Source organism: Telmatherina bonti, assembly GCF_933228915.1.
Source record: "Telmatherina bonti genome assembly, chromosome: 19".
Taxonomy (NCBI): domain Eukaryota; kingdom Metazoa; phylum Chordata; class Actinopteri; order Atheriniformes; family Telmatherinidae; genus Telmatherina; species Telmatherina bonti.
The window spans coordinates 27159637-27211334 of record NC_136617.1 but is presented as its reverse complement, the minus strand read 5'-3'; the positions used below and the strand labels follow the sequence as shown (position 1 = coordinate 27211334).

General features: G+C 38.4%; 4 protein-coding genes across 4 annotated transcripts; 3 read left to right on the top strand and 1 right to left on the bottom strand.

Annotated features, from left to right (window-relative positions):
- Window positions 1-1651: 1651 nt before the first annotated feature.
- Window positions 1652-16536, bottom strand: LOC306769830 (SH3 domain-binding protein 5-like). Its single transcript, XM_079258563.1, has 10 exons — window positions 16464-16536; window positions 16157-16366; window positions 15776-15838; window positions 12056-12184; window positions 6334-6498; window positions 6083-6213; window positions 5745-5787; window positions 4768-4984; window positions 4251-4622; window positions 1652-2725 (listed from the first exon to the last, which is right to left on the bottom strand). Exons 2-10 carry the CDS (start codon window positions 16232-16234, stop codon window positions 2553-2555), a joined length of 1371 nt encoding a protein of 456 aa, XP_079114689.1. The 5' UTR covers window positions 16235-16366; window positions 16464-16536; the 3' UTR covers window positions 1652-2552.
- Window positions 16537-18030: 1494 nt separating this feature from the next.
- mturn (maturin, neural progenitor differentiation regulator homolog (Xenopus)) lies at window positions 18031-29683 on the top strand. The gene is made up of 3 exons (XM_079258564.1): window positions 18031-18412; window positions 26088-26210; window positions 28235-29683. The coding sequence occupies exons 1-3, from the start codon at window positions 18254-18256 to the stop codon at window positions 28340-28342; spliced, it is 390 nt and encodes a 129-aa protein (XP_079114690.1). The 5' UTR covers window positions 18031-18253; the 3' UTR covers window positions 28343-29683.
- A 1640-nt stretch (window positions 29684-31323) lies between these two features.
- Window positions 31324-41174, top strand: LOC306769750 (E3 ubiquitin-protein ligase znrf2-like). The gene is made up of 4 exons (XM_079258445.1): window positions 31324-32043; window positions 33582-33677; window positions 37421-37526; window positions 40333-41174. Exons 1-4 carry the CDS (start codon window positions 31725-31727, stop codon window positions 40388-40390), a joined length of 579 nt encoding a protein of 192 aa, XP_079114571.1. The 5' UTR covers window positions 31324-31724; the 3' UTR covers window positions 40391-41174.
- Window positions 41175-42654: 1480 nt separating this feature from the next.
- Window positions 42655-46763, top strand: txnl4a (thioredoxin-like 4A). The gene is made up of 4 exons (XM_079258415.1): window positions 42655-42783; window positions 42977-43156; window positions 45952-46055; window positions 46293-46763. The coding sequence occupies exons 2-4, from the start codon at window positions 43004-43006 to the stop codon at window positions 46462-46464; spliced, it is 429 nt and encodes a 142-aa protein (XP_079114541.1). The 5' UTR covers window positions 42655-42783; window positions 42977-43003; the 3' UTR covers window positions 46465-46763.
- Window positions 46764-51698: the final 4935 nt, after the last annotated feature.

Below are 51698 nucleotides of genomic sequence, written 5' to 3'. Positions count from 1 at the left end.
TCTCTTACATTTAAAAAAAAAAAGCATTATTCTGCATGTTGCTGCTTAATGTTTTTCTGAATATATTGTTTTCAGTTCTGTTATTCACAGTCAATATATTTATTGCTTTTAGCTGTAGGATAATTTTGTACTGTCACACGCACATCGTAACACAATCTGCTTCCAACTCAATTTCCTTTTGATTTGAGAAAAACTCACAAACTGTCTTTAGAAACCAATAAAGCTCAAGACTGAAAACAAAATCCCCCATTTGCCACTAGATGTCAGAATACGATCAAACAGTAATGTTGCTCATGACAAAGATGCTTTTTTGTCCACAGCTAATGTGGTGCAGATATTGAAATCATAGGATGCAACATAATTGAAAATAGTATGCCATCAGAAGAATGTGTAGTTGGGCTGAATAAAGACAAGAATGGAAGACATAAAACAAGCTTTGTCAGGTGGGACTCTCCAAGCACTAACTGAAGTCATGAGATAACGCCAACAGCTGAGCAGCCAGGAGGACATAAAACCGTCTATGTGTGTTTAATACAAACCAACAGCTGAGTGGAGGAGTAATATGCAACAAGAAAATAAACAAAAAGACATTATCTCATGAGCACACAAACTAATTGTTTATATAAAATCAAATCCAAACGCATGAGCTAAAAATATCATGTTAATGTTGTTATTATGGTCCAGCAAAACTACTTCCTGTAACTTCTGGGTAAATATTTATAGTGTCTGAGTTGTGCACAAAGGCAACCGTGGCAGAAGACAGCTATTTGTCAGCTGCTGAGACCTATTTTCCCCAAGAAACCAAACCCCCATAAGACAAATGTGAGCATGTTTTCTGCCTCCTACTAGATAATGGCTTCATGTGACAAGTTGTCCCATTTTAAAGGACAGCTCTGCCATTTACTTCTTCAATTACAGTGACTAATTCTTTCTTTCCTGGCTGAAAGTTCGGGAATATTTTCAACTTTTCTCTGTTTCTACACATTAATGCATACTCTTAAGTTTTTACAGAACCAAATTTACAGGCAATAAAACTAAACAAATTCTTCAAGATTTTGCACTTTTACATTTTTGTTAACAAAAGTTAATAATCCAAAGTCACAGTGTGTATGTGAATATAAAGGATGAACATTTTAAAACTCTACTAAAGTCTGATCTTCATATTTAGATTAGAAATGTGCAATCATTGTTACCCTTCTTGTCTGTGATCAACCAGTAAAGTTTGCTCTGAGACCAAGCTGTGTTATGTTATAAAGAATCCCATCTATAAAACTGACCATGTGAACAAGTAGGAAGCTGTTCGACAAACAGATCAGAACAAAGCAGAACTTTCTGGGTTTCATAAAAATTATAATTTGTGGATAAAGGAGAACGCTGAACTCTGGGGAATTCTGAATGCTGTCCATACTCTGAAACATGGTGTGATAGTGTCATGGTTTGGGTGTATTTTGCTGCACTTCCTCCAGAAAATAAAAGCCAAATAAAATCAATATCATGAGACTGTGAGTCATGCAGTAAGAAGACAAGCCAAGGAGCTCATAAGTCACACGCAAGATAAAATCAATGTGTTGGAAAGGGACAAGTCAAAGCTTGGACCTAAATTCAGCAGAGATGTTTTGTAAGGACACGTGTCCATGCCAAAAAGTTACATAAAACACATTTTTATTGCTTATTTTGTGTTAAACAATTACAACAATAGCCACAAAACAGTTCATATACAAGAATACATGAAGTATAAATATAGAATATCTGTACTACAGGGTAATTATCAATTATCTGTCAAAAACACAACACACATAAGAAAAAATCACTCGGCCACACAATCAAACTACCTCAGGATATGATTCAAACTTTGCACTTTGACGCTTTCATTCACTCTTTCACAAGTCCAAATGGAAGACAGTTTTTTTTCACAAAGGTTAGGCCCAATTTTAAGTTTGTTGTGCTGCTTGCACTCAAGTTTCTCCCTTCTCTTAATTCCATATACTTGCCAAAGTGACAGGAGTCCAAAAGGGTGGAATAAAAATGAAAGGCAGAACAAGATGAGTCTTTAGCGATGCGAACTGTAGCAGGTTGACATCAATTAAAGATTACTTCATTAACTTGAATACATCACTGCATAGCTACAAACTTGGTACACCATTACTGAAATGATTCACAGCCTGTACAGTGTGAACAGGAAATGTGTTGTACTTTATAATGGCACAAAAGAGGAGGAGTAATGTCATTGCAAATACAGAGGAAGGAAAAATATTTGCAGTAACAACACACTTGTTGCCATAACAATACGAAAGATCAATCTTTAGGGTTTGAAACTAAAGATATTTATTATCCTCTTAATATTCACATGGTTACACAATTTATTCAACAACAGAGTATTGATGTTTAATGTGCTTTTTTTGAGACCCTTGCATGTACCAACACAATACTGAGTCATGCAGCAGTGCAGCTTTCTGTCCTGTTGCTTTCTGTGGCACTTTATGCTGTCATTGAGTCCACGTTGAGGCTTAAAGCTGGGTGCAGTCAGCGTTTAAAGGTGTGACAAGGATTCATTAAACACTGTTGAGTAGCAGAATAGTCGTGGCAGAGCTTTGCGAGGAGATATCAGGGTCAGTGTAAGGGGGATCTTGTTCATCCTCTGAGTCCTCTTGTGTTTGTGCAATAGTTAAGCTGAGCTTGTTTAAACCGACCTGTAATGTGGCCTCTGCTCCTTCTGCTCTGTCACCTGGAGTATACACAAAACAGAAAGAGCAAACACAGATGAACAAATCTGCAAGGCAAATCAGGGACAAACTCTTTATACTACATTCAAAGAGGATTAAGTAATGGGGGCATAGCCATACTTGGAAATCTTAATTTCTTACTTGATCATTACAAAATACGAGCATTAAATATTCATTCATTCATTTTCCGAACCGCTTATTCCAATTCAGGGTCGCGGGGAAGCTGGAGCCTATCCCAGCTGGCTTTGGGCGACAGGCAGGGTACACCCTGGACAGCTCGCCAGTCCATCGCAGGGCAGCATTAAATATGCTATGCCAAAAACTTTAATTACTTTTGGAAACTAATCAACCTGGTCTTACAACTTCTGATTCAGTTTTATAATAAGAACTTCATGTGAAAGTTATAAGCTGAATTACAGCTTGAAGCCTTATCAGTGAGAAACTAGAGGGGACAAAGAAGGCATCCCACTTCCTATATATGCTAAATATGCTATATATTCCTCCCCATGATTATTGTTGTGAAATTGGGCTTGCTAGACCAGTTGTCCTTAAACTGTCAGCACACACAGGTGTATTTTTGGAATAATTTCTGATATTGTTATTTTATTCTGCATAGCTGTAATCACATTTCAAGTTGCCCTCCAGACAAAAATATTTGAGACTAGCTAGCATAGCTCCAGTCACCTAGAGGACTAGCTAACGGGTGAAGCAGTTCCACTCGTACATCTTGAATCATCTCTTACTTTAGGAACAGATGTTAAATCTTTTTGCATCTCCTTTACTTGCACCTGCAATCATCCTACTTGTTTTATTTATTTAACTATCCATAGTCTTCAAGTTTTGTATTAATGAATTAGCTAGGTAACCAAATGCTAACAAAACAGTCTTAATTGTTTAGCAAAATATTTATTCTGCACTTAAATATGAACATACATGTGCTATAGAAAATCCAATACATCAAATTACAGGTCATATGGCCTGCTGAAAGCTGATGTACTGTAAGAGAACCCACGTATGGATAGTGATCAGGAACCTTCCTGCTTTGAGACAGTACTGCTGACCACCAAACCACCATAGCTGACTGGCATGATTGTTTCCATTTTATTGTTTATTTCACAAATCTATCAAAAACATTTTCCCTACAGGGACTACTACAGCAACATGTGCAGGTTTTATCCCAGTTTATGATTTTAAAAATTAAAAATTTGGATTGACTTGAAAATCTTACATATCAAAGAGCTTATTCTAATAGAATAACCTTCAATACACAGATCCAAATTGAGCCACAAAAAGAAAACAAAAACAAAAGAACCTCCAAAAAGGATTGATTTTCTATTAACTTGCTCCAAGTTCCAGTTCTTGCTCCAGTTCTGCTGACAATGGGCTTGTTGGAATCAGTGTGTAGATATTACAAAAGCCCTACATGTATTTAAAAAATGAGTCCTACATGACTCTGTGTGTGAGAATATGTGAATGAGGAACTATTTTATCAATATAAAGTACATTAGCGATCGGTCCCACACACACCTCTCTCCTGGTCGCAGTCTGGAGAGGAAGCTCCGCTGCACTGGCTGCGAGGGCCCAGGAGAGGTGAGGCACGCCCAGAACCACACGCCGAGTCAGGGTCATGAGAGCTGCAGGGGCTCATTAACTCCAGACCACCAGGACAAGAGGAGGAGAAGACAGGAGAAGATGGAGAGGAGATGTAGGAGAAAGGAGTGTGGAGTGATGGAGAAGGGAAAAGGCAAGGCATGTCGAGGGGAGTGGACGCACAGGTGGACGGATGGGAGGAAGAAGAAGAAGGCGAGGAGGGCATTGCTTGTGATAAGGAGGCGGTGCGAGGGTCGGCCTCCTCCTCTGAGCTGTGACTGCCCTCTTCGTCAATTGATACTGACACCACTGAAACACATACACAGACACACATGTAATGTAAACATGCAGGCATGCAGCTGCTCCAACTAAAAGAGAACAAACAACAAAACAAAATGTTCATAATGTGAAATGGCGGGGATGACTAATGACCCAAAGTATTCATCACACTTACTTGACAGACCGTCTGACTCCATCTTGAAGTTGGCGATGTCCTCGTTACCTTCGTCCCCCTCTGCACCAACGCCTTGCTCCCTGGTTCCCATGGCGAGGGTGCGTCGATGGGCATGGATCTCCTCTGAGATGCTTTCTAGGTTGCGCAATGCTGTGCGGTACTCGGCCTTAGCGACCACGAGTTTGGCTTGACGCTCATCCACTTGACGCTTAAGTTGCTAAGAGAAATCAGTCAATTCATGTTTGAAATAAAACTATGCAAATGAACAATATACTTCATGAAACACATAAAAGCAACTGCAAAATGTTAGTCTCGTGCATCGTCTTGCATGTCAACTGGTTTGACGACAAATGGTCAAATATCTCCCCTTTTGGTTTCGATCAAAACAACATTGGTATGTTTCCTGTGGTGTGTTCAATTGTAACTTTACAAACTTGACTCCTGTTGTCATTGTTTTAGAGAGATGTTTTCTTTTTTGTCCAAAAAGGGTCTGGGTGCTGAATAAAAGCAGTCTGACTAATCTTTTGCTTTTATAATGGTGACAATCAGTTAGTCGAATGAGTTGACCTGGCTGTCACTAATACTAACCCACTCAATTCCTAGCACAAAAGCTCATAAATTTTACACACTTGTTCTGCACTGTATTTTAGGTTTTGTTTAATAAATACTAGTGTAACAGAGCATAATATCTTTACTGTAATCTGTGATGACAGTTACTTAATGTTGAGATACTGTAAAGACCATACTGCTTTCTCATCATGCTTTGACATATTAAACTTTTAAAGTGAAAAAGGGTGTACTTTTTAAATGACTGTAGGTAAAATAAAAGCATGCATGCTTATGAAAATAATATTACAATGCAGCTGAAATACTAGGCACTTTAAAACGCCTGTTTAATCATTGTGCTAATGGGAAGCAAATGATCTGTGGAACCAGCCAAAGATCTTTAAACAACAGCTGTCCATTAATATACATACCTCAAGCTGTAGATAATATTTGGATTTCAGTTCAAAATAGGGTCTGCAGGGAGAAAAAGAGAAGAAAAACTGAGAAAGGGGGACAAAGAGACATTTAGCCAGTCATCACTGCAGAAACTGCTCAAAGAAAAGCACTCCTCTGTGAGCACTCACATTCCTTGGCTCCCACAAAGGGAGCACACCCCAACACTGCACGACCAACACATGAAACATCTGGACTGCATCAGATGACATGAACTGAGACCCTCTTTCTCACACACAAATATGCACTAACATTAATTGACCTAAGCAGGCGAAATCACATGTCACTTCCACTCGATCACACTGCAAGTACACACCTAGATTTGTTGATGGAGCGCTTCAGTTTCTTCTCTAACTGCCTCATGTGGCCGATGCAGGAATTGTAGTTGGCTGCTGTTTTTCTGTGTTCGGCTTCACTGCGTGTTCTCGCCTGCTCGGCCTCCATCACCTGAAATTATCGAGTAAGAGGGTTTATTTTAACTGTAGAAAGAAATGTCACCATTGCTGGCAGCTTTGTTGGGATGGAACATTTAGGTCACTCGTTGGTTGTGTTGAACTTTGGACTTACTCTCTGTGTGGCATGGTTAAGCATTTCCTGCCAGGCGGAGTCAAACTGGCGGGTGTCCTCCTCAAGAAGCCTCTCCTCAGCCAGAGCGATGGTCTCCTTGGCTGCCCGCAAGATCTCCACAGCCCGCTGAAATTCCTGAGTAGCTTTTTGGGCTTCAATTTGAGCCTGTAGTACAGGAAGAAAAGAGCCCACAGTTATAGCTCATTCAAGGTGAACTGGACAGCAAGAATTCCACACAGAGAGACTTTTTAGCTGTCAAGTAGTATCTTTTATTGCGTAATTCTGTTTTTTTTTTTTGCTCAACAAACATAATGTTATATAATCTAAGTGCATACACAGCATATCACAGCATACATTGATGAGACACATATTGTCACCTTTTGTCTAAAATACTCCATTTTTGTGCCTGTCTCTTTAAAGCCCTACATCATTAGTAATCTGATTGACTTCCAGCCCAGAACGTCACTTTACACCACCTTGTCACATACTAACAACTGGATATCAACACTTATTGGCAGAAAGAAAGAAACAAATAAACAAAGAAAGAAACAAAAAAGGAAGAAATAAAGAAAAAGGGAAGAAACAAAGAAAGAAATAGGGCGAGTTAACATCAGACTGACTTTTACCGGCTTGAATCAGCTCAGAGAAGAGACAGGATGCAAGACAGACACTGAATTAGTCACAGAATAGTCTATTAACAAGGCATCTCTGCAGTGACTTCCGTAATTGCCTTCACTAAGGTGACGTAATGTTTTTACCAGCGTTTGTTTGTCTGATTTTCATGTTTTTGTTTTGTTTTTATCTTTTTTCTGAGAATGGATCCTGGCCTAACTTAGATTCTATTACATTTTGGCAATGATCCGGATCACCATCTGGATCCACGAATCTTTTGAACAATTAATTATTGTTGAGATATAGGGCCATTTTCAGTATATATGCATATAATTCCACAATACATGGTCAGGCGGATTGGCCTAATATAAAAAAAAAGAAAAACTGGAGAAGTACTCAACAGGCTGTTCAGAAGGACCTGGATTTTAGCAAAATTTTGGATACTATGATCCAGAACAGAAAAAAACTAGGGAATCGTTGACATTTTAATCACTGCAAGAGAGCAAATAAAAAAATAAACATGCAACAAAAACCACAATATAGCCAAGACACTGTGGATTCATTATTAATTAATGTAGGAATCTAATGTTGTATCCATGTAAAATAAATGTAGGACTAGGTGTAAATGACAATATGGGTGGAAATGAGCTGCTTGGCAGAGGTCTGTGCCCTCAAAATGTTTTTCTAGTTGAGTTTGATGTGGACTTAGACGTCGTGACTTCACTGCTTTCCTGCTTTGCTTTTGCAAACAGCTATAAAACATGCAAGGGGAAGGCGAAAAAAAGAATCCATTCTCTTTAAGATGTTATCAAAACTCACAAGATTACAGTTAGCTTGAGCTTTTAACATTGTTCAAGCCTCAAACTGATTAAAATTTCCATTTTGCTTGTAAATGGTAAGCTGCTTGACCAAAGTCGGAGAAACGTTTTCAGAGCAGCAACAATGCAGATGTGCAATGCAGTCACTCCGTCTTAGTGTGTGTGTGTGTTTGTGTCATTTATGACCTAAATTTCCGTTGCAGGAACCATGGTAGATTTCTTATGACAGCCCGAGAGCGATTACCATTTGCCATTGCAAACACACTCATGCATAAAGCCAACCGTGACTTGATCAAATAGACAAACAGAGACTTTGTCTCAAAGGAAATCTGTCATGTTGTCAGTGGGCTTCTCTTGCCCACAACCACAGTCAATAAGGGGATTATTGTCATCACCCAGGACATATTTGGACCCACTTGCTGTGCTCCAACAGGCGTAAGTTAAAGGTCAGTCTATTGGCTGAAAGCCTATACTAAGCAGTTAAAGTAGCTCTGATCAGATTTCCTTGTCGGGGGTAAAAATAATCAGGAAAGTTTGACGTGCCATGCAGCTCTCATGCAGAGATATTTGTAAATCTGATGATGATGAAGCTACAAGAGAAAAGAAGAGAGAAAATATAGAAGAAAAGATAGAAAAATTATACGTGGCACAAACGACTACTAACCTCTCCCTGTTACCACTATAATTTTGTCCTGTTTGTTTTGACTGTTTTGCTTCAATGGAAACAATTTTGGTTATGTTTCCATTGTGGAGTCTTTTAAATAGATTATTGTTAAAACTTTAACTGTGAACTTGAGACAGTCATTCATGTTAAAACAATACAAGTTTACATTTTCAGCCATTTATTGCTTGAAATCTAAATATACTGCAGATTCTGCAGTATATTCGATGATAAAACTGAAAACAAGTTGCATTGAGATTTGTCAACACAGACAGAAATTTGTTTCTAGGATTAAACATATATGCTATGTACACTGAAGTAGCTTTTCTTATTAGTATGAAAAATATTTCTTTTATTTTAATTATCATCGCTGTAGAATAAACTCCAAAGTTAAATAACAAAGTAAAAATGATGTGTTCATATATGACAGAAGATGCTAGTAAATTAGCTACGGCAAGGGTGTCCAAAGTCTATCCTCAAGGATTGCTGTCCTGCATGGTTTCCATGTATCCCTGCTCCAACACATCTGGCTTCCATTAAATGAATCCAACAGCCAATGATGTTCTCGACAATGACTGATTGGTTTGAGTCAGGTGTGTTGGAGCAGGGATACATGGAAAGCATGCAGGGTTGTGGCCTTAAAGGACTGGAGCTTAACACCCCTGAGCTAAGGTTTATATAAATCTGACTTTATTTCAAATTACATGTAATTTCTTTTCTTTGTTTAAATCCCTAAAGGGGAATTATAATGCTACTGTAGGAATTTTTTAATGTTAACAATGCATTTTTATAAATATTGATCATTGTCATTTTTAAGTTTAAGGCTTTGCTCCAAAGAGCAGGAATGAAAACCTTTTTTTTCCACATTTACGTTCAATATTTCTGTGTGTACGGGTAAATTCCTTTATCTAGCATTACAGTGACCTGTTGGTTGAAAGACATTTGAATAATATTTTTATTATTGTAGGATCTTAAGTTGGATTTTAATACCTTAAAATGACTCATTTAAATTCAGTTTTCTTGCTTCTCCACCACTTGGCTTAAAGATTATTGTTACCATCCAAAAAGGGCAAATACTAATTTATCTAGCATTAGCTTTCCCTGCTTTAGTGGTCGCTCTAGCTTGGACTTAGGCAGGAGTATTCAGTTACATGAAGTTTGTCATTTATCTGATGACTTTAAATCTGTTTTTAGTTTAATCTGGTTGATATTTACTCCTGTTAGAAGAGTGAATTACTGCCCTTAACAAGCTAGCTGCTAGCCAAAACATGAGCAGAAAGAACTAAAAACAACAGACAGATAAAGAGTTTAATTTACGCCAGCAGAATGTGTTGCGGTGGCCGTTTCAGCTGACTAAAGAGAAACTCTCCTGAGGCACTTTTACAATCAAATTGGTATTTTTAATGGCTTTTTTATTAAGTAACCCTGCAGGATTCAGAGGAAATTAAAGATATAACATACCCCAAAATGCCTTGCAAAATACAAAGCAGACTAACATGATGAACCAGAGATCCTCTGCACACATTTCTCACAGCCATTCATTGCTTTGTCATGTTAACCTCTGTAACATGAACCCCATGTTTCCAATACAGCTTCAAACAGTGACGTGAACAACATCAGGTCTGCCTCCTCACAGACAAAATGCTGAAAATACACATGCTGGTATCTCCTTCTGGTATTTTTGTGACATCTGTATGTTGCAGTGAGTAGACACACTAATCAAGGTTATCGAGGCCTCTTTGGAAATATGAAGAATTGGCACAGAAGCAACATAACCACTTATAAATAGGCAAAGATTAATCCTTCTTCTTTGTCCATAACTGTGACCCATTTCGCCAACTCTAGGATGAGAGGGGTTGCACGGAAAACAGACGGAGGTTGATGGATATTTGATGAGGAGAACACACTAGGCGGAAACAGAAATGGAGACGAGGCCTTGAAGCGACATCCATCATTGTTGTGCTTCATGCCAAGGTGGAGAAAAAGAGTCACCATAAGCTCCCAGGGCTTCCTCAACAGAGCAGCCTTTCTTTGCAGGGTTAGTGATTGTGTTTTTATTTAAGATGCTTAAGCAGTGGTCAGTATGAGGAGACCGAAAAGGCTACATATAGGCTGAAGAGGAAACAAATATTTAAGACTATTGAGCATTATTTTCATGACACAAAGCCTGCTGAGACTCAGACAACATGTGCACGATGAGCCTTAATGACAATATGATGAAGCCGACATTATGTGTCACTCAGAAATACACAATTTGATGGTCTTTGTCTGATTTGTCACCTCACGAGGTTCCCCGTGACTCCTCATCTCATCCTACTGGAGGATGCTTATCAAGTGTGTATTTGTGTGTCACTACACAAGTGACTCAATTCATCACTATGCATGGTTTTTGAGAATAGAAGGAAGAGGGCGTAGGGTTAGACAGGAGAGGCTGAAACAGAGGGTGAAGGTGGGTGAGGGTGGGACGGGGGACATGGGCACAGACATCCAGACAGACAGGCAGTGAGGCAGAAGAGAATCCTCAGTGAAAAGGACAAAAGATAGGACAGTACAGGCAAATTCCTACACACCACCCCCCCAAAGTCTGCTGGAATGTGGGGAAAACATGGAGGGGTGGGGGCTGTGGGGGATGAGTCTGGCTTATGGGTGGGGGGAGGTAAACTGGTGAATATTTGTGTTGGAGGGTCATCAAGGGCAAAATTTCTGTATCCTTTTTTTAAAGTGGGTCAAGTATTAAATATTAAACATCCATCTATAAATAATAACCACACGACTCAGCAGTTTAACTTGAGTCCTTTATCGGCTTTGGTTTATCGAAACAAACACACACACACACACACACAAACACACACATGCACGACTCAAAAGACTGTCGATCATGTCACGTGAATCCAGTGAAAAATCAAAAGCTCTACGTAATCTCCAGCCCTCACGTGTGGCCATCAGCAAAGATGCCACTTTCAGCTAGTTGTCATAATGCAACAAGGGATAAAGGAGGATGCACACACACAAACACACACACACACATACGCAGACACATAAATACTGCATCTATTTCAGTTCAGCACAAATGTCAGCCTTCTGAAGCATGACTCCTGAGCTCCTAATTCATCACCTTGGATAAGAAGGTGGGTGCTGAATTCTACGTTTTTGACGTTTTTGCTGATATGCAAACAGATAGACGCCTCAAAACGATGCAACATCTACACTGTAACATACACAGCCCATTGCAAAGGTCCTGCACGGTTTTAAAGGTCAAACCACTGGAGAACAGCTAGTTTCTTTAATGCAGAAATCATGAAAGTGTAAAAAGATCCAGCAACATGAAATAAGTTGCAAGCTTATTTATTTCCTTTCAAGGTATAAATCCATGTGCGTTTGTGTGTATGTGTTTGTGCATGCATGAGAGAGCGAGAAAGCGAGACAGCAGCTTAGAAATAAGAAGTGCGACTATGTTTAAAAATAATCATCACGTGACTGCTCCCTTTAAGTAGATATAAGCAGAGCCCTTTGAACTTTTCATTGCTAATCCTTGCTAAACTTACTCTTCCAATCTCTATTTGACAACCTCAGAGTAACTGCAGCGAGCTTATGTCTGGATGTGCATGTATGTGTGTGTGTGTGAGTGTACCTGTCTTGCCACTTTGCGGGCTTCCCAATAAGGTTTGGAGTCATCCACCGCTCGTCCGATCTTCTTCACCAGCTCGTCCAGCTTCACTGTTGCTTCCACCAGGACTGCACGAAACCTCTGTCTGCAGTCCTGCACGAACGCAAACATGTAGAGATGAGAATGCAAAACTGTTGCATCACACAAAGTTCCACTAACTATTTTGTACGTAGCTCATTGTGAGATGGCCTCTTGCTGCACAGAAGGTGTATCTTTACAGACACTAGTGATGCAGTTTGTGTGGTTTTGTTTTGCTGAATTGCAGGGCCTGGCAAATTTGTTTTTCTAAGACAGCTCTTCTAGTTGAAGTGTTCTCTTAACTATTGCCCAAAAATACCCTCGCCGACAACTTTAGCAGATGCAAATGTTAAGTTGCTTAAACAGAAAGCAAAAATAGCCAATCAGCCAATCACACGGCCGCTACTCAGTGCGTTTAGGCATGTAGACATGGTGAAGACGGCTTGTGGAAGTCCAAACTGAGCATCAGAATGAGGAAGAAAGAGGGTTTAAGTGACTTTGATCATGGCAAGGTTGTTGGTCAGAGTATTTCAGAAACTACCAATCTGCTGGGATTTTTCACACACAGTCATCTTGAACCCTTTCATGCATAGCGGCCCTATAGAGGACACCTATTTAGAAGCTTTTTTCTTGCATATTCATGAGTGAGGATGGCATATTCTTAAATGAACCAGTTGAGTTGATGTTAATGAGTCATCCAACACATTACCATTCACTGAAAAATAAATAAACATGTGATATTACTAAACATAAATGCTTTACATTGTAATAACACAAGTTTGCTTTCGTGATGAAAAGGAAAAGAAAATGCCTATATTTTATAAAATATTTACATCATATAATTATAATTATACATTATTTTATGAATGCCATATAGAATGCACTAAAATAAGTCAATGAATCAAATAAATTCAAAATATCACTAATAAATAGAAAAGTATCATTGCATATGCCTGTAGATGTAACATACTGTATTTTTTAAAAAGTGTCATCTTTATTATTATTGCATGCATGAAAGAACTAAAGTTGACAACAACAACAACAACAACAACAAAAAAACAGTTATCTGCTAGAAGATGCCATTTTTGTTGGTAAAGAAAGGGAAGACAAGTTGGAGATGATAAAAAGTCAGCGTTAATTCAAATAACCACTGATTACATTGTGGTTATTTGCAGATACAGTCTGTAAATGCACCACATAGATGTAAATTTAGATGCAACAGAAAACCACAACAGATCCTACTCCTGTCTGTAAGAGCAGGAAACTGATGCTATGATTCAAGATTCACCTAAATTGGCCGTAAAAAGCAGTAATCCATCCTACCCTGTTTCAACGGTACATGCTGCAGGTGGTGTAATGGTGGTGATTTTACTGATTTTCTTGGCAATCAGTACAACAGAGAATTATTTAACCACCACAGCCCCTGGACATTGTTGCTGACCATGTCCATCCCTTTTTTGACCACAGTGTAGCATCTTCTGATGGATCTTTCCAGCAGGATAATACACCATGTCACAAAGCTCACATCTTCTCTACCTGCTGTCTTAAACACAGTGATGAGTTCACTGTCCTGCAACTGCCGTCAAAGTCACCAGATCTCAGTCCAACAATGCGTCTTTGGAAAGTCGTGCAATGGGAGATTCTTATCGTGGATGTCCAACAAATCTGCAGTAACTCTGCGATGCTGTGATGTCGATATGGAGCAAAATCTCTGAGGAATGTTTCCAACACTTTGCTGAGCAATGCTGTGAATTAATGCAGTTGTGAAGGAAAAAGGGGGGTGTCTAACCTAAGTGGAAGTGCATGCACTAGCACAAACAGCTGCATCACATCTCAGGCATGTTTCCTTGCTCCTTTGGATGTTTTATTCCCTTCAGTGAGATTGAGCAATCCTATATACATTTTTTTTTTTTTTTTATGAAGTAGCCATATTGGTAAAAAAAAAAAAAAAATAGTACAATGTTACAGCAGGGTGTTCCTCAGTGTGTATTCACTGGTTACATAATCAGGATCCAGCTGTTATGAGGATCAAGTCTCAGTGATACTGAAGTAAAATGTAGTTTTTTGGGGTATCTAGTTAGCCTTAGGATTAGATGTCATTCATATTAGGTTAAGGATAGGGTTAAGGTTTAACAGCTTAGAGGAACACAACAGCTAATGTCTGACAATGCAACGTCCTCATAAGGACAGTAGTGCTGCATGTGTGTGAACATAAATGCCAAAGTGGCAAAATGACTGTACTTGTTATTCATAGATATGTTCTGACCTGTTTTATTGAGCCACCTGTTTGTATGCTTGTCAGTGTGTGTGTATTTCTGTGTATCTGCATGTCTATATAGTTATAATTTGCACAACGTGGGTTTGAACGGCAGCACCTGCATCCTGTTCATAGAGCTGATGGAGCAGTAAATAAGAGGTTAACAAGGGAAAAGGGACAGGGTGCTGCAGGAAGCACACTTCCTGTGACATCAGCGCATTTCCTGATTTCCCGTTTCTGCGTAAAGATTGTTCAGAAAGAGTTGCTTCTCACAAACCGTACACAGATGCACGCTTGTGTGTTTCAGCCTGTGACACACACACACACACACACACACAAACACAGGTTTAGGATTGGGCTGGCAGAGTCATCACAGAGGGGCTTGGATTTAACCTGACTGCCTGAACTTTTCCGGAATCCGCCGAATCTATTCCACATTATCCTCAATCAGCTTCAGACTTGGTGGGAAACCGGCCCGTATAGCCTGCCAACAGCGCTTCCTTCATTCCTTCAGCTTTTTACAAACATGTTGCCTCCAGATAAACAGCTTTTTACCCTTTTCTCTTTGCTCATATCTCTGTTTATGTCAGTCATTCAGACACTTTTGGTTATATAAAACTTGTTTTAACTAAGAGAATGGAGGTTATAAATAATGCAAAACATATGGTTCAATTAAACCAGATGGGTTAAAATAGTCTGGATCGTAATAGTCACTGCATATTCAGTTTGAAAGTTTGTCTTTCTTGTCTGGTGTTTTGCTTATTCCAGCTCTGGTTTGTGGAGTTTGGATGTGAGCGTAGCTCTAATGAGAAACAGAAGAGGCCTACTTTTAGGTTAAGAAGAACTGCAGCCTGGCTCTGGAATGTTTAAGCTTTGTTTAACACTAACCCAAATAGCACACATCTGAATGCAAGCAAGTGCAGTAAAAAGCAAAAAAAAAAAAAAAAAAACCCTCCATTAAACATCAATCTTTCTTCAGTTCCTCGCTTGCTTTTACAACCCTCCTCCTTTTTAAGTGTTTGGCATTTGTATATGCAGTTGTAGTGAAATGGTGAATTAAACTGCTCTAAAAGTGTGGTTGAAATATTAAACTGAAGCATAAGATCACAGTTATGTCTCATGCCGTGCTGACGGTTTAATACGGTGCGGGAGTGGCATTCTCCACTTTTCCCCTCAGAAAATTTCCATCCTATAGCAGTGTCCCACGTGAACTGTTTCAAATCAGTGACATAGTTGCAAGCCTGGAAAAAAACAAGAGGAACCAACAGGAATTCTTACCTGTTCCGAGTAAAACTTTTAGATTTTAAGACTGAACATTGAGGCTTAAAGACTAAACTCAGCCCAGCTGCAAGTGTTTACTCTACCAAAAGGGATTCAGCCACAAGGACAGTGTTGGTGCTTTGTCTTACCTCCAGCTCACTCTCCCAGCGGTTGATGTCATCTGTAGACTGGTTTAACTTCTCCAGCTCTCCCTGTTTACAACAAAACACAGCATGCATGGGAACACGGAGGAAAGTGTTGTGAAATCAGATTGCATATCTAAAGGCTAAACTGCATGACTTCTGTTTACCAAATTACAGCAGCCTGCTTGATAAACAAATACTCAAACTGAGGATTTTAAAAACATTCAGCTGACCGAAACTTACTGCCTGTTCCAGTTTATTACAGCAGTAATTTCATCATGTTAAGTTCTCTCACTATTTCTGTCAGCCATGCCCAATAAAACACACAAATGAGTGGCTCTTTTCATCCCAGTTGTGCCACATCTGGACCATTTTTTTCTGCTTTACCTGGATTCTGGGATCCACTTCTTCCTCCTCTTCAGCACACTGCAAGTCATCCTCAGAATAATTCCCATTTGGTTCCATTCTCTGGATAGCTACAGGTTTAGTGGTGGAGAAGCGAGGGTCTCCAGTGCGAACAATGCGCGCCCCCGGTGTGTTGAGGAGGGGTGATCCGCCCTGTTTAACCTTTATACTGGGAGCTCTGCATGCTTCGGGCTGTTAAAGGGAAAAGTGTGTTAGAAGAAGTAAAGAGGACTGCAGGGCGCACGTCCTGCTGCAGAGTTATCCAAAACAAACAGTAAAGGAGCATAACCTCAAGGACCCACAGCGGACGGGGCTGTGTGAGAGGAAAGTGTTAAACCACCTATAATGATTGATAGAGTCACTTCCGATCTGGACGTTCAAAATAAAAGACACATTTAGTGTGGATTCAACACGCGGTGTCTGAAGCCTTCCTCCTGCTGGATGTAGTCAGTAACAATACTCAGGTAAACTGCGGTGTTGTTACTAAAGGACCCAAGGTATCCAGAGAAAATATCCCCTAAAATCATGACTCAACAAGCAGCCTGGACTGTTGATGCAAGGCAGGATAGATGCTTTCATGCTGTTCTGTTTAATTTAAATCCTGCAGCTGAAATGGAGAGCTGTATTTTAGAAAAAGATTCAAAGCACAATAATCTCCACAAACTACCTGCAACTTGTATAGTCTGGCTGTTTGAAAACGTTCATGTTCTGAGCTTATTTCTGAAATAATGCAGAATATAATAAATTACTACATCATTAATGCTCAAGGGGAATAATAAAATTATCAAATATTATAAAAGTATAAATCAATAAAGCACAAAGTGGGTGCCTATATACGTAAAAATATATTTTTGGGAGCAAAATACATTTTACCTCTGGTGCTAACTGCAGCTGGGCTGATTTATATTGTTGAATCAAATAATGAAATAATTGAACTCTGGTTTTATTTTGAAGAGAACAATTTCCGGACAACTTTAGTTTAACTTCCTCTAACTTGCCAGAGGACAAACATGACAGTTAATTGTGGTCTCACTCGCCATCTGGTGGCGTAAGCGGACTCCAGGGAGCAGGAGGGGTCAGGAGCTGGATAATGGCAGAAAGCCTGATTCAGTGTAAACACAAGGGACAGTGTTTTAGTTTAGAAGTGTTTCCCACCAGTCTAGCACAGAGTACATTACATTATTTATTCATTTTCCATCGTGTGGGTCCAGGAAAGAAAAACAAAGAGTTTAATGCCTCCAGTTAGTTTACAAATGCCTCTTCAAGTCTTCATAATAGATGCATTAAATGGGAAGTAGTGGTGCTTTTTAAAACAATATAAATTCAGTGGTTAAAGTCAATTTTTGCAATAGAAAACAGTCTAAAATTAGGTATATTCAGTGACCAAGACGTCTGATAGCATTCTTCATTATGCAGCTGAAATATTTTCTTTTTAAATCTAATAATGTACACATATAGATAGATAGCTAGCTAGATAGATAGATAGATAGATAGATAGATAGATAGATAGATAGATAGATAGATAGATAGATAGATTGCGCATATATATTGCGCAGAGGTAGCTCCATAATCGATGCTTCTTTATTTTTTTATGGCGGCCCTCTTTCTATATGTTACATACATTTATATGAGTTCTGGCTCGTCACACATGGTGTCAGAGAGTTAAAATGTTCCAGCAGTATTTTAGTTGACGGTGAGGAAGTTGGAGCTAGGGCCCGTAGCGCCTCCAACATGGACGGCTGCCCGGCCTCACTGTTCGTCATCGCGTTTTTTCCAGCAGCGTCCGCCTGCGTATGCATGTCTGCGACCGACGGGCTGATTTCATAACGAGGGGGGGGTGGGAAGAGAGGAATGGGGCTTTGAGATCGGATGAACACCAAGTCCCCGGTAGGCACCGTGCAGCGTTATCTTTATTCCCGGGCCATGCAGAGGGTGCACTAGAGGAGATGCGGTAGTTGAGGCTGCTGATGCTGCTGTCCGATCAGCTGTTATTTGTGTCTCGAGCATCATCGTCGTAACGGCCAGAGAGATAGGGATCAATCTCCGGAGTCAGGGACGCCGCAGACCGGACAACAGAGGATGGAGTTCAAGCATCTGGTGGAGGCAGCGGAGAAGTGGTGCTCCGGGAACCCGTTCGATCTTATATTTGCGGAGGAGAACGACGAGAGGCGGTTGGACTTTTACGCAGAGCCCGGAGTCTCCTTTTACGTGCTGTGCCCCGGCGGCACCGACAGTTTTGTAAGTGAGCTACTGCTGCTGCTGCTGCTGCTGCTGCAGGGCCTCAAGCTTTGTGTACTTGAGCGCGCGTGTGTGTGATCTTGTAGGTGTGTCGATGCTGGGGCTGGATGTGGGGTTGTCCTGGTTGGTTTTGTAGCTGATGGACGTGGGGGAAGAGGGGAGAGAGGGGCCTCAGGACTGAGCTAAGAGAATGATGTCATTTAATAACTGGGTGCAAAACCCCATCCCTTAGTGTCTCCACGGTGTTGTTTTCTTCTAAATTATTGATTAGCATAAAAATGACCTGCAATGGCATCACCATCAGGCTGGCTGTGTTCATGACATCAGGCCTAAAACTTTCACAAATGGACATTTGAGAGGATTGCTATATTACAGAGTTAAAACACTTCCATTCAATTTATATTTATTTATTTATTTATTTATCTATCATTCTTACTTGAACAGATGAAGTCTGCGTGTTTGTTGGCATGAATGCAACACTGCTGGCAACATCGTTTTCATAGTGATCCACAAACTATGAGCAGAAATACGTGACAAGTGAAATGGTGCCCATTAAAAAGCTACGTTCTGTTAATAAATTAAAGTTCTGCATCAGTATCTTGAGATTTTGAGATTTAAGCTTGTTGTAACTTTGCATAACAAAAATACTGATGGGGGATATCAAAACTCTGCTTCAACATCTTAAAACTGGGACATATTTTTCTTAATTTTTAATTTGTTAGATGAATATTTCTCATTTATTTTTTGAGATACTGTTCATAAGACACACTTTCTCAGACTTATAATCTTAAAATTTCACAGTGGAAACAGATTGTGCCGACTTTGCACCTAAATGTTTTGGTTTTTTTTTTGTGGTTGAAATCTGCTATTAATACATAACAATTCTGATCTTGTTCCACAGAGCTTAAATTTAATCTGAAAATGTTAAGTTAAAGGTGCAATGTGTAAGACTTCTGACCTTTATGTAGTAATAAGCTCCAGCACCCCTGTGATCCTGCATTGCAACAAGTTTTGGATGTAAACAAAGACAAATTGGCAGAAATAATCTTGAGCTTTCTTGCTTTTTGTTGAAACTATCTAACTAAATCTTTTTTTTCCTCTTCAGTTTAGATGTGTTTAGAAAGATCAGTTATAAAAGTTGGAGACTCAACCAACTATGAGACTGAACATCCACCACTTTGCTTCCTGAGCTGCAGCTTCCAATATTACTCTGTTCATTTCAACTTACGACATAAAATACTTAAATGATGGCAAATATCACATCCCTTCATTATATATGCATTTTGCTTTATACATCACATACAAATAAATGGCACCAGAGAAAGAAAGAAAAGTACAGTTTTTATACTGTCTGCATTGTTAAACAGAAACTCTGGAGGCTTTTGAAATGCGCTAATCTGCACCAAACACAGACCCTGTAATAGACTGGCAACCTGTCCAGTTTGTAACTGCCTATCGCCTGATGATTGCTGGGATAGACTCCAGCTTCCCCAACAGCCTTAATTGTACTAAGTGGTGTAGCAAATTAATGAAGGATTGCACTAAACACTACGTACATGCTTCTTAAAAGAACATTCTGTAAGAATGAATCCTATCTAATGTTGAAACTGTGTATCACATTCAAATGAATAATGCAATCTAGCACCTCACCTATTTGAAAACATTGTTGTTGTTGTCTTTCATGCTTATTTGCACCATCTGACATGCTTACAGCATTTTACATGAAGCACTTTGAACTATCTTGTACACAAAAGGTACATAAAATTAAACTTGCATTGCCTATTACATCAACAGTAGCTGCAATGTATCAACAACACTGATGGAATCATGTCATCCGATACTTTGTAGAGTGTTCACTCAGGTGAAGAGGTTCATGAGTTCATAAATATTCAAACTGCATTACATTTGTAAGTGCTTATCAGAAAAAAATAGTTACCGTGTAGCAGCTACATGGTAAAAACTGCAACGTTACTGTGTAGCTGCTTCACGATAAGAACTGCAACGTTACCGTGTAGTTGCTTCACAATATGAAGTGCAATGTTACCGTGTAGTTGCTACACGGTAAAAACTGCAACGTTACTGTGTAGCTGCTTCACGATAAGAACTGCAACGTTACCGTGTAGTTGCTTCACAATATGAAGTGCAATGTTACCGTGTAGTTGCTACACGGTAAAAACTGCAACGTTACCGTGTAGCTGCTTCACGATAAGAACTGCAATTTTACCGTGTAGCTGCTTCACGATAAGAACTGCAATGTTACCGTGTAGCTGCTTCACGATATGAACTGCAACGTTACCATGTAGCTGCTTCACGATAAGAACTGCAATTTTACCGTGTAGCTGCTTCACGATAAGAACTGCTATTTTACCGTGCAGCTGCTTCACGATAAGAACTGCAATTTTACCGTGTAGCTGCTTCACGATAAGAACTGCAATGTTACCGTGTAGCTGCTTCACGATATGAACTGCAACGTTACCATGTAGCTGCTTCACGATAAGAACTGCAATTTTACCGTGTAGCTGCTTCACGATAAGAACTGCAATGTTACCGTGTAGCTGCTTCACGATAAGAACTGCAATTTTACCGTGTAGCTGCTTCACGATATGAACTGCAATGTTACCGTGTAGCTGCTTCACGATAAGAACTGCAATTTTACCGTGTAGCTGCTTCACGATAAGAACTGCAATGTTACCGTGTAGCTGCTTCACGATATGAACTGCAACGTTACCATGTAGCTGCTTCACGATAAGAACTGCAATTTTACCGTGTAGCTGCTTCACGATAAGAACTGCAATGTTACCGTGTAGCTGCTTCACGATAAGAACTGCAATTTTACCGTGTAGCTGCTTCACGATAAGAACTGCAATGTTACCGTGTAGCTGCTTCACGATATGAACTGCAACGTTACCATGTAGCTGCTTCACGATAAGAACTGCAATGTTACCGTGTAGCTGCTTCACGATAAGAACTGCAATTTTACCGTGTAGCTGCTTCACGATAAGAACTGCCATTTTACCGTGTAGCTGCTTCACGATAAGAACTGCAATGTTACCGTGTAGCTGCTTCACGATAAGAACTGCAATTTTACCGTGTAGCTGCTACACGGTAAGAACTGCAACATTACTGTGTAGTTGCTACACGGTAAAAACTGCAACATTACCGTGTAGTTGCTACACGGTAAAAACTGCAACGTTATCATGTAGCAGCTACACGGTAAGAACTGCAACGTTACTGTGTAGCTGCAGTTCGTACCGTGTAGCAACTACACGGTAAGAACCGCAATGTTACCATGTAGTTTTTACACAGTAAGGACTGCAACGTTACCATGTAGCTATAGTGTAGCTACAAATTTATAACTGAAACTAACCATCAAATACCATCAAAGCTGCTTTACAACACAATATGATTCCTTTAACTATGTACTAATTAGTCAGGTTATATTTATTTATAGTTTGATGTGTGTGCATTGAGCTTGTGGTCAGTTGATTCAACACCTGCAATGGTATTTAGAGGAAGAGGGAGGGAGAGAGGCTACTGTCACGCTGCCTTTTAGGTGTCCCCATTCGGTTTCTTGGTGAAAATGGCTCCTACGCCTGGTCCTGCCTTTTTATAAATGGCAGTAGAACATATTTTCCAACTTGCCGGGGCTGTAAGCTTCTTTCACTAACCTACTCTGCGAGCATCTCAATCACTGTGCGCTGACTCACATGGAAAATGTGATCTTATTCTGCGTTGGTGCTATTTGTCCCTTATCAGCGATTGTAGCTTGAAGATGGCAGAGTCTCATGGTACTTTCCTACTGGCTTACTTGTTCTATGTAAACAAATATAAAATACTTCCCGTATGAGAACGTGTCAGATTATTAACGGAGGTCATGATACTATGATAACACATACATAAATTCAGACATGGATTTTGGCCAGTAGACAACACACAATGTCCCTTTAGTGTTTAGATTCTGCAGTTCCAGCACAGCTCTGATTCTCAGCTGTTTTGTAATAGTTCAGTGTATCCTATAGCATGTGGTACAGTGGTGGTGTTATGAGTTCTAAGCCCCAGAGGCCAGACCCGCCCTCATCCCTCCCCCTGCTCAGTTACATGGGCCAGCAGGGCGGGAGCAGATGGAGATGACCCAGGAGTCAGGGCGTCTGTTCAGTCAATAACATATTATGTCACGCAGACCGTGCCTGTGCTGTCTTTGCACACTTTCTCTGCACTGTCCTGCAGACAGCAGAGCGGCACCACAGCAGGGTTCACTTTTTATTTTCCAGGCTGGTAATGAAACATAGCTAAACCTTTTGTCTGCACGATTAAGCCTTCTTATGGAGAATGTTGTGATGATGATGAGATTAATCATGCAAACGCGCAGAAAAAAGGTGGTTCAATGCATTGTGTGATCTGCAGTCCCACAACATTCTTTTTCCATCTTCCTTCCCCTCCTTTCTCATTGTCTCCCTCTCAACTCGCAGCTCTGTAATCTAATCCTTGTCAATTGTTGCAGCCTTGGGAGCACATACACTGCCACACACACACACACACACACACACACACACACACACACACACACACACACACACACACACACACACACACACACACACACATTCATGGTTCTCTTTCTGTTGTGCATTCAAATTAACGAGAAAAACTACCTGTCATTTTGCAAGGCTCTTAAGATCTAGTTACTTTTCCTCCATTAATGCTGCTATCAGGACATCTCACATGCTTCTCCCTCGTGCAATAAAGGGCTTAAAACCAGTTCTTAGAAAAACTCTAACTGGAAGACTCACCTCTAAACCCACGTTTAAATAATAGACTATATGAAAGGTGGAGAAAGCCTCCAGTTCTGAAAGCTCAGTGAACTTTTCCCAAATGCCTTACGTCATGTTTCACATCTACATTTAAGTTCCATACAGTCCGTCAATCCTTCATAACATCCATCCATCCATCCATCCATCCATACCTGCTTAATATTCCAAGGCTACAATGTGACTGAAAAGTCACTGCTTTATCGTTCAAATAAAATCTCATTAAATTTTTATTTCTGAGGCACTTTTTAAAAAAGTATTGCAAAGTGCTGTACATGAAAAGAACAACTAGAAGTTTTAAAAGCACACACCTAATTAAAATCTCTTTCTCACATGCACTCAAATACACACACACACACACAACATGCAAATAAAAATGTACCTTCAAGCTAAACTGAAAAAGTAGGCCTCGAGGCTCTTTTTTAATAAACATCCTGGACTTTTTAGTCAAATCCACTCCAAATTTTTGTAGACCGTCCTTAAAAGGTAAAAAAAAAATAATTTAAAAAAAAAAAAAAAAAAAAGATGACAACAGCTAAATGTCATTCATGCCAATGACTGGTGTCATAATAACAAAATCCAACTTTTACACACAGTAAATCATGCAAATGTTTTAAGAGAATGTGAGAAAGAAACCGCAGGGCTCATTACCTTCACCTCATAGTGATGCCAAACATTCAGGGCGACATGAATAAACAAAGAGAATGTGCAAAAAATTAACTAATGACTGCAAATACATTCATTTCTTAGATACGTTTGTATCAAACATGGCATAATCAAAGTTTCATTCCACAAAATCACTACAGAAAACCATATGAGATAACTGAGTAGACACATGGAAATAGGTTTGTTACAACAATCCCAAGGATATCCAAGATACTTCAGATGATGCATGTTACCGTCTCTTGCTGGGACAGCAGCTCCATCTTATGAAAACTGCTTTCCTGTTGCCCAGATTCCTGCCAAGCTGCCTGCTTAGCTTTCATTTAGCTTTGCTAAAAGACATCCAATCTGTCGGAGAAAAAACAGACAGGATACAACTAACTGAGTAAAACAGATTAAAGTCAGGCTGTTTTTTTAACCTGTTGTCTGGCACTTGCCAATGGGGAGTGGAGGTGATTTTGGAGACTTTAGTTTGTAGACACACCAACCTGAGTTTAAATTCAAGATCTGGACAAACAAATACGCTCTCAGTGCAAGCAGGAATGCTATATATCATCTAAACAAACAGATGCTTCACTTTTCTGTCCAAACAGTCTGTTAAACACTTCTGATCATTATAACATCAACATAGACCACACGCTTTACACCTGCTGTTTTCATTTATTTGATCATCTTTTTTTTCTCATACAGTGTTGACTCTCCCTTAATATATCTTATGACAAACTAAACCAAAAGAATAGAAGCGTTTGGCAAGTTATGAGTAAAAGAAGTATAAAGGCCTTTGCTGTATGTGTACTCATAACTAGCTTTACATCTTAACTGCAAATGTGTGAAAGCACATGATTGCGTACTTTTTGTTCACACAAGTTGGATAACAGAACAGCTTCACACTACTTCTTTCACTTGTTTCAATGCTCTTTTAGGATGTTGTAGTAGTTTGCAGCCATCATGTGCTGCAGTGCTGTGCTGCTGAATAACCAGAGCATTTGTAGAAGCTCCTTGACCTTTTATACATTTTCCTGCTCATACTTAGTAGGTGGACGAGACTACCTGGTGCAGTGAACTGTGACAGTCTTTCTACTAGGGACAAACCAGAGAAAATACCCTGAAGGAGTCAGACAGAGAACTTAGTATCTAATTTAAATATTTTTTTACTGACACAGCACATTGTTTCGTGCCTTTTCATCCCAGTGTGACACAACTCTTAAAACTTCCACATATGGGAAACCTGATTTTTTTTTTTTTACTTATTCATAACTTATAAAATTTACAACTTTCAGTTTGATCAAAGTTTCCTTTTTTTTTAAAAAAAAAAACAAAAAAACATCAGATACAAGACATCAGATATGACCGGTTACAATGGTGGGTTACACCTGCAGCTTTGTTTCCTCAGGTTGTTCTGCATGCTTGACTGGACGTCCCTAATAGCTAATACGTAACCAAACAGTATGGCCTTTAGACTCCAATTAAACAACACTGAAGTAAGCAAAGAGGCATTGCTCCAATGGCCTATAACACACAGCACTGTTTATCTAATAGTTCCTATAAATGCTTTGTCATAATTAAGGATCAGATCAGGACTCTTGTATCTGATGGCAACAAAGCTTTAAACAGTGCTGCTTTATTAACTATGAACATATTTCTTTCCATTTCAGATTTTCCATTGACATGCAAAGTTAAAACTGGTAACAAATCAATAAAGGGAAGCAAAGGGAGTTATTTTGGATAGATTTGGGGCAAGATTACTCTGTACTGCACTAGCGTTTTCATGCATGGCTTTTTGACTAAATAACAGGCTCATAGCCAGTGTTTTACACCAAGTTCTGCACAGAGTTCAAACAACACCTAATAAGGGGCATCACGTTTTTGTCATGAACAAAAAGAAATGCAAATTCACCATTTATAGGACTGTGAATGAGTCTTTTCTCAGGAATTAATTCATATATATTTTACATAACACAGAGTGCGATTTATTATCTAATTCAGAATGTCATTATTAATTTGTGCTAATCTTGACTCTATTTCTGTCCCTCATCAGCCCAGCCTGAGTTTGCTTATTGCCTGTGTGTCTGTGCTAATTACATCACATAATAAATCGTGATCAAACGACATTAAATCAGCGATTGCCATCAGAGTTGTTTGCATTGTTTTTATCGGTGATTGATGGGAAAGATGTTAATCTTGTGTTTGTTGTTTGTGGTCAGCATGTATGGAGCGAAAGTGAGGACTGCCTTCCCTTTCTCCAGCTGGCCCAGGACTACATCTCCTCCTGTGGGAAGAAGACTTTGCTGGAGGTGTTGGAGAAAGTCTTCACATCCTTCAGGCCTGTAAGAAAACAAAAGAGAAACAAAAGATGTGACAGTTTGGAGAGTTGCAGTTTACTTTTTAATGCACTCCTGCTGCCACAGGGCAGAAAATCTTACTTACTCTGTCTTTAACACCCCTGATACTCTGTTTTCTGACAAAACATCACACTGAGCTATATTCAGACATCTGACTTTTCAGTATTGCTTTTCTCATCTCATAGCACAAGTAACTTATTGTAATCCATGAGTCAAGGTTTTATATTAAATATTTACTAGAAGAACTTACTGGCAATGTACTGTGCCAGTTTATCATGGCAACTTTGTGCGGTCATCATCCCCCAAAAAAACACATTTTCTTTAATTTCTTTAGTTTAAACTAGCCATACAAGTAATGTAACGTATGAATCTCAAATCTACAACAAACATGAAAACTAAGGTCTTTTAAAAGTACTTAATGTCTGAATTCCTACAAAAAGAATGTGACACTTTTATAAATCCTGCTGAAAACCAAAATCCTTAATAATAACATTTTAAAACCATAATTTAAATTGTCATAAGCTTTTGTACAAATTACAGAAAAATCTGCCTGCTTAGAGCTCATCAATGAACACCTCAGACTATTCTGGGCACAGAACTTGTCAAGGTTTCACTGTTTGTCCAGCAACTCTTTGGTAACAAAATAGGTAACTAGTTCACCCAACCGTCATATAAACCCTCTCATAATAACAACTTTCGTTCCAGTTGAGCAAACATTTTCAAAATTCTGAAAGTTTTTGTCACCACTCACTGGGAAAACACCCTGGTAATTTTTGCCAGTTTAGTTTTTATAACAAACTAAGCAAAGCTAACTGTCTTGGTTATCTTTATAATTGCTGTAAAGGCATCATACAGGAATTGGGTTACTCATTTAATTCTCTCCACTAAAATAAACCTGATGTGATTTTCAATTTGATAAGGAATGTTATCTGTGTTGGCTGAGAAACAGCTAACACGACCGTAAAGCTGTGAAGATATATGAACAAGACGTACACTTTTAATACAAAGTTTAACCAAAAATATCAGTGGAAACAGTTTTAGATAATGAGGTCATCCCTGTGTGTTTCAGAAAGCTATGAATATGATCTTTTCTACTTTTTTTTCTACTGTGTTTTGTTATAATCAACTTTGCAAGCTAACATTAGCTTAACATTAGCTTAGCAAGTTGATGTTATATATATATATATATATATATATATATATATATATATATATATATATATATATATATATATGTATGTATGTATATATATGTATATACATATATATGTGCTATATGCTATAGCTATAGCACATTTGTCACCACATTCCTAGACTTTAGATCCCAATAGCAGCTGGTAGTTTACTGACAGAAAACATTCAAAATAGTCCACTATTTTAGAATGTTTTCAGATTTATCACTACCGGTATGTGTGTAAATATAGTCAAAGACTACACAGATATTTTAAACTCAGATAAAGCTGGGGGTTTTATTTGATGATAGCAGCAACCTTCCAGTGCTTTCAAATGGATTGCACTTGAAACATAGACTATACGGTCTATAACTTTAACACTAACTGAAACTTTCAGTCACAGGTTTGTAATCTACTAGCTAGCAGCAAGCAAAAACAGATAATATGAATATAGTTGCATTCAATAATATACATTTAAGAACACAGAATTGGACAAAAGCTAAACAATGCATAATTTTCCTCCTCTATTTTATTTTCAGAGCTCTACTACATTAAAAATACTTGACAACGATGTCTGCTACACTTTGCAATGGCTAGGTCTACAGTAATATTGGAATATTTCAGCCTAGCAATAACCGATCAGCCCACTCTCCCACTGGTACTGAATCGGGTCTGCTCCAGATAGACTCGACTTGACTCTAACTAGGTTTACGCCAATTTTTTTTTTTTTTAAAAATCAAACAGGAAGTTGACAAGAGTGAACACTTTAGCTGTGCTTAAGCAAAAACAAAACACTTTTATCTAATATAACATTCTCTTTCTTGTTTTCTCTACCAGCTGCTAGGTCTTCCAGATATAGAAGATGACAGTTTTGAGCACTACCATGCTGACATGGAGGGGGAACCTGGGCCCGACCACCATCAGATGGGGGTCAGCCAGCAGTGATAATGTCCAACAAAGAGGCCTGAGCCTGAGCAGAGCTGCTCCGAAGCCTTGAGCCTCGACACATTAGCCCATTTGATGACACACACTCGTACATACTTGCATTAAACTTGATGAAAATACACTTCCTTGTTCTTGAATGTCGCAGTGGCTTTACTTCCCAAAGAGCGCACTTTGTTGCCCTCCCTCTCCTTCCAGATCAAACAAACTCACACACACACATATACTTTGGGGATACGTGAGCAGTAGCTATGCGAAATGCAAATATCATAATCATTCAACAATTAGTTAAAGTTCCGCATCACAGCAATATTGCATCAGCTTTGTTATGCAGAAACATGGGCTGATGTTACGGCAATACACGTTTCCACTTTGGAGATGGATGTGGCAGATCTCTGTCGCTGCCAGTCTGACACAAAATATGTGTGTGTGGCAGATAGAAATGGTGAAAACTGACAGTTTGTGGCAACACGACCGAAGGAAACTGGGGCAACTGGTGTGATGGAAGAAGGTGAGGAAAGAGAGACTTCTGGCAGGTGTAATTTTCCACTTCACAGAGGGAAAATAGATGGCGCTAATGGAGGATGTATATTTAGTTGTGACAGATTCAGCCGGGGCAACTCTAAACATCCTAATTTAAACGCATTCACCGCAGTCATGTAGGTTACAGTGACAAACCCTCTTCACAACTGCTCCTCGTGTGGAAATCAAAGTGTGCAGCTTTTCAGTAGCATGGATTATCTTTTCAGGTGTTTGTTGGTGTTTGCAAAGCAGTACTCCTCAAAATAGTTTAAAGTCACCTTTTATCATTTTAATCAGTGTTGCTGTGATCTTATGACCATCACAAAGGCCCACGCTGCAGCTTACCCCCCCTTTTGGGTGTCTCAGTTGTCACATGACGCCCTGCCTGTTTTGTCCTGTAGTCTTCCTGGTTGTTGGTGATTTAAGGTTTTGCCCTCGTTCCTCAGCACACTCTGAGGATCCCTCCTAAAGCTTGCCAAAACCCTCTCTTTGGTGTGTTGTTTTGAATCTGTATTCTCATTTATGGGTTCTTTCAAACTATACACTCAACAAAAGCATGCCCACCACCCCAAGACGATTTAACATGGAGGAGAAGTAGTTGTTGGCCAACCCCACTGCCTACTTTGTTCTCTCTCCATGCTCAGTGTGACATCCAGTGCACTTCCAACCTCTGCAAGACTCTTTTCAAATCTTCAAATCTTCTGCTTATTTTCTTTGGCCTGTAAATGTTTTTTCTCTTCTTTATTTATTTTATTTTTCTTTTAAATTTACCAATTTGAATGTTCTGTTTGTCCCTTGACGTGTGTGGCATTGGTCAATAAACTGTGTGAACTAAATGTTTCTTTCTGGCCTGAAGTTAATGCAACACAAACAGCGCCAAACATGGGGGCGTTTTCATATCTCAGGCTGGACTGGAGACCTGCTGCAGCTCCACAGCCCGATGGTGTATTTAAGTTGACGTCACGTGCCACCTGACACGCCCTCTTAGTGATGCGTCAAGCTGGAGACTTGGAGCAAAAACAGGAAGTGAAGCATTCCCTTTCATAATAAAACACACTAACTTAAGAGTTTTGAACCATTATTATCCACGTTTTTTTTTTTGTTTTTTTTTTTTTATGATTTGTGTTTATTAAACTATAAAAATTAACAAAATCTAGAAAATTATAAATAAACTGCTAAATAATTACAGTTAACTTCATCTAGGCTGTTTAGACACAGCTCTAATTTGTTCTTTGACCAAACAATTTAGCTCACTGAAGGCAATGCATGAATAAAAGAAGGGTTCTCAAGACTTTTGCACAGTATAGTGATAGTATAGAGAGTACTTCTAAACTTTATTTGTACTTCTTCATTAATATTGAATTACGTGCAATGACATTAATACAATACTGTTACTTTTGCTTATGTTGGGGCTCTGAATACTTTCACCTTGCTACCTTGCAATGTGGTTTTTGTGGAGGAGCTAATGACTCATATAGGAACACCACAAGTTAACACACTTACACAGTTAATTTAGTTCCTCTTGGGGTGTGAAATAGTTTTAGACATGTAATCACTTGCAGCACGTTTATTTTTTAAATGGAAAACATAATATCTAACAAGAGCATATATTTGATTAGGGTTAAGCAACAGAGGAAAGCCATTGTTGTTAAAGGTGAGGGCACCAATACCACCAATACCACCTGTGATCATTGGAGGCCTGAGAGCAGTGATCCCCACACTGGAAAGTGGCTCAAACAGACATCTCAGTCCACCAGAGCACAGGAAATTAGAGCACCACAGTGTTTTTCAACCTTTTTTGAGCCAAGGCACACTTTTTTCCACTGAAAACTCACAAGGCACACTACAAACCAAAATGGTTTTTATTTTGTTTTGTTTTTTTGTTAAAAAAAAAGAAAAAAAAAGACCGTATTAGATATATAAAGTCCATTTTGTCAAAGTGGCCTTCAGTAGAAATAAGATAAGCACAAAAAAAGGAATTGTATTATCTTTCACCTGGGCCCTGGATGAACACAGAGCTGCTTTTAAGACCAGTCAGGTGCAGTTGGATCATTTCTCAGGGCACACCTGATGGTCTCTCACGACACACTAGTGTGCCACGGCACAGTGGTTGAAAACACTGACCCAAGGTACAGGACCATCCAGGTCCCAGGCCTCTGGAAGAGGACTTAAGCCCAGCCACCCACATCACCCACCCAAGAGAGAGGGTTGAGTAAGGGTGGAGCTTTAGAAAGTGTTAATGCTGTTTAAAATATACAAAAAATTGTTGTTTCAGAGATACAAAGTTTTATTTTAAAAAGCAATAACTATTCAGTGAAACTGAAAATGACTTTGTTTACTTTGAAAGGGCTTGCTTATCATCATCCGGTGTAGTTTTGTGCATTTCGACTCAGCCCCGCCAGAGGAGGAGGGCAATCCCTGCTTTTATTTTTCTTTCCAGACGACCGCAGTTAAGCACAAAAACAAACTTGGATCAGACGAGCTTTGGGACATTTCTCGTGCTTTCTTGCTTCGTCTGAAGTGGGACAGCTAAAAGCGCGTGCTTGAACAGATTCTCTTGACTTTATTTTGTTTCACTGTTGACACAAAAGGGAAGGGCTGTGCTGAGAAAAAAAAAGAACAATTGAAAATCAAGTTCGGCGTCAGAGTGCGCACTTTACGCACAAGGCGCACCGTGAAACTGAGATGCAGGATCATCTCGACGGTACTGTCGAACAGAAATTGGGCTTCATTTGCTTCGTTGCTGTCGTCTCTTCTGAAGTGGCTGAAATCATGTGTCGGGGCTAAGACAACAAAAACAAAGACAACAAGAACAAAACTTTTAAGTGCATAGAAAAGCTAGAGGAGGTAACCCTGACGCAGCATGGGAGCCAAACAGAGCAGCACGGCGTTTGACGGCAGAACTCGGGCATATTCCAGCTCCGACCTCCCATCTGGAAACTCCAGCAGAGCGGAAAGGATCGCGGGGTTCAGGTACACCAATGGCCCCGACGGCCCCCGGATCCGAATCACGAGTGGAGCACCGAGCAACTCCGGACTAAGTATCCCGGCCGGCGGGAGGTCAGGGTCACACAATCGGAGCCTCGATGGCACAGATGGCGATGAGGACCAGCTACCCCCCGAGGGCCACAGGCTACTTATAGGGTCCTTACCAGCTCACCTGTCCCCTCGCCTGTTGGGAGGTAAGATTATAAGGCATAAGTTGTCAAATTAGAACAGTAAACACATCAAGTCTCATCAATGATCAGTGAAACGTTGTATGTTTTTTAAAATTTTATCTCCTGATTCCTTATCGCTCCTTTGTCAGTGTTGCGCAGAGTTTTAATCCCAATTAGGTTTAGTAATACTTACAGTATGGTCATTGTTCTCAGCACCAAGTGTATAATCCTTATCTCTTTTATGTCTCTTTTAATCTCACATGGCATCGTGGTAATATTATTTATTGGTTCCTCATTACTTCAGACAAATCACATTACTTTTAATACTTTTTTCTCCAGTTTTCATAATAAAACATACGCTGTTGCATTTGGAGTCAGAGCTGTTGAGCACTTTTCCATTTGACATGTGATACCTGGCATATGGTAATACATGTCTGATGACTGAGGCCTTTGTTTCGCACTTCTGCGCATTTATTGCAGCCACAGGTGGCTCTGCTGCGCTGCGCTGCCCTTTGTCTTCCTTCTGCTTCTCCTCTGTTTTGCAAAGCGGGCCTGTTTTTCGCTCTGGCTGGGAGGGAAGAGTGCGCTATGTAGGTCAACAGATAAGAGCTTCCTGCTGGTTACACATTGCCTGACAGACGCACACGCAACCGCATACACACACACACACACACACACACACACACACACACACACACACACACACACACACACACACACAAACTTCCTGAATTTGCAAGTGTAGCTGTTGCTTAAACTGGTGGTTCATCTCCAGATCCAGACCACAACAAAAACCTGAGTCAGACCAGCACAACAGGAGCGTTAAAACCGTTGAAGCATTGCGAGTTTGCTGAGAAACTCAGGTGTCCAGAAATTGTCCTTGACACCTCATTTCACAACGTCATCTATTGAGAAAAAAAAAAAAAAATCCCAACTGGATTTCTTTTTCCGCCCTCCTTCTGATTACTGGCATAGGTAGTGAGGAAGTCTAATCACTGATAATCTCATCAATAACCTTTGCTCATGGGAGCCTTGTGACTGACACTGCAGGCCTCGCATTGTGTCTGCAGACTTCCTCAACCTCCTTAACAAACATATGACACATGCATGGAATACACAGCAACCAGTGATAACTTCCACCTACATGTATGATATTTATTTTTTCCTCCTTTCTTTTCCTTGGCTGAGGTGTTCCAACATTCAACAAGTGGTCGGCTTATCTCAGGTCAAGTAGCTATTGACCTAATAATCTTTGTGCAGCACAGAAGATGCACAGGGAAGCTTTCAGTGTGGGAATGTGTGGATCAGTCGTGAATAATTAACTTAATTTGGATACATGAAACGTACTATCCCTGCTTAACTTGCTGTTTTCAGGTAGTTTGCATTAAACAAGGACATCTGTAATTTGTTTGAGGTAAGCAGATGGTTGCAGATCACTGAGAGCTGCAAGGCACATGCAGGGTCACGTAGCGCTGCATAAGATCAAGCTCAAGCTAAAAGCCGCATGGCCTCATCGGGGTTCTCATGGATTTTTATTTTTGTCTGTTTTGTTTTCTTCCCAGGGTTCCACTGTCCCGTTTGCTCCAAGTTTATGGCAGCGGATGAAATAGAGAAGCACCTGCTCGTGTGTTTCAGCAAAACGCGCCTCACCTACAACAGTAAGATTGCAGGGGGTGAAAATGCAAGATGGGAACTGAAATTTCTCACCGTCTTTGGGGCTATTACTATTATTATTGTTATTGTTATTTATTGTTTCATTGATCTAAAAAAGAAGTTAGATTGTCGCACAAAAATAAAAAGGCAATAAATGGCTAACGTAATCACATGGTCCGTATTGCAATGAGCTGAAGAAGCCTCTGACTGAAGACACTTGGTTGTTTATTCAGTTTGTTGTGTAAAGGGTGGGAGGCAGGGGTGTCTGAAGTCAGTCCTCAATGGCCGTTGTCCTGCAGGTCTTGGATGTTTTCTACTGCAGCACACCTGAGCAGATTAATGGGTCAACTTGCTTGGGCAGAACTTAACAACAAGCTTTTAGGGAGAGCCATTTGAAATTAAATCAGGTGCGCTGAAGCAGGGAGACATCTAAAACCTGTAAAAGAAAAAATTTGGCTATAGCCCTGCAGGACTGGAGCTGAACAGCCCTGATCTAAGGCCATGGATAGCAACTGCTGCAGACCCCGCTGGCAACACTGCAAAAACTGAAATCTAAGTAAGATTAAAACTCTTAAAGTGAGTACACATATGCTCATTTCTTTTTAAAGGTAAGATAATTCTTAGTTTGTATGTCAGAGAACTCCTCTTGTTTTAAGAGTATTTTTACTTGTTTTGGAAGTCTTGACAAGCCAAATTTTCTTGTTCTGTTGGTGAAGAATTGACCTTATTTTAAGCAACATTTACCTAATTTTGTATTTTTTTTTCTTGTTTTTTAAGGCTGAGTTTTTGCAGTGAAGGAGCACATCTTACTGATGATAAATCTGCACATGGGCATTAAGAATGTTGTAGAAGGCCAAGAATGTCATAAAATAAAAATAAAAAATTCCTGAGGAATATTTGATGAAACTATGAAATGATCTTTAGCACGGACGCTGCATCCAGCTGGCACTGTTTTTTGTTTTCCTGCTTCAGAGTGACAAAGTTTTAGTTGCTCAAGATCCACTGGGACCTTTACAGACTTTAACAGATGGTGAAATAGTGAAATTTGCATCAGGTGGAACCACAAGGACACAGAAACTTTGAATTAGCCCTTTAATGTCAATCATACTTAGTTGCAGATGTGCCCAATGGCCACCTGCTGAATCATGTATATTCTTCATGTACTTTCTGCATCAGGACATCTTTTCAGTTGGCCACTTTCTACAGACTAATGTGTGCGGTGCATGCATCCAATAAAGAAAGCATAAGTTTAGGTGTTTGCAGGCATTTACAGACAGCCACAAGTTTACATTGTAAAGAAAATATTTCTACAATGCGCTTTGCTTTTGATGCACAATCACAGCTGCATTGAGTATAACATTTCCTTTAAAGTACCTACATGTTTTCATGAAAGACCGTTATTCTATTAGAAAAGGTAATAATGTACAAAACTGCTAATACCTGCAATGTGTCAGAAGTTTGACTCAAAATTTAAAAGTTTGACTCAAATGCATGTTTAGGATTTCATAAAATGACAAGAATGCATTTGCACCACAATGTGACACACCACAGCAGGAAATATCAAAGGAAAGTGTGTGATGCAGCTGCACATTTATGCAGTCATCCGTAGGCACATGGGCTGTGTATAAGCACCTGTGAAGCTCATGCACACACCTACGCGTGTGTACAGGAAATACAAACGGATCTTATTTTTGGAAACTGTCACAAACATAAAGTCACTGCACACTGTATATGGTAAAGACTTTTCAGGTTTCACATTGTTGTATGGATACAAACACGAGTAAATTCCACTTTCTGTTTAAGCGTTGAGTGTTTGCATGTTAACGCAAATGCACACATGCACAGCTTCCAGTTCGCACATACCCACAGCAGCATGCATGTTGCTGATAAATGTACGTATGTAGTTTGTGTGCCAGACAGTCCTACTTATCACATGCATGCAAACATGTACATCCTGTACAGTCATTGCTTTAAACTTTGTGAAAATTATTTTTATGTATAATTGGTTTGGTTTATCTTTTTTATTCCTGTTCATAAAATTAAATGAAATAACTTAAAAGAAGCAATAGTTACTTATTCTCCTCTAGTGCAGGCAGAAAGTTTTGTCCTAGCTTCTTTTGCAGGTAAATGCAAATGGTACACTCAAAATGATCACATGGTAACAGGTCAGCTTAAAGCTGGGGTAGGTAATGTTGCTCAGAGACTTTTTTTTATTACTCTGGGTGAAGTGGTTCCTCTTCCTGATAGTAGTCTGTACATTTTGTAATCATGAACAATAAGAAATATAGTTAGACCCCCTCAGTTTAAATCTGTAGAAACTCTGACCAATCAAAACCGAATTGAAGTTGTTCATTTCTTATATTTCGTAAGCTTCTTCACAGCTGGGAAAATGCAGGAAGGATTTCTTCAACCCGACTGTGTTTATTTGCTTCCTCCTGCTAAACAGGCGAGAAAGAGAAAATCAAAGGTGGAAAGTAGAAAAGCACTCGGAGAGCGCAAACCTGCGCCACGGCATTTAAAAAACTCTTGGATCAAGGATCACCACCAAAATTAAACCCGTTTTTTCCTTTTCATATTTCCAACAACTCCTGAAAATTTAATTAAAATCCGTCTTTAACTTTATGAGTTATCTTGAACACAATCATATAAATGTCGGTAAAAACCATAAATTGTATTTAAAGAGATGGACGGAGTCTGTGACGTCACCCGTAGGTTTCTGATGTGCTAAATTGTAGCTCGGTGGGCGGTTCCTACCATTGCCATGTTGGCAGCGTCATGCGTGTCGTCTCACCCTGAAAATACAAATATGGGCAAAGAGGTGGAGCTGAGAGGAGGGCCGTGAGTGTCATGGTGGATGATTGACATCGAGTGAACTTCGAGCTTTCTGTAGCTAAGAGCTAACCGAGCTAACCCGGAGATAATGGGAGCTAACCAGCTAACGGAGGTAAGCGGGCTTAAGCTAAGTCATGTTGTTAACCGGCTAAAAACCACGGTTGTTCTACGTTCTTCTTACTTGAAGCGGGAGATCGGGTACCTTGTCAATCAAATGAACACGCCCCCAAATATGCCAAACTTCGAGATTAAATTACTTTAAAACGGGCGAGTAAGAAAAGAAATTTACACCCCCCACAGTTGTCATGAAGGTAAACCTGACCTATTTAAACGAAAATGGATTTTTGAACCAGGCTGTAAACATGTTTTTTCTGCTGTGAAGTTGTTTTTTTTTTTTTTTTTTTTTAAACATGTCAGTCTACGGGGATTTGCTCTGTTTTGCAGCCCCTAGTGGATGAAGGGGGAACTGTAGTTTTATGCACTTCCGGATAGGCTTCACTTTTAACCGTCGGAGGTTGCCGCTTGGTAAAAACATAACCTCCTTTGCGGAGGTAAGAAAAAAGCCTTGGATCACGCAAGGAGAAAACCAGAGGGGGAGGAGCCAAGACAGGGTTCTACTTTCACATCTTGGTAGCTCCCCAACATTACCTACCCCAGCTTTAATCTAAGACACCTTTTCTTCTTTTAAACCATACTATCACATTATAATTGAAAAGTGAATCTACTTTCCACAGCTACCAGTCTGGTCGAGTCCTCTTGGAGATCGATTTCTCCATTCTTATCAGGACTCAGACGATAACAGGTATTCTAGTATCAAAGGTTAAACAGATGGTTGGGTGGGATTCAGTTGACTGAACATTTGATGTGTGAGGCAGCTCTTTGCTCATTTAGTTTCTGTCCATTTTGTCTTTCTCAGAGGACATCCTGTCCAGAGACTCTGGGGAATGTGCCATCTGTTTAGAAGAGCTGGAGCAGGGAGACACCATTGCCCGGCTGCCTTGTCTCTGTATCTACCACAAAGGGTAAATAACACTTCCAAAAAAATATGCAAAGAAGCTAAATTTACCAGGAGAGAAAGAAGTATATCAAACAATTTAGTTGCACACAGTTTGATGTAACACAAATATTGTCTAAAAGTTATTATAACTGTTATAAAGGAACTGCTTGATACCTTTATTCTTTTTTAGGCCTGTAGACTCATGTATACTTTCACCATGGCTTAACTGGACAGATTCTTCAGTTCATAAACAATGTGTCCAAATTTCATGAACCTTTGTTGAGAAGTGTTGCATTGGTGAAAGTACCCATTAAAAATTGTGGTGGCTATATCTTTCAGCTGAAGATGCAGGGCAGTAAATGTAGGATTTTTCTTAGTATCTCAGTTTATTAATAATAACTTTTTACCATGTTGCTAACGTCAACAAAAAGTTAACTTCACATTTATTCTAATAGTGTTATTCATGAGCCTTGTGCAGGTCTATGCAGGAAAATAAGGCAAATTCATTATTTTCACTACTAAATAAAGACCACATTATTGTTCATGCCTGTCTATTTTATACCCTGGCATAAATACATTCATAAAACTATTTAGACTCAGGATCGTATTTGTGCAAGGCTTTGAGCTATTTCTGTTTTGTTTGCAAAAACAAAACAATGAGGAAAACCATATGTTGTCCCTTGTATAAGTCCCGAAAATGTAACCCCCCCCCCCCCCCCCCCCCCCAAAAAAAAACCCAAAACAAAACAAAACAAAAAATATCAGAGATAGTAGACAAACAGTGGTATGCGTGCATTATATCTTACTTCTAACATTATTTTGAAAGTAAATCGAATGACTAAAAGTAAAGAGACTCCTACATATTGTCTGTAGTCAGAAATACTAGCATACTTTCATTAGCTAACAGCCAATGAGGGTATTTTATGCGTCCATTAGCATCCATTAGCTTAGCATAGCAACTGACACCAAGAGTTGGCTTGGCTCCCTCTCAAGGCAGCTGTTCAATCTAAACTGATATGTTGTTGATATGGTTTTGTTATGATATTTTTTTTCTCATTTTAATTTTTTTGTTACACTGCTGGTTCTTTCTGTTTTGTCCGCTAAAACAATGCTTGCAGCACCAATAACGACAGAAAAACCCCTTCAGTGGTACACCTAAACAAAGTCTTTCCTAGACCAGGGCAAAGAACTGCTTGTGTCAGGGCGGCAGGCTTAGGTTATAATAACCAACCAGATAGGCTAAAGTACAGTCAAGTCGCTGTAACCTTCTACTCAGCCATTAGCACCAATTCAGCATTTTTTTCTCAGTGTATAACTATTGAAGATATTTACATTTTATTTAAATATGTACATGTTTTTTTTAAGGTAACTGTTTATTTTATATATATTTAAATTTTGATGCATGATGAAAAAATATGCAAATGAAGCTACATCCTGAATAACAAAATATTTCTGTAACATTTACTGTTGTGAAGCATATTGAAGTAAGCACATTATGATTACATACAGGTTTATAATTTAATAAACCTAATTATAGTCTACTTGAATAGTTTTAGAAACTTTAATATATATATATATATATATATATATATATATATATATATATATATATTATATGTGTGTATATACACTACTCACAAAAAGTTAGGGATATTTGGCTTTCAGGTGAAATTTATGGAAAATGCAATATGTTCATGCTACAGTGATATAATATCATAAAAGTAAGAAATTTAAGTAGAAGGATGCACTACTGATTTCCTCATCTCAAAAAATTCATTCAACACAAAAGGCAACAACAATGGTAGTTACACCACAACAAAAAATTTGAACAATCTGAGTAGATCGGGCCTCTAGACAGGGAGCCTTTAAAGAAACAGGAAATCGATCAGTGATCTAGACAGGGGTATAATATAAACATATATATATATATATATATATATATATATATATATATATATATATATACACGTATATATATATTATACCCCTGTCTAGATCACTGATCGATTTCCTGTTTCTTTAAAGGCTCCCTGTCTAGAGGCCCGATCTACTCAGATTGATCAGCAAATTGCTCAGAAATGGCTGCATGTTGTTCAGTTGCACATTTTATTTCTAGTTTGCCAAATCTATGCTAACAGTTACAAGGACTAAATATAGATACCTGAGCCAGATGTCTACTCCAGCAACGCACCACAACAGCAGCTACCTATGTGCATTAGCATGCTAATGTTGAAACTGTCAACCACCTAACTAGCTGGTATTTCAGGCAGACGCATAATTTGTCAGGGAGAATAATCTTTTGTTGTGGACTTAAAGACACACTACAGAACTTTTGCCATTTTGCCCGTCACGTGTCCCCCATCGATGGCTAATTCAGCATCCATCTTGCATCCTACCTGACCTTTTTAGCTCTCTCCAGCCAGCAGAAGGCGATCTTATGATGACTCTCTTTTAATCTTCTTGTTTCTTTGCTGAATCATTGATGTTGCGTGTTCAAAACAGCCAGTACATTTTCTAGCGTGAAGTAAAACTCTGCTGCAATGTTACGTAGCGTTCCAGATGATAAAATTATATAGTGTGGTTTCTTGGCCTCGGGACGCTGCTGGGCAGCAGGGGCTCTAGAAATGCTCATGATAGATGTCCTTGTGTCATCGAGCAAGTCCAGAACACTGAGTTTTAAGGTCAAAAAGTTACATTTAACTTAATCAAAAATGTATTTACCTAAAAGTTAAAGTGTACTACAGAAAAAAATATAATTTCAGCTCAGTTTATAGCCTTCTCCGATCACAAGACACTAAAATCTTTCTGTTACTCCTTTTGTTCCTTTTTAGGTGCATAGATGAATGGTTTGAGGTGAATCGCTCGTGTCCGGAGCATCCTTCTGAGTAGGAGCTGTGAATGTGTTGTTTCTTTCTGAAACTGAGGCAAATGTTTCAGTCTGCAGTACATCACTGGGGCTGACTGTGTGCCCTGGCCTAATCCCAACACTGCCTGTTCCAGTTGAGCATCAGCGTTCCTCAGGGATTACAAGACATTGTGATGGACAACTTTTTTTCATACTGCCTCATGGGACAGTGACGGACATTGGACATGTTTCTCTGTGTGATATGATGTTCATATAACCACTGGTGGAGTCATTTTGACTCCAGAATATATGTGAATGTTTCTTGTGCCACCCACTGGCCTAAAATAGGTGCATACAACCTGGAGTCTGATCCAAACAGTTATGGTAAACTGCAAGTGGTTTTATAACAGAGGACTTTCCCAACATGGTGGAAAGAGAATAAGGCCAATCGACCACTGAGAGACTTGATTAGAAGGCTGATGTTGTGCAATATGAAAAACAGCCAAACAGAATTTAAAAAGCAAAACCTATATCAGCTTTAAGGGATGATTGCAGTGTTGATGGTAGTCAGGGAATAGATCTTAATTTTATTCTCAACTATCAGTAATGTTTGTGAAACAATCATGTTGTCCAAAACTAAATTGTCTAACATTAGAAAGTCTGACTTTGTTGATCATTTGGCCATTTAGTACCACAGTAATGTGATTGTTTAGTTTAGTGGTGAATTTAAATAAAGGTTAAGACATATCTAAAGATGATTCATACTCTTTCTAAGGAGTGCCATAATGTGCTGCTATGTCTTCGACTGGAAAGTTTTCCTATAACCTTTGACCCTTAATGTTCATCATTCTTTATTTGTACTGTAATGAATTGCACAATAATAAATGTTTTATTTGTGTCGTTTTCCTGTATAAGAACTGTTCTGTCATTCTTTGGAACTCCACGCTAATTAAAATAACCTTCCCCAGTTTAGAAAGTAGTAGGAGTCTGATATGTACAAATAAGAGGAGTGTGAAGTGTCGAATGTGCACTGACAAAAATAATTTATTTGTTTGATTCCTCAACCCTAGCTTGTTTCTGTCAGAAAAGAAGTCTTCAGCTATATATGTACACACACACACATACATACATATATATATATATATATATATATATATATATATATATATATATATATATATATATATATATATATATATATATATATATAAATAAGATTACAGGCACAAAAATGTTGAAGTGTAATTAACATTACAGCATTATCAGCATGCTTCTATTACAGTGTTATTGCTTTAAAAAACCTGGCAAAAAACAAACAAATTGAAAAAATTGAAGTAATGTTTTACTAAAAGTTAAGTGTCAAGTATTATTTCTTTAATTAATAAAAACTGAGCAGTCAGAGGACATATAAGCTTTCTTGTTACTGCCTGTAGTGATGAAACATGCAAATTATAGTTGGTACTTTCCAACTAGCAAACAGGAAAACCTGTGTGCAGTAAAGGATAACATTTAAATAGGAAGTATTTCTGTTTGGGAATCATGTGCTTTTAGTTTCATATTATATATAAAGATGGTTCTTATTTCCTTTATGAACCGAAACAAAAAAAACTTATTTATTGTTCAACTTATGCACTCTTATCTATTTGCAGAGGAACTTTTGAAAAATCTTAAGACATACAGTATAATAATTGCTTAATCATCAGTGTAATCTTTATTCTAAAAACATAAATTTTGGACTCAACAAACGAATAAATGGACACCACAGCAAGTGATGATTTATTTGGAGGGTCTGCCAAAGAGAATATCTAAAATGGTAAATATTATTTTTGTTATGGGAAAGTATTATATACATAAAAATAAGTGGAATAACAGTAAACCCAGCATAAACAGTTTTAAAATTAAAGTTAAAAACTACATAACATCCCTGAAAGTATTAGTGGAGGAAAATCAGTCAATACTTGAGTTAAACAAAACAATGTCGGAGTCTCTTGTCTTTTAAGTTCAGATCCTATGTCCTTGAACACGCTTAATTATTTTGTTCAAAATAACCCCTGAACAAAATTCTATATATTTTTAATTCTGTTGTTTTAAGAATTTAAAAACAATATAATAATGTCTTAAATACAAACAATTGCTTTTTTTTTGTTTTCCTCAATTGAGTTCTTTTGTAAATTGTTGCAATGTCATTCACTGTGAACTGTAATACATATTGTGAGTTGAAATAAAGCATTAAACAAAAGAAATAAATAACTAAATGGACGCATAAACGTGACGTAATGACGTTGCGTCTACTCTGTCGCTCGGTTGATGACGTTGTTCCCATTGTTACTTCGGTTTTGCGAGCGGTTCTATACAAGGAAATATTCAACAAAGTTTACTAAATAAAGTAAAAGCGCGGGTCATTATCACCACGGGGAATATTTACTTTGCAACATAGGTATGTGTTTATGAATATTTCGCTTTTTTGTTCAGGTTTAATTTACTTCCCTTCCAGAATTTTCCTCGGCTAATGTTACTAAGATGAACTCCTTGCATCATGTGGCCGACCGTGTTTACATTATTTACCAGAGTTTTAACTTATTATGATCTCTAGCGGTGTTTATGATATTCTAACATGTTTATTTTCTCAGGTGAGGAATAACTAACTTTGGGTCAAGATGTCGTACATGCTACCACATCTCCACAATGGTTGGCAGGTAGATCAAGCCATTCTATCCGAGGAGGACCGAGTCCTTGTTATCCGCTTCGGACACGACTGGGATCCTACCTGCATGAAAATGGATGAAGTACTATACAGCATTGCAGAAAAGGTTTGATTTTTATATTTTCTGCATAATAAACCATTTGGCAGGTGATGTTTGTTTGTTGGTAATAATCCACGGTCTGTTGTGGAACATTACCTGCATGTCTGCTGTTGTGTCAGTATCTTCAAATGAACATTAACCATTTGATCAAAATCAACATCAAGTACACTATTATTGTACCAAAGTCACTTGTCGTTCAGTCTTGCTCCATTGTGTTGTTTTGTAGGCCTGTCACGGTCACAAATTTTACAATGCGATTAATTGTCTCAGAAATTATTGCGATAGACGATAACATTGCGTTAACCAATTATTGTTGTCATCTTGAGACCATTTTGAACTAAAATAACAATAATGCCATAATACTACAAGTACACTCTTTCAAAGATCAACATACTTTAATTTCTAAAGAACATTTAGCTCAATGTGCAGACTAGTTTTTTGGTGATCCAGTCGCCAGTCTGCTGAAACAGATCAGGATTTATCCCAAGGTTTTGGCAACGTGTTTATCTGGAACATACAGCTGTGCTCATATGTATTCATCCCCTTTCATTAAAGAAAAGGCAGATTTACAACAGTCACTCAAATAACTGGAGACTTAAAAAAGGGAACAATAACTAAAAATTTCCAAAAATATAATTTAGTAATATAAGACACTGTTTTTTCATTTAATTGAGTTGAAGAAAGGAAAAACAAACAAACAAATAAGTGTGTCCTGGACAAATTAGAGCACTTTTCTGTTGAACAGTGGGACAAAATACCTGTCAACAGGTGCAGAAGTCTGACTGAGAGGAACAGAAAACACCTGACTGTAGCGGAAACATTAAAGGATTATTCAACAAAATATTTATGAGTGCTGTAATATGTAATAAATGATCTTATTTGTTTGCTTTTTTAAAAAAAATATTTCTATTGAACCAGAATTAGAAAATAATGTGATGATTTTCATAAAATTTTATTTATTATTACTTTAGTCAATTTCAGCTTATTTTACAGGCAGCTGTTTTTTTCCTTTTTTAATGAAAGGGTATGAATAAATATGAGCACAACTGAATGGTCTCTAAACACAATGTAACACAGTTACATTGTCTATGGTCAAGCTCATATGAGGAGACATGTTTGGACTTGACCAGAGGTGGATTGGTAAAATTGAATGTCTTTGATATGTCATTTTTCATGTCATTGTAAAGTTGTGGAATTGGAATACCAGCTGTGAAATGTTTGCAACATTATTCAAAATGTTGCCTTTTTAACAACATTAAAGGACAGCATCACTTCACCAACCACGCTGTCTGAGTGCACGCCATGTTGCACTGTCCTGGTTGTATTTAATCTGTCGGATAAAGCCCCCCAATGATCATGGACTGTCAGGAAGAACTAACCTGTTTTTTATGGTCTTTGTTTCCCAGCTGGGAAAACTGAAGTAGATGATTGTGTTTTAAGTGCAAATAAAACCCTGTGGTATTGCTGTGTTTAGTTAATATTGTCTGAGAATAAATGCGGCACTCAAGAAAAGCGACAAAAGAAAGACAAATGAAAATTATTGCGTCCTTCAAAGTTATTGCACGCATTCTTTATTATTGTGCGATTAATTGACTTATTGCTTATTGCCTATTGTATGGCAGTTCCCCTAAATCCCAGCTAAGGCCACTAACTCAAATGAATAAAATATAGTATGGTACTAATTGTATTTATACAACTTCATTTTTATATAGTTTCTTTCAGATTGAAAATACCCATCTATTACTTATTTACATTTCAACTTTATCTATATGCCTGAATGGTGTCCTTGTGTTTGCCCCAACCTGAGTGAATGCAGTGGGTTTTGTCAGGAAGAGCCTTTATTTTAAAATCTATAACAATTCAAATATCTGAATCAGATATTGGATTAGCTGGAGGCAGATGATTCACTGTGGCAAACCCCTAAAGGCATCAGACAAATAAAAATACGTTTACCTGCAAGATAAAAATGTCTTTTTTTTTTTGCACCTCTACATCTCCAAAGCATGTTTAGACAGAAACGATTAGTCATAGAGTGATATTGCTACAGGAAGGAACAATTACATGCTGAATCATGTCTACAACAGCATGTGAGTTAGTTGTGAGATAATAATGAACTTTTGATGGATATAATAATGTCACAGCAGTTGTTTCTAAGGCAACAAAGTGGTTTTTATGCTGAAACATTTGGCCTGTATAAGATATCCAAAGAAATTACTGCAAGTGAAAAGTGCATATTATTAAGTTTCTTTAAAAAAAGAAAAAACTCTTGTGTAAGATACAGACATAGACGAAGTGATACAGATGTTGATTAATTGCATAATACATGAATAGGCTATGGTAGATATGCTGTAAAACATAATGGAAATTAGGAATGAAAACCCTGTAACCCTTATAGGGACACAGATAACCGATCAGTTATTTTTCACAGTTATCTGCACTCACAGACAGCTGCAATGAAAATATTGATGACTGCAATATTAGCAGATAAGTACAGGCTACGCACTCTTTCATCTGGAAATCTGTGAAAATTACTGTGTTTTGACGTGAGTCTCTGTAGAAAGTCACATGGATTTCATTTGTTAGAGGAAAGGAAAGATGATTTATTTTCAGGAGAGTGTATATTATCATTTCCTCATTTAAAATGTGCACATGGCGCTTTTAAAGGGAGGTTTTCCCAACGTGCTGAATGACAGCTGTTTAAATAACATGTTAAAACTCCTTTGTTTTTTTTTTTATTTTCTTGTTCAATTCTTGTTTTTTTTAAAACCATAATAAGATTGTGTGCACCTGTATATTTACAGGTAAAGAATTTTGCTGTGATCTACCTTGTGGACATCACAGAAGTGCCAGATTTCAACAAGATGTACGAGTTATACGACCCCTGCACAGTCATGTTCTTCTTTAGGTAAGAATGTGTGTCAGCACGGCACATTATTGGGTTGAATTCCTTTAAAATAAAGTCGATTTTATTTAAGTACTACACAAGTTGTTTCCAGGTTCTTTAAAAAAAAAAAAAACTAAACTTTTTTTGATGAATGGTGTTGTTGAGATAATAAAAGAAAAAGAACCTTAACAGAAGGGAGGTTTTTTATCGGGCATCACAAGATGATGTTTTGTATTTTTCTTTTTTTTTCTTTTGCAGGAACAAACACATCATGATTGATTTGGGAACTGGTAACAACAACAAGATCAACTGGCCAATGGAGGACAAGCAGGAGATGATAGACATTATTGAAACGGTGTATCGAGGTGCAAGAAAAGGAAGAGGTCTGGTGGTGTCCCCCAAGGATTATTCTACAAAATACAGATATTGATTTCCCTCATTTTCTTCTTTTTTTTCTTCATTTTTTCTCCTGATATTTTAAAGACAACCCAGAGACTACAAATATCAGAACTAAGGAATATCTTTCACTATTTTTCTTTTGCCAGTGAAGGACGGTATTCTCATTTATGGTCTTGGTTGTGTTACTTTGTGTCATTTTCGTTTTGTGAGCAGAAGTGTTTTATTCTCTTTCATAAACATTATAATGTGAGAAAAATGCTTACATATTTCAAACAAGTGCTAAACCTGTCAGGCATCTTAAACAGATTTAAAAATAAATGATTTTCTACATACAGTTTCTGTTTATACTACAAAGTAGTCATTCAAATGGTTATTTAAATGAATAATAAAGAAAAACAAAATATTAAAAAGTATTGGTGATGGGTTTCATAAGTACAGGGAAGGACACTGTTGTGGTTTTTAAGCTTTGTTTCCATAAATGTTTTTGCCAAGGCAACTTCACCAAAAAGCAGAAGGCCATGTTTACATGTTGCTTAGACTTCAGCTGGGAAAGCAGGCATATATAACACAGTTTTTGTGATATATGAGGTAATTATGTTTAAAACTGAGAGCGAGTTAATGAAGTTCCTAAACTAGAGAAGCACTCGGAGAGTGCTTTTCTAGTTTTAGGGTAGGTTTTAGGAGAGCGCAAACCTCCGCCAAGGGCCAATGGCCCTACCTCACAAGGTTAAAGAACCTTTTAAGAAATTCCTGCATCCAAACGGTGATCTGGATTACCACCAAAATTAAAATCAGTTCTTACTTTTCACATTTCAAACTCCTAAAAATTTCATGAAATCCATCCATAATTTTTTAAGTTATCTTGAACACAAACAGATAAATGGCAGGTAAAACATAATTTTCTTGGTGGAGGTAATAAAACATCTCACAGTATAAATAGGGTTCATGTGTTTAGTTGTTTACACGTGAAAGAAGAACTCACGTTGTCAGGGTGAATTGTTAAGAAATGTCCAGTAGATGGCGCCAGAGTACCAGTCAGTCTAACAGGCTGTTATAATTGATGCATGATTTGGATTTTCTTTATTTAATGTTGTTCAGTTCAAATTAAATGTATCAGCTAAGTGTTAAAATGATTGATGAATGAATTAGAGTTGTGAAGTTCTGTATCATATGTTAGAAAAATAAGTAATGACTATATAAATATAACACAGATGTGTGGTATTTATAAGAGCTCTATTGGTGCTCAGTGGTGAAACCTTTTGTTTTATTTCCTGATTATTATTTTCACACTGCTGACAGACATTCAGATAATGAAACTGAATGTTTATCTGCTTGGTGTTCCGCAGGACAAAGTGGTGCTCCTGTTTGCTTGTTTTGATGCCCAGAGCTTTATAGCAACTACCACTTGGGTGAAATATACTCGTGCGAAGTGAGATGAACAGGAGACCTGATTTTACTGACATGTCTACTGTCCTCAGCAACTTTACCACATAGGAAGTAGGGTTTTAAAAATCAATTTCCTTTTTTATGTTTTCTTTTTTCTTCTCATAAATTTAAGAGTTAAAATGAATCCGTATGAAGTGTTTTATTTCAAACTTTCCTTACACTCACTTGATAAGATACACCTGCATTGTTGCTTGTTAACACAGAAGAATTAAAAATTAAAAAAATTGCCTAAATATGGTACCCGGTGGTTGACACATCCATGGGTCAGAAGTTACCTGACAGAAAGAAGTGTGTACGTTTGGACATGGAGAAATCAGAACTTAACAGTATTATATGTGGGGGACAATCATACAATCAGTTTTCATTTTATGAAAGAGATGCATTAGTTATTAGTAGGAAACTGTATAAAGAGCCTTTATTTTGCACAGTAAAATGATTGTAAATTCAATACTTAGTAGAATGTTACACTTTAAAAATCCAGTTTAAAGCCCATAAAATGGCAACAACCAAACAAGCTGCAAAAGAGAGTTTATATTTTAAAAGGATGAAAACATTTTAAAAAAAACAGTTTGCAGGACAAAACTGAGAGAACGGTGAAAGGGTCAAACTGTGGAATAATTTAAATAAGGAAATCAAACAAGTAGAAACTGGTGTTTTTTTTAAAGATAATTAAAAACTGTGCAATTAAGAAATATGAAGAACTGCTTTAGTTTGGTAGCATGTTTAACACCATTAAGCAAAGTTGTTGGATACCTTGCAGGACTTGAATAAATGCTGATTTTTTTTAACTTTTTTTTTTCTTTTTACAAATATTTATATTGAATATATGATAAATCTATGTAGATGTGATATAGGAGCAAATATAAGTTTGTCTACCATCTGTTCCTTTTCATTATTTTAGTTTATTTACTTTCTACTGATATGATTTAGTTTAATTGGCTTTTAATTTAGTCAGTTTGCTGAAAATAAAATAAATACATTTTAAAAAATAATTAAAATTGTTTCAAGGCAAAGAGGGATCCAATCCAGTGCTACAAGTGTACTCAATAAAGTTGTCACTAAGAGTTTATAATCATATAATAACAAATAAGTCTCAAAGGCTGACTCGTCTCCATGGTATTTACACAATATGAAAGCATCAAGTGTACTGCGTCCAACAGTTTTAACGACTGTAAAGTAGGCTAATCGACACAAGTATTGAATATTTCCCTGAGAACAGTCCTCAGCAGTGAAAGCGATGAACACTGGAATAAAACAGCACTCTGTGACAAACCAGTAAAGGTACAAAGCTGGAGTAAAATCTCCAGTGGAATGATGTTAATATTAATAGTCAGCTTCAGTTTTTTTTCATACTTTCTCCATCAGACGCCGCGAATCGGGAGGGAGACAGATCTATTAGTTAGGTGATTGATGAGGTGAGCAGACAAACTCTGTCCCTGTCAGTTTCACTTTTATTTAAAGAGAGGTCTTTACCGCTCGCCACCTTCACCTCTCCTGCACGAGACGAGTTGGGAGTCACTTTGGAAGTAACCTTTCATTTTCAGTGTGTGTGTTTCGCTGCTTTCCACTGCCTTGTGTCTGACTCGGCTGGCTGTGATAAGGTGCAGAAAGTGAAAACGAGCACATATACTCTGACCACACTTGGCTGCCCATGTGCAAACCACACAGTCTAAAGAAATAACTTTTCAGGGAATAAAAAGAAAAGAAAATCCCTTTTAGGTAAAAATTTTAAGCATATTTTTTATGTTTAAAATTTAAGAGCTGCAGGTAAATCCCGTCCTGATTGTTCTGGTCTGTGTATGTTGGCATATTTGCAGTTAAAAATAATTTCATCATATGTGTCTGAGTGTAGACAATGTTGAAAGCCTATATAACCCCCCTCCAGGCGTCCTTGGTGTCCTTTCCACTTACATTAACCTCTGGCATGGCTTTGTCTTTGTCTGGCCTGTCCCTGCAGGGTTCATGTACACTATTACTGTGTCACTGTCCTCATATGGAGCTCAGAGCCACAAGGTCGCTGCCATTGGTCCATTATAATGCACATTATCATGCATTGTTGTTCCCTATTACTGTTAATCATCTCAGCCTGTGGGGAGAAGAGGGGGTCTGGACAGCTGAGAGGTAGAAGGAAACCCCAGTCTAGACGTAATTGGAGACATGGGAGGATGCAGAGTGCATCACTGAGTGTGTTTCCGTGTGAAAACAGATGGAAGAGGAGCGGTTGTTTTTCTGTAGACTGTTTATGGATAATGCATGCTTACCTCTAAAGCTTCATTAATCCAGGATCTGTTTTCAGCTGATAGCGTTTGAATGGATGGTGGAGCAGACCACAAGGATGATCTGGGTGCCAAGGGGAAGACGTGCTGGCATCCTGCCATCCTCTCTATCTTGCTGTCCTCCCTATCTCTTGCTTCTCTGGTCTGTAGTCCATGTGGGCGCCCAGTACGAGGGGAGAGTGAGGGGAAGTTGCCAGTTTCTGGGACACCCCGCCCCCACAGTTCCCTCTATTGGCCCTGATATAAATACATTAAAAAATAATGCTTTGACCCTTTAAGTTTTTTCAGTAACATTTTTATTTGACATTAACATGAATCACGAGTCACATGTGTCATACTCCTTTAAAATGAGCTCTGTGTGAGCCATTTGCATCTTTTCTGAGGTAGTAGGTACAGAAAATAATGCGACAGTAAAGTCTTTCCTTTCTTAGTCAAACATTTTAAAGCAAAGAATGAAAGCACTCCAATGTTTCAAGTTGAAATGATAACGCTCTGCTTGGTGCCATAGTGTCGAGGTTTGCTCTTATAACTCATGAAATGAAAATACTTCTTTAATCCCGGAGGGAAATTTAAACGTTTTAGTATTTTTTTTCTTTTAAACAAAAACAATAATAACATTTGATGGCTGCAGGCAATGATGATCTTTTGTATCTTTCATGCTTGCATTGGACTTGAAGAAACCTCTCTCTGAACACACTTTCTTGTATTTTCATTGTGTTGAATAGAATAGAATAAACTTTATTGTCATTGCAACAAGTACAACGAAATTTAGAGTTCCATTTTAGTTGATGCCTCATTCATTAAATAAAACATAATTTAAAAAGTTAAAGATAAAAATGAAAAAAAAAAAAAAACAACGCAACGGTGCACCGTCTGCTGCCCCAGCTTAATCATCTATGATTGGCAGTATTTAAAATGATGACTGCCGTTTTCCCAACTTACCAGTTGTATAGAAGATGTGAAGATTCATGCATTATTTTCAGCAGCTTGTGCAACATTCTTGTCTGAACAATCAGCTCCAGTTGCTCCAGAGCTAATCCCAGCAGAAAATCTGCTTTTTTGATCAGTTTGATCGATCTTTTCCCGTCTCTGATGCTGCTGCCACAACAGAGGTTGCCAAGCTTATTAAGCTTGCAGGAAATATAAAGAAATATGTTAGGAATATTTATAGGAAATATAAACACCAGCTAGTCAGATGACAAACTTGTAGGAAATATGCAATATCTTGGTGCAGACAATAAATTATGTCAGCTTACTTAACAAGTATACTCTGCTTTGTCCCTTTATGTCGATGGCTTTAGTATAGCATTTCAGTCTTGTCTGTTACCCATCTTAACTCCAAGCCACTTCCCAGATAGCAAGAAAAAATTCGGCCAATTTGGCTCAAACGTCCCTCTATGTTCGGCCCAAACTTGATCTTGACTTATAGCGTTGACTAAATGCCTGCGTGGCTTTTGAAGTTCAGCCAAATGACCACTACATGTGGAAGTTACCATAATGTCCAGCCAGGCTTCTCGTGCCCACAGAATATTTGTTGTAAACC

Excerpts from the sequence above, each read along its gene's own strand:
- LOC306769830 (XM_079258563.1), bottom strand. The coding sequence starts at position 16,234 with ATGGAACCAAATGGGAATTATTCTGAGGATGACTTGCAGTGTGCTGAA. Across the intron at positions 12,185-15,775 it reads GCTGGGAGAGTGAGCTGGAG|GACTGCAGACAGAGGTTTCG; the intron begins GTAAGACAAAGC and ends GCGTTCGTGCAG. Across the intron at positions 4,623-4,767 it reads GGAGTCAGACGGTCTGTCAA|TGGTGTCAGTATCAATTGAC; the intron begins GTAAGTGTGATG and ends TATGTGTTTCAG.
- txnl4a (XM_079258415.1), top strand. The coding sequence starts at position 43,004 with ATGTCGTACATGCTACCACATCTCCACAATGGTTGGCAGGTAGATCAA. Across the intron at positions 43,157-45,951 it reads TATACAGCATTGCAGAAAAG|GTAAAGAATTTTGCTGTGAT; the intron begins GTTTGATTTTTA and ends GTATATTTACAG. Across the intron at positions 46,056-46,292 it reads ACAGTCATGTTCTTCTTTAG|GAACAAACACATCATGATTG; the intron begins GTAAGAATGTGT and ends TTTCTTTTGCAG.
- mturn (XM_079258564.1), top strand. The coding sequence starts at position 18,254 with ATGGAGTTCAAGCATCTGGTGGAGGCAGCGGAGAAGTGGTGCTCCGGG. Across the intron at positions 18,413-26,087 it reads CCGGCGGCACCGACAGTTTT|CATGTATGGAGCGAAAGTGA; the intron begins GTAAGTGAGCTA and ends GTTTGTGGTCAG. Across the intron at positions 26,211-28,234 it reads TCTTCACATCCTTCAGGCCT|CTGCTAGGTCTTCCAGATAT; the intron begins GTAAGAAAACAA and ends TTTCTCTACCAG.
- LOC306769750 (XM_079258445.1), top strand. The coding sequence starts at position 31,725 with ATGGGAGCCAAACAGAGCAGCACGGCGTTTGACGGCAGAACTCGGGCA. Across the intron at positions 33,678-37,420 it reads AACGCGCCTCACCTACAACA|AGGACATCCTGTCCAGAGAC; the intron begins GTAAGATTGCAG and ends TGTCTTTCTCAG. Across the intron at positions 37,527-40,332 it reads CTCTGTATCTACCACAAAGG|GTGCATAGATGAATGGTTTG; the intron begins GTAAATAACACT and ends GTTCCTTTTTAG.